We start from the raw sequence: 60948 nt of genomic DNA, 5'->3' as shown, positions 1-60948 counted from the left end.
TTCCCATCCCCTGGATGACCCAGGGGAAGAAAAGTCCTCTGAGAGCCACGACTTGTTCATCTTGGTTCTTTTAGAAACACAGCGAGGGGACTCCAACCACAGTCTCCCTCGTTGCCACTAATTGGGCCACACACACCCCACTTGACTGGCATCAGTTGACCCCCTTTTGAAAAAGAAAAAGATGCTTTGCATGAAGCACTCTCAAAAATAGGCGTGCCTTTCCCATCCCCTGGCTGACCCAGGGGAAGAAAAGTCCTCTGAGAGCCATGAGTTGTTCATCTTGGTTCTTTTAGAAACACAACGAGGGGACTCCAACCACAGTCTCCCTCGTTGCCACTAATTAGGCCACACACACCTCACTTGACTGGCATCAGTTGACCCCCTTTTGAAAAAGAAAAAGATGCTTTGCATGAAGCACTCTCAAAAATACGCGTGCCTTTCCCATCCCCTGGATGACCCAGGGGAAGAAAAGTCCTCTGAGAGCCATGACTTGTTCATCTTGGTTCTTTTAGAAACACAGCGAGGGGACTCCAACCACAGTCTCCCTCGTTGCCACTAATTGGGCCACACACCCCCCACTTGACTGGCATCAGTTGACCCCCCTTTTGAAAAAGAAAAAGATGCTTTGCATGAAGCACTCTCAAAAATACGCGTGCCTTTCCCATCCCCTGGCTAACCCAGGGGAACAAAAGTTCTCTGAGAGCCATGACTTGTTCATCTTGGTTCTTTTAGAAACACAGCGAGGGGACTCCAACCACAGTCTCCCTCGTTGCCACTAATTGGGCCACACACACCCCACTTGACTGGCATCAGTTGACCCCCCTTTTGAAAAAGAAAAAGATGCTTTGCATGAAGCACTCTCAAAAATACGCGTGCCTTTCCCGTCCCCTGGCTGACCCAGGGGAAGAAAAGTCCTCTGAGAGCCATGACTTGTTCATCTTGGTTCTTTTAGAAACACAGCGAGGGGACTCCAACCACAGTCTCCCTCGTTGCCACTAATTGGGCCACACACACCCCACTTGACTGGCATCAGTTGACCCCCCTTTTGAAAAAGAAAAAGATGCTTTGCATGAAGCACTCTCAAAAATACGCGTGCCTTTCCCGTCCCCTGGCTGACCCAGGGGAAGAAAAGTCCTCTGAGAGCCATGACTTGTTCATCTTGGTTCTTTTAGAAACACAGCGAGGGGACTCCAACCACAGTCTCCCTCGTTGCCACTAATTGGGCCACACACACCCCACTTGACTGGCATCAGTTGACCCCCCTTTTGAAAAAGAAAAAGATGCTTTGCATGAAGCACTCTCAAAAATACGCGTGCCTTTCCCGTCCCCTGGCTGACCCAGGGGAAGAAAAGTCCTCTGAGAGCCATGACTTGTTCATCTTGGTTCTTTTAGAAACACAGCGAGGGGACTCCAACCACAGTCTCCCTCGTTGCCACTAATTGAGCCACACACACCCCACTTGACTGGCATCAGTTGAACCCCCTTTTGAAAAAGAAAAAGATGCTTTGCATGAAGCACTCTCAAAAATACGCGTGCCTTTCCCATCCCCTGGCTGACCCTGGGGAAGAAAAGTCCTCTGAGAGCCATGACTTGTTCATCTTGGTTCTTTTAGAAACACAGCGAGTGGACTCCAACCACAGTCTCCCTCGTTGCCACTAATTGGGCCACACACACCCTACTTGACTGGCATCAGTTGACCCCCCTTTTGAAAAAGAAAAAGATGTTTTGCATGAAGCACTTTCAAAAATACGCGTGCCTTTCCCGTCCCTTGGGTGACCCAGGGGAAGAAAAGTCCTCTGAGAGCCATGTCCACATTGTCAGTGGACAGACACGTGTGCTTATCTGCCAGCAGACCTTCAGCAGCACTGAAGAAAGGTTCCGAGAGAACGCTGGCTGCAGGACACGACAAGATCCCCAAAGCGTACGTGGCAATCTCAGGCAATTTATCCAGATTGGAAGCCTAAAATGAGCAGGGCTCAAGTTACACAGTAATGGCATCGATGTTTCCTTGCATATACTCATATATCTATGTGTCCTCCTCTTTTTCCTTGTCCAGCTCTTTTGTTTTCGCATGAGTATATGTCCTTGTCACTTTCCCATGTGTTTGTGTTGTGTTGTGAGTTGTTTGTCACCTTTTGGACACCTTTGAGGGTGTTTTCTAGGTGTTTTTATATCTTTGTGAATGCCAGCCATTGTTTCCTATGCAGTTCGAGTCCGGTTCGTCGAACGTTCAACGAACCAAACTCGAACGGGAGCTCAGTTCGGTGAACCGACCTCGAGCAGAACCGCGACTGGTTCGCTCATCTCTAGTTTTGACCGCCAGGGGAAAAAAAAAATAATTCGTAGTACTGTTGGTGATGGAAGACAAAACATCCTGTTATTCGTGAACAAAGCCAAGAAATTTTTATATTGCAGGTTGATAGAGTATTACTTCAACACCAAGAACAGATAGGTTTCACTGGGGATTGAATCAGGACCTTCTGCATGTAAAGCACACATGATTACCACTACACTATGAAACCTGCCAAAAAAAATTATAGAGTATTGGCTATGGGAGCAAAATTGTGACTGACAGGGCCTTTTTATTGCTGAAGAAAAGTATTTTTGGTAATGAAAAATTTACAATTTTTATTACATATTTTACCAGTTTTAGTCCTACAAAGGGATATTGCTTAAATTGAAGTTTACATTGAATGTGTTACTTTTTTCTACACAGTTTAGTCGTTTGCCTTTGTATTTATGGGAACTATATATTTTGAAACAAAAAGGATTTTTATAATATGGGATTATGTTTTCTGCTAAAATGGTCAATAAAAAAGAAACCCAAAATCGTAGTTCTCTTTGTGATGGAAGCCAAAATGTATTGTCATTTGGCAACGAAACCAAGAATTTCATATACTTCAGGTGGAGAGCAAATTACTTCAACACCGAAAAAAGATTGGTTTTACTGGGGATTGAAACCAGAACGTTCTGCATGTGAAGCAGACTTGATGACCACCACACTAGAAAACCTGTGAAATCCTTCAAAGTAATGGCAATTAGAGACGAGTTTTGACCACCAGGGGAAAAAAAAAATAATTCGTAGTTCTGTTGGTGATGGAAGCCAAAACATCCTGTTATTCGACAACAAAGCCAAGAACTTCATATATTGTAGTTGGATAGGGTATTATTTCAACACCAAGAACAGATTGGTTTCACTGGGGATTGAACCCAGGACCTTCTGCGTGTTAAGCAGACGTGATGACCACTACACTATGAAACCTGTGAAATCCTGCAAAGCAATGGCAAATAAAGACGAGTTTTGACCGCCAGGGGAAAAAAAAATAATTCGTAGTTCTGTTGGTGATGGAAGCCAAAACATCCTGTTATTCGACAACAAAGCCAAGAACTTTATATATTGTTGGTTGATAGGGTATTATTTCAACACCAAGAACAGATTGGTTTAACTGGGGATTTAACTCAGGACCTTTTGCGTATTAAGCAGACGTGATGAACACTACACTATGAAACCTGATGGACAGTTACTGTGTATTGGCAAACAGAGCAGAATTGTGACTGACGTGGCCTTTTTATTGCTGAAGGAAAGTATTTTTGGTAATGAATAGTGATGAGCGAGTATGCTTGTTACTACTCGGTACTCGCACGAGTATCACTGTACTCGGGCAACTTGGCGGGGACCGAGTAATCTCGCGATACTCGTGCTGTACTCGTTGGCTTCATCCCTGCATGTTGGCGCTCTTTTGAGAGCCAGCCCTTATGCAGGGATTGGCTGGCAGACCACTGCAATGCCACAGCCCTGTTAGTTGTGGAATTGCAGTGATTGGCCTGCCTGCACAGCGTGACCGAGCCTTTATACCGGCGGGCGCGCTGTGCTCTGCACACAGCCATCCAGACAGTCAGTGCAGGGAGAGTGTTGCTGCTTCAGGGAAAGGTTTGCGGCCCTTTATAGCTATTTCCGTAGCAGGGCTGCAAACAGTGTGACCAGAAGTCCTTCTTAGGACTATTATAGTTGTATACAGGCAGGCAGGGTATAGCCAGGTCGGAATACAGTAGCAGAGTCTTTCTCAGGACTATTGTTGCTGTATACAGGCAGGGTATAGCCAGGTCGGAATACAGGCTAGTGACTAGAAGAGTCCTTGTCAGGACTATTGTAGCAGTATACAGGCAAGCAGGCAGGCAGGGTATATAGCCATTCCTAGTGGTGACCGTCTACCAGCCTTCATCATATCTGGGGCTGGTGTACAAAGTCTAAAACAATCCAGATAGTGTCAGACTTCTCAGTAATTGTCGCTCCTAAAAACCTGTTAGGTTCTTAGTGCGTCCGTGCTTGCATTTAAAAACCGCACGTGTGTGCCTGTCGGTGGCAGCGTACAGGTTCACGTTTTGCACAAACTATTATATAACGCACAAGTCTAGTGAATAATACACGTCAGTCAGCAGTGTCTGATAGTGTCAGACTTCTCAGTAATTGTCGCTCCTAAAAACCTGTTAGGTTCTTAGTGCGTCCGTGCTTGCATTTAAAAACCGCACGTGTGTGCCTGTCAGTGGCAGCGTACAGGTGCACGTTTTGCACAAACTATTATATAACGCACAAGTCTAGTGAATAATACACGTCAGTCAGCAGTGTCTGATAGTGTCAGACTTCTCAGTAATTGTCGCTCCTAAAAACCTGTTAGGTTCTTAGTGCGTCCGTGCTTGCATTTAAAAACCGCACGTGTGTGCCTGTCGGTGGCAGCGTACAGGTGCACGATTTGCACAAACTTGGATATAACGCACAAGTCTAGTGTATAATACACGTCAGGTAGCAGTGTCTAATAGTGTCAGACTTCTCAGTAATTGTCACTCCTAAAAACCTGTTAGGTTCTTAGTGCGTCCGTGCTTGCATTTAAAAACTGCACGTGTGTGCCTGTCGGTGGCAGCGTACAGGTGCACGTTTTGCACAAACTATTATATAACGCACAAGTCTAGTGAATAATACACGTCAGTCAGCAGTGTCTGATAGCGTCAGACTTCTCAGTAATTGTCGCTCCTAAAAACCTGTTAGGTTCTTAGTGCGTCCGTGCTTGCATTTAAAAACTGCACGTGTGTGCCTGTCGGTGGCAGTGTACAGGTGCACGATTTGCACAAACTTGGATATAATGCACAAGTCTAGTGTATAATACACGTCAGTCAGCAGTGTCTGATAGTGTCAGACTTCTCAGTAATTGTCGCTCCTAAAAACCTGTCAGGTTCTTAGTGCGTCCGTGCTTGCATTTAAAAACCGCACGTGTGTGCCTGTCGGTGGCAGCGTACAGGTGCACGATTTGCACAAACTTGGATATAACGCACAAGTCTAGTGAATACACGTCAGCACAGCATTGCAAAATGCGCAAGTTCGTTGGCAAGGAACAAGGAAGTGGACGTGATGGTGGTGCAGGCAGATGCCAAGGTCGTGGGCAAGCTCTAATTTCGCCACAACAAAGGGCCACATCTAGTCACTCGCACGTCCTGTCCCAAATTCTTGGGGACCGCAGCAGTACACCGCTCTTGAACCAAGACCAGTGTCAACAGGTTGTTAGTTGGATAGCGGATAATGCTTCCAGTCAGATTGGCTCCACCACAAACACTCTGTCTTCCACACGGTCAAGTGTCAGTAGCCGTGATACTGCACCGCACATTTCAGAACCTGATCCTCCTTCCTACTACAAGGCTGAGTACACGTCCTCGGACATTACTGATCCCACACTTGGACACTCGGAAGAGCTGTTCACGTTTCCATTCGCACATTCTGGCCTCTCGCCAGCTCATGTTGAAGTGGGTCATGAAGAGATCGTATGTACAGATGCCCAAATATTTGAGCAGCCACGTTCTCACGAAGTTGGCAACGTGTCTCAACAAGGGGTGGACGATGATGAGACACAATTGTCAGGAAGTCAGGAGGAGGAGCAGGGTGCGGAAGAGGAAGACGATGTGGTGGATGATCCAGTAACTGACCCAACCTGGCAGGAGGATATGCAGAGCGAGGACAGCAGTGCACAGGGGGAGGGAGGCGTAGCATCCCAACAGGCAGTAAGAAGCAGGGTTGTGGCTCCAGGCAGAAGTCAGGCAACCGTTCCCCGGAACAACAACACGACACAAGGTGCCTGTACAAATGTTAGGTCTTCCCTAGTCTGTCAGTTTTTTAAGTTGGCTCCAGATGATTCTAAAAAGGCCATTTGCAACACCTGCCGTGCCAGCATCAGCAGGGGTACCAAAACTAGCAGCCTGATCACCACCAGCATGATCAGGCACATGTCAGCCAAGCACCCGACTTTGTGGGAAGTACAACAGAGTCGAGGAGCAGTGCTTGCTGATGTCACTGCTACGTCTTCGCTTGTTGTGCATGCGAGCCAATCCCCTGTCCATGCTGCCTGCGAACAAGCCTCCTCTGGTCCTGCACCTGCAGTTGCCTACGCAGAAATAACACCATCATCAAGCACGTCCTTGTCCCATCGCAGCGTTCAGTTATCCATTCAGCAAACCTTTGAACGCAGGCGCAAATACACTGCCAACACCCCATATGCCACAGTTCTAAATGCTAACATTTCGCGACTGCTTGTGCTGGAAATGTTGCCTTTTAGGCTGGTCGAGACAGAAGCATTCCGCGACCTGATGGCGGCAGCTGTCCCACGTTACTCGGTCCCCAGCCGCCACTATTTCTCCCGGTGTGCCGTCCCCGCGTTGCATAACCACGTGTCACAAAACATCACACGTGCCCTGAACAACGCTGTTTCACCCAAAGTCCACCTAACCACAGACACGTGGACAAGTGCTTGTGGGCAAGGCCGCTACATCTCGTTGACGGCACACTGGGTTAATATTGTGGAAGCTGGGACCCAGTCTCAGCGAGGGACGGAACACGTCCTTCCCACACCAACGTTTGCAGGCCCTACCTCAGTCAGGGTTTCACCCACACTCTACAGCTCCGGAATATCATGCTCTTCAGCCTCCTCCTTCTCCTGCGCATCCTCATCCACTTTACCCTCCACACCAGTCCCAAGCTGGAAGCACTGCAGCACTGCCTCGGCGAAGCGGCAACAGGCTGTGCTGAAGCTAATCTGCATAGGTGACAAACCCCACAATGCAGAAGAGGTGTGGACAGCTCTGAAACAGCAGGCAGATCACTGGCTCACACCTCTGAACCTAAAGCCAGGAAAGGTCGTGTGTGACAATGGCCGGAACCTGGTGGCGGCTTTGAGGCGAGGCCAGCTGACACATGTTCCATGCGTGGCCCATGTGCTCAACCTCGTGGTTCAGCGGTTTCTAAAGTCATACCCAGAGCTGTCTGATCTGCTGGTAAAAGTTTGCCGCCTGTCTGCACATTTTCGAAAGTCACCTACTGCTTCAGCCGGCCTTGCCGGCTTTCAGCGCCGTTTGCATCTTCCGGCTCACAGACTGGTGTGTGATGTCCCCACGCATTGGAATTCAACTCTGCACATGTTGGTCAGGATATGTGAGCAGAAGAGGGCAGTTGTTGAGTACCTGCATCACCTAAGCCGTCGGGAAATGGGTCAAACTCCACACATAACACCTGAGGAGTGGAGATGGATGTCCGACCTATGTACCATCCTCCAAAACTTTGAGGACTCCACCAAGATGGTGAGTGGTGATGACGCCATTATTAGCGTCACCATACCGCTTCTCTGCCTTCTAAAACGGTCTCTGCTCAAAAACAAACATGATGCATTGCAGGCGGAGCGCGATGAGTTGCAGCAAGAAACAGTAGTGGGTGTGGGTGATAACACAGAGCCCAGCCTCGTTTCATCACAACGTGCAGTGGAGGACTATGACGAGGAGGAGGATGAAGACATGGAGCAACTCTCCGGCCAAATTGAGGATATGATATGCACACCAGTCATATCCTCGGTTCAGCGTGGCTGGCCAGAGGACAGGGTAGATGAGGAGGAGGAGGAGGAGGACAGCATGTTCAGTCATCGTGTTGGTCAGGATACTGAAGTACTGGCTGTTAAGAGTCTGGCGCACATGGATGACTTTATGGTAAGCTGCCTGTCTCGTGACCCTCGCGTTAAGAACATCTTGGCCAACAATCATTACTGGTTGGTAACACTGTTAGACCCACGCTACAAGGAGAACTTTATGTCTCTTATTCCCGAGGCGGAGAGGTCAACCAAAATGCAGCAGTTCCGGAAGGCCATAGTCACAGAAGTAGGCAAAGCATTCCCCTCACAAAACGCTAGCGGCATAGGTCAGGAATCAGTGGACACCCAAGGCGTACAGCCGAGAGAGGCACAAGTCCAATCCGCCAGAGGTAGGGGAACAGTCTTTAAGATGTGGGACAGTTTTCTCAGCCCCTCATGTACCACAGCCCCTGAGGTGCGGGGTAGTGCCACAAGTAATTCTAAGTTTGCCGAGATGCTCATGGAGTACCTTGCAGATCGAACAACTGTACTCCGACATTCCTCTGTGCCTTACAATTATTGGGTATCCAAGGTGGACACGTGGCATGAATTGGCTCTCTACGCCTTGGAAGTCCTGGCCTGCCCTGCCGCTAGCGTTTTGTCAGAGCGTGTTTTTAGTGCCGCAGGTGGAATCCATACAGATAAACGCACCCGCCTGTCAACTGAAAATGCTGACAGGCTGACTCTGATCAAGATGAACAAGTGTTAGATTGGGCCAGACTTCATTACACCACCAGCAAATGAGAGCGGAATTTAAAGTTTGAAACGGGAATTTGCCATGTACCTACACTCACCCATGGTAACACACTTCTGGACTTTGGATAATCGCTGGACTGCTCCTCCTTCTCCTCATGCACCACCATGATGACCGTTACAGTAGTTAGGCCTTTGTTTCAGGAATACCCCCAGTGGTAAATTTTTTCGCCCATTCTTTTGGAATGGACATTACAACGACAGGAGACCCGCTCCTTTGCAATGGGAACAATGTTTTGAGGCCCTCATGCACATCTCTATCCAGGGACAACGTGGAGCCTCCCAATTTTTGGCTGCCCTGCCAAAGGGCTATACTACAATAGACCCACTTCCTTACAATGGGCACTTCAGGGTTACAGGCCCTCATGCACGTCTCTATCAAGGGACAACGTGGAGCCTCCCAATTTTTGGCTGCCCTGCCAAAGGGCTATACTACAATAGACCCACTTCCTTACAATGGGCACTTCAGGGTTACAGGCCCTCATGCACGTCTCTATCCAGGGACAACGTGGAGCCTCCCAATTTTTGGCTGCCCTGTCAAAGAGCTATACTACAATAGACCCACTTACTTACAATGGGCACTTCAGGTTTACAGGCCCTCATGCACGTCTGTATGCAGGGGCATGGGTGAACCTCACAATTTTGGACTGCCCTGGCAAAGGAAAATACTACAAAGACTCACTTCCTCAAAATGGGCACATTAGACTCAAGAGGCCTTCATGTACGTCTCTTCTTAGGGACATCGGAGTGCCACACAATGTTTTAGGTAAAATCTTTCATGTATTAATCTCAAAAAGTAACATACACCAGCTCTATCTCACTATTGGGTATGTGCCCTTAACATTTCTGCCATGAAAATTCATTTTGGTGTCATTTTGGAAGGTTTTCTGGTGAGTCCGTAAAAATGGTGTAAAACGCGGACAAAATTGTTCACAGCTGTGACTTTTGAGTGATAAATGCTTCAAGGGGTCTTCCCCATGCTGTTGCCATGTCATTTGAGCACTCTTCTGAGACTTTTGTGACATTTTTAGGGTTTCTACATGCTGCCGGGGGTCATTTCATAAAAATACTCGGGTCTCCCATAGGATAACATTGGGCTCGGTGCTCGGGCCGAGTACACGAGTATCTTGGGATGCTCGGCCCGAGCCTCGAGCACTCGAGCTTTTTAGTACTCGCTTATCACTAGTAATGAAACATTTACAATTTTTATTACATATTTTACCAGTTTTATTCCTACAAAGGGAAATTGCTTAAATTGAAGTTTACATTGAATGTGTTACTTTTTTCTACACAGTTTAGTCGTTTGCTTTTGTATTTATGGGAACTATATATTTTGAAACAAACAGGATTTTTATAATATGGGATTATGTTTTCTGCTAAAATGGACAATAAAAAAGAAACCCAAAAATTAAACCCAGGACCTTCTGCGTGTTAAGCAGACGTGATGACCACTACACTATGAAACCTTACAGAAAGTTACTGTGTATTGGTAAGCAGAGCAGAATTGTGACTGACGGGGCCTTTTTATTGCTGAAGGAAAGTATTGGTTACATAGTTACATAGTTACTTAGGTTGAAAAAAGACCTAGGTCCATCTAGTTCAACCTTCCTCCACCAGTTCTACATTTAGTCACTAAGTCATTTATAACCAACCATGTTTTGTGTACTGAGGAAATCATCCAGCCCTTTTTTAAAAGCTGTTATAGTATCTGCCATTACTACCTCTTGTGGTAGGGCATTCCACAGTCTGACTGCTCTAACTGTAAAGAACCCTTTCCTATTTAGCTGTTGGAATCGCTTTTCTTCCACTCGCAGTGAGTGCCCCCTGGTCCTTAGTACTGTCTTTGGAAGAAATAAGTCATGTGCCAGTCCTTTATATTGACCACACATGTATTTATACATATAAATGAGATCTCCTCTGAGACGTCTTTTTTCTAAGCTAAACATATCTAACTTTTTCAACCTGTCATCATATGGGAGGCCTTCCATTCCTTGTAATAGTCTAGTTGCCCGCCTTTGAACTGACTCTAACTTCTGAATGTCCTTTTTAAAATGTGGAGCCCAAAACTGGATCCCGTATTCCAGATGTGGCCTTACAAGTGATTTATAGAGGGGTAACAATACGTTGGGATCACGGGATCTAATCTCTCTTTTTATACACCCTAAAATCTTGTTTGCTTTAGCAGCTGCTGCTTGACATTGAGTGCTGCTGCTCAGCTTATTTGTAATGAGAATACCCAAGTCCTTCTCCTGTTCTGTAGTCCCGAGTTTACTTCCATTTAATGTATACGCAGCTATAGGATCACTCCATCCTAGGTGCATTACTTTACATTTATCAACATTAAATCTCATTTGCCAAGTATCTGCCCATTCTGACATCTTATCCAGATCTTTTTGTAATATTGTACTATCCAGGTCAGTTTTTAATATCCTACATAGTTTGGTGTCATCGGCAAAGACTGACACTGTACTATCAATCCCATCCACAAGGTCATTAATAAAGAGATTAAAAAGAATCGGTCCAAGCACAGATCCCTGCGGCACCCCACTGCTGACTATAGCCCATTTAGAGAATGTACCATTTATGACTACTCTTTGTTTCCTATCTTTTAGCCAATTCCTTACCCAGTTGCATATTGTGTCCCCTAGTCCTTGCTTCTGGAGCTTTAGTATAAGGCTATTTTGTGGTACAGTATCAAATGCCTTTGCAAAGTCCAAATAAATCACATCAGCTGCATTACCAATATCCAGGTTTGAACTTACCCCCTCATAGAACCCCAACAGGTTGGTTAGACACGACTTATCTTTCATGAATCCATGCTGTTTGTCAGTTTTCATATTATTTTCTGCAATATATTTTTGCATGTCATCCCTTAAAATGCCCTCAAAAACTTTGCATACTACTGATGTCAGGCTTACTGGACGGTAGTTGCCTGGATCTACCCTCTTACCTTTCCTAAATATCGGTACCACATCAGCAATCCTCCAATCCTGAGGCACCAACCCTGTTACAAGTGAGTCTAAAAAGATGAGATACAGCGGTCTGTCGATTACGGAGCTCAATTCCCTCAATATTCGTGGATGAATGCCATCTGGCCCTGGGGATTTGTCAATGTTTAATTTACTCAGACGTAGGCGTACTTCATCTTGTGTTAAATTAATTATATCGGGTGGTGAACTTTGATTTTTCACTTGTTGAATGATCCCTGGTACAGTCAGTTCCTTGGTGAATACAGATGAGAAATGCCTATTTAATATCTCAGTCTTTTGTTTGTCCTCTATAACTAACTTGTTATTATATTTTAAGGGGCCGATACTATCCTTTGTTTTCCTTTTGGCATTAATGTATTTATAAAAGATTTTGGGATTTATTTTAATGTCATTGGCGATTTTTGTTTCAGTAGCTAATTTTGCTTGTTTGATTTCTTTTTTACATTTCCTATTGATATCTTTATACTTCTGAAATGCTATTTCTGTATTCTCAGCCTTTAAGATTTTAAATGCCCTTTGTTTTTGTTTTATTATACTTTGTACAGTCTTAATTATCCATAGTGGTTTCTTTTTATTCCTGGACATTTTATTACCAGAGGGTATACGTTTTTTACAGGACTCTAGTAGTATATCCTTAAACTTACCCCATTTATGTTCGGTATCCCCAGTTATTATGACTTTGTCCCAATCTACACAATTAAGCTCTTCCCTTAATTTGTTGAAATCAGCTTTCCTAAAATTCCAGGTTTTAGCATTCCCCCTTTGAAATGTTCTATTGAATATTATGTTGAAGCTTACCATATTATGATCGCTGGTGCCAAAGTGCTCCCGGACCTGTAGATCTGAAATTGTATCCGGTCTATTTGACAGGACCAGATCTAGCAAATTATCTCCCCTGGTCGGTTCACCTACCATCTGAGAGAGGAAATTGTCTTGAATAGTAAATAAGAACTTACAGATTTTAGCAGAACCAGAAGATTCTATGTCCCACTGTATGTCTGGATAGTTGAAATCCCCCATAATAAGAACCCGATTATTATTATTAGCTGCCTTTTCAATTTGTTCCAGCATTTCACCCTATATTTGTTGAGGTATGTTAGGAGGTTTATAGCAAACTCCAATTAGTATTTTTCCATTATTCCCCTCCCCATGTACATTTACCCATACTGACTCTACATTGTTGCTGTTCCCCTCAATGTCCTCATACAACACAGGTTTTAGGTACATTTTTTTTTTTTTTTTTTTTTAAATTCTTTATTTTAAAGCCAAACTCGTAACAAACAATACATCCCCTGCTCCCAACTGGGACGCAGGTATTATTACAGAAATGACGGTAGTATATATACAGTCTGCACACATATGCAATTCCCATCCCCGCTACTACTCAGGTCTGGCCCAGTTTACATATTTTATAAGCCGACCCAACTTAATGTAAGTAGGGAGAAGAGCGAAGAAAAAGAAATCAGAGCCTGAACCAAGATTGAAGGCCTGTAGAGAAAGAAAGAAATAAAGAAAGGGGAAGGAGAAGAGGGCAGAAGAGAAGATCAGGGAATAAAGTAGAGAGAAAGGAAAAGAGGGGGAGAAAGAAGGCGACAAGAGAAGAGAAGAAGAAAAAAAAAAAAAAAAAAAAAAAAGGAGGGTAAATCAGGAATCCTGAGGTTCCGTGACCAAGTCCGCGTACTCCGCCGAGGAGGTGAACTCTATCCATGGGAACCATGTCCTATAAAAGTCCTCCTGGCGATCGTTAATAGTGGATGTCAAATCCTCCATATGCATCAGATCGTTAATCCGCGAAACCCACTGCGTCACCGTGGGGGGGGTAGTAGACTTCCAACCAAGTGGAACGCAAGACCTGGCAGACATGACCAGGAATCTAAGCAAAGATCTCCTATATTTAGAAACCGGGAGTTCGGATAGCTGTAGAATGAATAGCTCCGGACCCATTGTTTCAGAAGTACCGGTCACTCGTCTGATTACCTCCCCCACTTCTGACCAAAACCTCTGCAGAGAAGGGCAAGACCAAAAAATGTGCACAAAATCACCCTCCCCCTGACCACATCTCCAACAAACCGGGTCAACTGAGGGAAACATTCTATGGAGTCTGGTCGGGACCCTGTACCACCTGGCCAACAGTTTGTAATTAGCTTCCAGCAGTCTGGAACTGATCGAAGTTCTATGTGCTAGCTGGAGGATTTTGTTTCTTTGTGAGTCGGATAAACTAATCCCCAGGTCCCTCTCCCACTGCAACAGGTAGGCCGGGGGTGGCAAATCCCCCGGATCTGATAGCATGTTGTATACCAAGGATAGTGAGTGCCTTACGACTCCCTCTCCCAGACACAACTTTTCAAATCCCGTGGGCGGTCCGACATATCGGCTGAAGCGAGGGAGGGAAAGCATGTAGTGCCTCAACTGCATAGCCCTCCAATCCCCCATGGAACCCGGAGGCAAGAAGCCCCGGATATCTGTCAGTGAAAGCCAATCCCCCTCTCTACCCAGATGACAGGCTCTGAATTTGCCCCCTTGAACCCACTTTCTGAAGACCGGGTCCAAGAGACCAGGACGGAATTCCGGGTCACCTAGTATGGGTGTCATAGGGGAAGGCACTGGCAAAAGAAGACGTCTGACCTCCCCTCTCGAACAGCATTCAACAGTGGCGCCAATGGTAGGGTGAGATCTCAGAGCAGGCAGGGGGAGGTTCAAAAGCCAAGGGATGGCCGGAAGATGTATTTCCGAGAAGCTCTGTTCTAGGGCTACCCACGGCTTTGTGCTGGTATGGTGGCACCAGTCCAACACCCTAACCATGTGCGTGGCCAGATAGTACTTTTTAAGGTCTGTGATACCCAGGCCTCCCCTACTCTTAGGCCTGCACAAAAGAGATCGGGAAAGTCTCGCAGGTTTGTTGGCCCAGATAAATTTGATCTGTAGAGAGGCCAGTTCCTTGAAGAAAGAGCTAGGGATCCTAATCGGCAAGGATTGAAAAAGATATAAGAGACGTGGCAGGATATTCATCTTCAATATTGCACATCTCCCGAACCATGTGAAGTAGCCCTTCCCCCAGTTGGCGCAGTCTTTTCTAATTGATTGCAGGAGCGGGAGATAATTCAATTTGTAGATTTGACTAGGGTCTGCAGGCACCTGGACGCCCAGATACTTCAAGGCCTGGCTAGCCCACCTAAACTCGAACGCGGATTGTAGCGAAGTGACCAACTCAAGGGGAATAGATATATTTAGGGCCTCCGATTTTGACATATTAATTTTAAAGTTAGATAATGAGGAGTAGATTTCCAGCTCTCTCATAAGATTAGGGAGGGAAACCCGAGGGTTGGTAATAAAAAAAAGTAAATCGTCCGCATAAGCCGCGATTTTATAAGTAGAACCTGAGACGTTGGGGCCCGATATGTTAATGTTGCTTCTGATCCGGCTGAGCAGGGGTTCCAGAGTCAGTATAAAAATCAAAGGCGAGAGAGGACAACCCTGCCTTGTTCCATTGCGGATGGGGAATCTCTCTGAGAGGAGACCGTTCACTCTAACTGCTGCCGAAGGGATGCTGTACAGGGAACAAATCCAAGCAAGCATCATGCTCCCCAACCCCACAGCCCGCAGAACCTCCTCCATAAAAATCCAGTTGACTCTGTCGAACGCTTTTTCTGCGTCGGTCGACAGAAGCATCAAAGGCAGCCCAACGGATTTAGCCTTGTGTATTATGTTCAAAGCCTTAGTCGTGTTGTCCCTTGCTTCCCTGCCCGTCATGAACCCAGCCTGATCCGGGTGAACAATCTCCCCCAGCAAAGGGGAAAGTCTGTCCGAAAGAATCCTAGTGAAGAGCTTCAGATCTGTGTTGAGGAGGGAAATGGGTCGGTAACTAGAGCACGAAGTAGGATCTTTGCCCTCTTTAGGGATAACTACTATATTAGCAGCCAGGGTATCCCTTGGCAAGGGAGCAGCTTCCGAATGTGGGCCATGGTTGAATGCTGATAGAAATGGGGAAATCAAAATGGAATCCAACCTTTTGTAATAGAGCAGAGGGAAACCATCCGGGCCAGGAGCCTTGCCTGTGGGGGATTTTTTAAGTGCGGACCAGTATTCCTCCTCCGAGATGGGCCTTTCCAGATCGGCCGCATCCTCCGGCTTAAGATGTCTCAAGCCGGAGTCCGCGATGTACATCCGTATACGTTTACGCAATTCCATCCTGGCCCTCTCAGACCACCCCCCATCAATTGCATAAAGGATGGAAAAGAAATCTTTAAAAGCGGAGGCAATGTCTTTCGGCAAAGTAGCCCATCTGTCTCCCGCGATGTGCACCTTAGAGACGTATCCTCTCGCTCTCTGAGTCCTCAGAGCTCTAGCCAGGGTCCTGCCACTCTTATTGCCAAATTCATAGAAATGCCGTCTACACCTAGCCAATGTTCCCCTAGCTTTGCAGCCTAGTAGGGTCCTCAGTTCCTCCCTCTTCTTGACCAAAATGGCCCCCACATCCCCTCCCAGAGACCCCTTGTGAATTGCCTCCAGCCCTCTAATGTCTGCCAAAAGGGATGTAACCCTAGTTTCTCTTTCTCTCTTCAGGCGTGCCCCATGTTTGATGAACAGTCCCCTCACCACACATTTGTGTGCCTCCCAGACTATACCCGGGGACACCTCCCCCCCCCACTGTCTCTGAAATATTCCCGCAAGGCCTCCCTTATTTCCTGCATTGTCACCGGTTCGTCGAGTAGCGAAGTGTTCAGGGTCCATTGACTCTGCCTCCCAATGGGGTAGCCGAGGGATAGAGTTATTGTGATCAGGGCGTGATCCGAGAATGATATGCACTCGATTGAGGAAGCCACCAGAGAATGTAGATCCCCATGTTTAAGGAAAAAGAGGTCTAACCTGGAGTAGCAATCATGCGCTGCCGAGTAAAATGAGAAATCTTTGTCTGATGGGTGCATCAATCGCCAAGTGTCTATTAGTTGATGGTCATGTAGACCCCGTCGCAAGCGACGTAGTACCGAATGTGGCAAACTGGACACCCCTTTGGAGCTATCCCTCGGCGGCTCCAACACAACATTAAAGTCACCCCCGAAGACCAGAGTGCCCTCAGAGAATTCCTCTATCTGCTCAAGATAACGCAGCAATGTAGGGCATTGACCCGAATTTGGCAAGTAGACCGCCACAAAAGTGAAAGTCTGTGTAGCAATGCGTCCCTTGAGCATCAGAAGCCTTCCCTGATCATCCGATCGAGAGTCCAGCAGTTCCCAAGGGAGCGTACTGGACAATAAGATGCTCGTGCCCCTGGATCTAGGGTCCGGGGAGGGTGAATGGTGCACTACAGGATACCTTCTGTCGGCAAGTTTGTATGGTTTTGCCTCACAGTAGTGTGTTTCTTGGAGGAAAGCGACCTGAATTCTGTTTTTCCATAGTAGGTTCAGGAGAATAGACCGTTTCTCCGGGCTGTGAAGACCCTTAACATTCAGTGATCCCACCCGAAGCTCGGCTTGTCTCTGCTTTGTCATACTCCGTCATGGACCTCTGGAGGAACGAACAACAAATTACACACCCACACAAAAAAAAAAAAAAAGAGAGGGAATAAGAGGGGGGAAGGAAAGGAGGAGGGAAACGGATGAGTGGAAGAGGGAGGGTTGAGAGAATGTAGCCAAGCGAAAGCAAAGACCCTTTAGCAGGGGATAGAGAAAGATGTAGAGGAGCACAAAGTGTAAAGGAAGAGAGTGGAAAAGCAGCAGATCTGCCGCACGCAGTACCAGGGACCAGCCCAGAAACTGCTTAGGGAAAGTTAGGGACAAGAACTGACATGTGGCCAGAGCTCCATCCCGCGCCTCACATATGTATGCTTGGTGACCCAGACCCCAAACAAACGGGGAGAGTCCGTCAAATTAACCTCCCGCGATCCCTCCCGCCCAAGACAGAAATGCAAGACCCCCCCCCCTCAAACAACCCAACGTCAATAGAACAAAGTTGCATTGAACGTAAGTCAGTACGCTGTGGTCTGTTGGGCCAGTCGCACAGCCAGAACCCTTGCCAGCGGAGTAAGGAGGCAACCCCCAGCCATACTCCTCTCCCGACCCCTCAGCCACCACTTTGGTCACTTCCCCGACCCATCAGCAACCAAGAGATTTCATGACCCTCCAAGATCATCACAATGGGAGGATTGGACGCCATCCCTCCTCCTTCGCCTCCCAGTTGGGGCCTGAGGTTCCCACTCCATCCAGTCCGGGATAGAGCAGTCTGGTATTCCAAGAAAGTCATACAATTTTGAAAGCTCAGAGTGCCTCCTCAATTGGAACACAGAGTCCCCCTTGCGGACAATCAGATGAAAAGGGTGGCCCCATCTGTACGATGCACTTGCCTCTTTGATTTTGAGCAGAAGAGGGTGTAGCAACCGTCTCATGTATAGTGTACGGCCGGAGACATCCGGGAAGAGCTTCACCACAGCCCCGTCTACATCCACAGAGCCCCGCGACCAGGCTCCCTGAAGAATCCTCTCTCTATCCCCATAATAATGCAAGCGACATAAAACGTCTCTGGGAAGGAAGCAGATCTGGGGCCAGGCCTTGCGACCCTATGAATTCTGTCAAAGAGATAGGCGGCCTCAGGTGGGCGATCAGTGACTTGATTGAATATGGATAAGACTTTGGTGCGCAGCACATCTTGGGGCCAGTCCTCCGGTATACCCTTCAGCCTTATATTATTTCTTCTGCCCCTGTTTTCTTGATCGTCCAATAGCAGAGCAAGCTCCCTAATGCGGGCATTAGAAGTCTCACAGTCCCGTTCAATCCTCTCCATTCTACCCTCCAGAGACTCCTGTGCTTGCTCTGTAGCCTCTATTCTATCTTCCAGCACCACCATTTCCTCTCTCAGGGTAGTCAGCGCCATCTGCTGGGAGGATTCTATTCTAGCCACCACATCCTCCAGATCTTTTTTGCTAGGGAGGGCCAATATAAGCTCCCTCAGAGCCTGCAAATCATCCCGAGGGGGGCTGGGGGGCTGGTCGTCTGCCATCAAGGGGTCTTCTGCTTGCCCCAGAGAAGGAGGGGTACCTGGAGTGCAGAGGGACGCCGAGAATCCCATTACAGGTGATCCCCCGGATGTCATGGCCTCCTCTGTCTCCTCAGTGACATGCTGTGTGGCCGGGCCTGTGGGTCCCCCCTCCTCCATGCTTCTATACCTTGATCTGCCGCCGCCGGTCTCCCTGCTGTGACGTTCGCTCGTTTCTCCCCTCCACCCGACATCCGAGCTGCTGCAGAGGCTGTGGGCGGGCGCCGGGTCGCACCAGGGGAATCCCCAGCCGGGGAACGCTGCTGAGACGCCGGCGCCATCTTGTCCTGGGCCGCCGGCGGGAGCTCCCGGCCCGACCCTGCCAGGTATCTGGAGAGGCTCCCCTGGGACTTCCGGCCCACTCCGGGGGATGCGGAGGCGGGGGCACCGCCCGGTCTTCTCTTGGGGGCCATCCTGGACGAGGAGGGACCACCGGAGTCTGTAATATTAAGCTGTGGGCGCGGGAGCTCTGGAGGTAAGCTTCCTCACGCCACCATGTCTAGGACACGCCCCCTAGGTACATATTTTACCAGTTTTATTCCTACAAAGGGATTTTTCTTGAAATTAAGTTTACATTGAATGTGTTACTTTTTTCTACATAGTTTAGTCATTTGCTTTTGTATTTATGGGAACTATATATTTTGAAACAAACAGGATTTTTATAATATGGGATTATGTTTTCTGCTAAAATGGACAATAAAAAAGAAACCCAAAATCGTAGTTCTCTTTGTGATGGAAGCCAAAATGTATTGTCATTTGGCAACGAAACCAAGAATTTTCTATATTACAGGTTGATAGCAAATTACTTCAACAGCGAAAACGGCTTGTTTTTACTAGGAATTGAACCTAGGACCTTCTGCGTATGAAGCAGACATGATGACATCTACACTTTGAAACCTGTGAAATCCTGCAAAGTAATGGCAATTAGAGACGAGTTTTGATAACCAGGGGAAAAAAAAACAAATTCGTAGCTCTGTTGGGGATGGAAGCCAAAACATCCCATCATTCGGCATCAAAGCCAAGAACTTCATATATTATAGTTTAATTGAGTATTATTTCAACACCAAAAACAGATTGGTTTCACTGGGGATTGAACCCAGGACCTTCTGCGTGTAAAGCAGACGTGATTTCCACTACACTATGAAACCTTTGAAAGCCTGCAAAGTAATGGCAATTAGAGACGAGTTTTGACCGCCAGGGAAAAAAAAAACAAATTCGTAGCTCTGTTGGGGATGGAAGCCAAAACATCCCATCATTCGGCAACAAAACCAAGAACTTCATATATTGTAGTTTAATTGAGTATTATTTCAACACCAAGAACAGATTGGTTTTACTGGGGATTGAACGCAGGACCTTCTGCATGTTAAGCAGACGTGATGACCACTACTCTGTGAAACCTGATGGAAAGTTACTGTGTATTGGCTAGCAGAGCAGAATTGTGACTGACGGGGCCTTTCTATTGCTGAAGGAAAGTATTTTTGGTTAATGAAACATTTACAATTTTTATTACATATTTTACCAGTTTTATTCCTACAAAGGGATTTTGCTTAAAAGGAAGTTTACATTGAATGTGTTACTTTTTTCCACATAGTTTAGTTGTTTGCTTTTGTATTTAAAGGAACTATATATTTTGAAACAAACAGGATTTTTATAATATGGGATTATGTTTTCTGCTAAAATGGTCAATAAAAAAGAAACCCAAAATCGTAGTTCTCTTGGTGAGGAAAGCCAAAATATATTATCAGTTGGCAACAAAACCAAGAATTTCATATATTACAGGTTGATAGCAAATTACTTCAACAGCGAAAACGGCTTGTTTTTACTGAGGATTGAACCCAGAACCTTCTGCATGTGAAGTAGACGTGATGACCACTCCACTATGAAATCTGTGAAATCCTGCAAAGTAATGGCATTTAGAGACGAGTTTTGACAGCCAGGGGAAAAAAAAAAAAAATTTGTAGTTCTGTTTGTGATGGAAGCCAAAACATACCGTCATTCGGCAACAATGCCGAGAACTTCATATATTGTAGTTGGATAGCGTATTATTTCAACACTAAGAACAGATTGGTTTCACTGGGGATTGAACCCAGGACCTTCTACGTGTTAAGCAGACGTGATGACCACTACACTATGCAACCTGACGAAAAGTTACTGTATATTGGCTAGCAGAGCAGAATTGTGACTGACGGGGCATTTTTATTGCTGAAGGAAAGTATTTTTGGTTAATGAAACATTTACAATTATTATTACATATTTTACCAGTTTTATTCCTACAAAGGGATTTTGCTTAAATTGAAGTTTATATTGAATGTGTTACTTTTTTCTCCATAGTTTGGTCTTTTGCTTTTGTATTTTTGGGAACTATATATTTTGAAACAAATAGGATTTTTATAATATGGGATTATGTTTTCTGCTAAAATGGTCAATAAAAAAGAATCCCAAAATCGTAGTTCTCTTTGTGATGGAAGCCAAAATGTATTGTCATTTGGCAACGAAACCAAGAATTTCACATATTACAAGTCGATAGGAAATTACTTCAACACCAAAAACAGATTGGTTTCACTGGGGATTGAACCCAGGACCTTCTGCGTGTGAAGCAGACGTGATTTCCACTACACTATGAAACCTTTGAAAGCCTGCAAAGTAATGGCAATTAGAGACGAGTTTTGACCGCCAGGGAAAAAAAAAACAAATTCGTAGCTCTGTTGGGGATGGAAGCCAAAACATCCCATCATTCAGCAATAAAACCAAGAACTTCATATATTGTAGTTTAATTGAGTATTATTTCAACACCAAGAACAGATTGGTTTTACTGGGGATTGAACGCAGGACCTTCCGCGTGTTAAACAGACGTGATGACCACTACTCTATGAAGCCTGATGGAAAGTTACTGTGTATTGGCTAGCAGAGCAGAATTGTGACTGACGGGGCCTTTTTATTGCTGAAGGAAAGTATTTTTGGTTAATGAAACATTTACAATTTTTATTACATATTTTACCAGTTTTATTCCTACAAAGGGATTTTGCTTAAAAGGAAGTTTATATTGAATGTGTTACTTTTTTCCACATAGTTTAGTTGTTTGCTTTTGTATTTAAAGGAACTATATATTTTGAAACAAACAGGATTTCTATAATATGGGATTATGTTTTCTGCTAAAATGGTCAATGAAAAAGAAACCCAAAATCGTAGTTCTCTTGGTGATGGAAGCCAAAATATATTATCAGTTGGCAACAAAACAAAGAATTTCATATGTTACAGGTTGATAGCAAATTACTTCAACAGTGAAAACGGCTTGATTTTACTGGGGATTGAACCCAGGACCTTCTGCGTGTGAAGTAGACGAGATGACGACTCCACTATGAAATCTGTGAAATCCTGCAAAGTAATGGCATTTAGAGACGAGTTTTGACCGCCAGGGGAAAAAAAAAAATAATTTGTAGTTCTGTTTGTGATGGAAGCCAAAACATCCCGTCATTCGGCAACAAAGCCGAGAACTTCATATATTGTAGTTGGATAGCGTATTATATCAACACTAAGAACAGATTGGTTTCACTGGGGATTAAACCCAGGACCTTCTGCGTGTTAAGCAGACGTGATGACCACTACACTATGAAACCTGACGAAAAGTTACTGTGTATTGGCTAGCAGAGCAGAATTGTGACTGACGGGGCCTTTTTATTGCTGAAGGAAAGTATTTTTGGTTAATGAAACATTTACAATTATTATTACATATTTTACCAGTTTTATTCCTAGAAAGGGATTTTGCTTAAATTGAAGTTTATATTGAATGTGTTACTTTTTTCTCCATAGTTTGGTCTTTTGCTTTTGCATTTATGGGAACTATATATTTTGAAACAAATAGGATTTTTATAATATGGGATTATGTTTTCTGCTAAAATGGTCAATAAAAAAGAAACCCAAAATCATAGTTCTCTTTGTGATGGAAGCCAAAATGTATTGTCATTTGGCAACGAAACCAAGAATTTCACATATTACAAGTCGATAGGAAATTACTTCAACACCAAAAACAGATTGGTTTCACTGGGGATTGAACCCAGGACCTTCTGCGTGTGAAGCAGACGTGATGACCACTACACTATGAAACCTTTGAAATCCTGCAAAGTAATGGCAATTAGAGTCGAGTTTTGACCACCAGCGGAAAAAAACCAAATTCGTAGCTCTTTTGGTGATGGAAGCTAAAACATCCCGTTATTCAGCAACAAAGCCAAGAACTTTATATACTGCAGGTTGATAGTGGATTATTTCAACACCAAGAACACATGGGTTTCACTGGGGATTGAACCCAGGACCTTCGGCGTGTAAAGCAGATGTGATTTCCACTACACTATGAAACCTTTGAAAGACTGCAAAGTAATGGCAATTAGAGACGAGTTTTGACGGCCAGGGAAAAAAAAAACAAATTCGTAGCTCTGTTGGGGATGGAAGCCAAAACATCCCATCATTCGGCATCAAAGCCAAGAACTTCATATATTATAGTTTAATTGAGTATTATTTCAACACCAAAAACAGATTGGTTTCACTGGGGATTGAACCCAGGACCTTCTGCGTGTAAAGCAGACGTGATTTCCACTACACTATGAAACCTTTGAAAGCCTGCAAAGTAATGGCAATTAGAGACGAGTTTTGACCGCCAGGGAAAAAAAAACCAAATTCGTAGCTCTGTTCGGGATGGAAGCCAAAACATCCCATCATTCGGCAACAAAGCCAAGAACTTCATATATTGTAGTTTAAGTGAGTATTATTTCAACACCAAGAACAGATTGGTTTTACTGGGGATTGAACGCAGGACCTTCTGCGTGTTAAGCAGACGTGATGATCACTACTCTATGAAACCTGATGGAAAGTTACTGTGTATTGGCTAGCAGAGCAGAATTGTGACTGACGGGGCCTTTTTATTTCTGAAGGAAAGTATTTTTGGTTAATGAAACATTTACAATTATTATTACATATTTTACCAGTTTTATTCCTACAAAGTGATTTTGATTAAATTGAAGTTTACATTGAATGTGTTACTTTTTTCTCCATAGTTTGGTCTTTTGCTTTTGTATTTATGGGAACTATATATTTTGAAACAAATAGGATTTTTATAATATGGGATTATGTTTTCTGCTAAAATGGTCAATAAAAAAGAAACCCAAAATCGTAGTTCTCTTTGTGATGGAAGCCAAAATGTATTGTCATTTGGCAACGAAACCAAGAATTTCACATATTACAAGTCGATAGGAAATTATTTCAACACCAAAAACAGATTGGTTTCACTGGGGATTCAACCCAGGACCTTCTGCGTGTGAAGCAGACGTGATGACCACTACACTATGAAACCTTTGAAATTCTGCAAAGTAATGGCAATTAGAGACGAGTTTTGACTGCCAGGGGAAAAAAAACAAATTCGTAGCTCTGTTGGTGATGGAAGCTAAAACATCCCGTTATTCGGCAACAAAGCCAAGAACCTTATATACTGCAGGTTGATAGGGGATTATTTCAACACCAAGAACACATGGGTTTCACTGGGGATTGAACCCAGGACCTTCTGCGTGTAAAGCAGACGTGATTTCCACTACACTATGAAACCTTTGAAAGCCTGCAAAGTAATGGCAATTAGAGACGAGTTTTGACCGCCAGGGAAAAAAAAAACAAATTCGTAGCTCTGTTCGGGATGGAAGCCAAAACATCCCATCATTCGGCAACAAAGCCAAGAACTTCATATATTGTAGTTTAAGTGAGTATTATTTCAACACCAAGAACAGATTGGTTTTACTGGGGATTGAACGCAGGACCTTCTGCGTGTTAAGCAGACGTGATGATCACTACTCTATGAAACCTGATGGAAAGTTACTGTGTATTGGCTAGCAGAGCAGAATTGTGACTGACGGGGCCTTTTTATTGCTGAAGGAAAGTATTTTTTGTTAATGAAACATTTACAATTTTTATTACATATTTTACCAGTTTTATTCCTACAAAGGGAATTTGCTTAAAAGGAAGTTTACATTGAATGTGTTACTTTTTTCCACATAGCTTAGTTGTTTGCTTTTGTATTTAAAGGAACTATATATTTTGAAACAAACAGGATTTTTATAATATGGGATTATGTTTTCTGCTAAAATGGTCAATAAAAAAGAAACCCAAAATCGTAGCTCTCTTGGTGAGGGAAGCCAAAATATATTATCAGTTGGCAACAAAACCAAGAAGTTCATATATTACAGGTTGATAGCAAATTACTTCAACAGCGAAAACAGCTTGTTTTTACTGGGGATTGAACCCAGAACCTTCTGCATGTGAAGTAGACGTGATGACCACTCCACTATGAAACCTGTGAAATCTTTCAAAGTAATGGCATTTAGAGACGAGTTTTGACAGCCAGGGGGAAAAAAAAAATAATTTGTAGTTCTGTTTGTGATGGAAGCCAAAACATACCGTCATTCGGCAACAATGCCGAAAACTTCATATATTGTAGTTGGATAGCGTATTATTTCAACACTAAGAACACATTGGTTTCACTGGGGATTGAACCCAGGACCTTCTGCGTGTTAAGCAGACGTGATGACCAGTACACTATGAAACCTGACGAAAAGTTACTGTGTATTGGCTAGCAGAGCAGAATTGTGACTGACGGGGCCTTTTTATTGCTGAAGGAAAGCATTTTTGGTTAATGAAACATTTACAATTATTACATATTTTACCAGTTTTTTTCCTAGAAAGGGATTTTGCTTAAATTGAAGTTTATATTGAAAGTGTTACTTTTTTCTCCATAGTTTGGTCTTTTGCTTTTGTATTTATGGGAACTATATATTTTGAAACAAACAGGATTTTTATAATATGGGATTATGTTTTATGCTAAAATGGTCAATAAAAAAGAAACCCAAAATCGTAGTTCTCTTTGTGATGGAAGCCAAAATATATTATCAGTTGGCAACGAAACCAAGAATTTCAGATATTACAAGTCGATAGGAAATTACTTCAACACCAAAAACAGATAGGTTTCACTGGGGATTGAACCCAGGACCTTCTGCGTGTGAAGCAGACGTGATGACCACTACAATATGAAACCTTTGAAATCCTGCAAAGTAATGGCAATTAGAGACGAGTTTTGACCGCCAGGGGAAAAAAAACAAATTCGTAGCTCTGTTGGTGATGGAAGCTAAAACATCCCGTTATTCGGCAACAAAGACAAGAACTTTATATACTGCAGGTTGATAGGGGATTATTTCAACACCAAGAACACATGGGTTTCACTGGGGATTGAACCCAGGACTAGAGATGAGCGAACCGGTCCCGGTTCGGCTCGAGGTCGGTTCGCCGAACGGAAGTCCCGTTCGAGTTCGGTTCGTCGAACGTTTGACGAACCGAACTCGAACTGCATAGGAAACAATGGCAGGCAATCACAAACACAGAAAAACACCTAGAAAACACCCTCAAAGGTGTCCAAAAGGTCACAAACAACTCACAACACATGGGAAAGTGACAAGGACATATACTCATGTGAAAACAAAAGAGCAGGACAAGGAAAAAGAGGAGGACACACAGATATATGAGTATATGCATGGAAACATCGATTCCATTATTGTGCAACTTGAGCCCTGCTCATTTTAGGCTTCCAATCTTGATAAATTGCCTGAGCTCGCCACGTACGCCTTGGGGATCTTGTCGTGTCCTGCAGCCAGCGTTCTCTCGGAACCTGTCTTCAGTGCTGCTGGGGGTCTGCTGGCAGATAAGCACACATGTCTGTCCACTGACAATGTGGACATGGCTCTCAGAGGACTTTTTTTCCCCTGGGTCAGCCAGGGGACGGGAAAGGCACGCGTATTTTTGAGAGTGCTTCATGCAAAGCATCTTTTTCATTTTGAAAAGGGGGATTATTATTATTATTATTATTTATTTATAGAGCACCATTAATTACATATACAAGTTACAGTAGACAGACTAGTACAGAGGGAAGAGGGCCCTACCCTTGCGGGCTTACATTCTATAGGGGATCAACTGATGCCAGTCAAGTGGGGTGTGTGTGGCCCAATTAGTGGAAACGAAGGAGACTGTGGTTGGAGTCCCCTCGCTGTGTCTCTAAAAGAACCAAGATGAACAAGTCATGGCTCTCAGAGGACTTTTCTTCCCTTGGGTCAGCAAGGGGACGGGAAAGGCACGCGTATTTTTGAGAGTGCTTCATGCAAAGCATCTTTTTCTTTTTCAAAAGGGGGTGTCAACCGATGCCAGTCAAGTGGGGTGTGTGTGGCCCAGTTAGTGGAAACGAGGGAGACTGTGGTTTGAGTCCCCTTGCTGTGTCTCTAAAAGAACCAAGATGAACAAGTCATGGCTCTCAGAGGACTTTTCTTCCCCTGGGTCAGCCAGGGGACGGGAAAGGCACGCGTATTTTTGAGAGTGCTTCATGCAAAGCATCTTTTTCTTTTTCAAAAGGGGGGGTCAACCGATGCCAGTCAAGTGGGGTGTGTGTGGCCCAGTTAGTGGAAACGGGGGAGACTGTGGTTGGAGTCCCCTCGCTGTGTCTCTAAAAGAACCAAGATGAACAAGTCATGGCTCTCAGAGGACTTTTCTTCCCCTGGGTCAGCCAGGGGACGGGAAAGGCACGCGTATTTTTGAGAGTGCTTCATGCAAAGCATCTTTTTCTTTTTCAAAAGGGGGCTCAACCGATGCCAGTCAAGTGGGGTGTGTGTGGCCCAGTTAGTGGAAACAAGGGAGACTGTGGTTGGAGTCCCCTCGCTGTGTCTCTAAAAGAACCAAGATGAACAAGTCATGGCTCTCAGAGGACTTTTCTTCCCCTGGGTCAGCCAGGGGACGGGAAAGGCACGCGTATTTTTGAGAGTGCTTCATGCAAAGCATCTTTTTCTTTTTCAAAAGGGGGCTCAACCGATGCCAGTCAAGTGGGGTGTGTGTGGCCCAGTTAGTGGAAACGAGGGAGACTGTGGTTGGAGTCCCCTCGCTGTGTCTCTAAAAGAACCAAGATGAACAAGTCATGGCTCTCAGAGGACTTTTTTTCCCCTGGGTCAGCCAGGGGACGGGAAAGGCACGCGTATTTTTGAGAGTGCTTCATGCAAAGCATCTTTTTCTTTTTCAAAAGGGGGGGTCAACCGATGCCAGTCAAGTGGGGTGTGTGTGGCCCAGTTAGTGGAAACGAGGGAGACTGTGGTTGGAGTCCCCTTGCTGTGTCTCTAAAAGAACCAAGATGAACAAGTCATGGCTCTCAGAGGACTTTTCTTCCCCTGGGTCAGCCAGGGGACGGGAAAGGCATGCGTATTTTTGAGAGTGCTTCATGCAAAGCATCTTTTTCTTTTTCAAAAGGGGGGGTCAACCGATGCCAGTCAAGTGGGGTGTGTGTGGCCCAGTTAGTGGAAACGAGGGAGACTGTGGTTGGAGTCCCCTCGCTGTGTCTCTAAAAGAACCAAGATGAACAAGTCATGGCTCTCAGAGGACTTTTCTTCCCCTGGGTCAGCCAGGGGACGGGAAAGGCACGCGTATTTTTGAGAGTGCTTCATGCAAAGCATCTTTTTCTTTTTCAAAAGGGGGCTCAACCGATGCCAGTCAAGTGGGGTGTGTGTGGCCCAGTTAGTGGAAACGAGGGAGACTGTGGTTGGAGTCCCCTCGCTGTGTTTTACATGCTTTTAGAAGGTCATGACATGGCTTGGAGGTTGACTTTCATCATCTGCAAACTGTTGGCTACCAAAATGCTGCCTTTCCAACAACTGTGGTTATAGACAATGAGGAACAGACTGATGAAGATGAGACGCAGATACCCGATTGGGATGATAACTTAAATATTCGGTCAGGGCAAGAAGATGCTCGGTCTGAGGGGGAGGGGAGTGCAAACACAACAATTGATGATGAAGTTCTAGATCCCACCTACTGTCAACCCACAGTCAGACACTCGAGGAGGTCAACAGAGGCGGTGGAGGAGGATGCAACCGACGTCGAAGTAACCTTGCGCCTTCCTGGACACAGTCGGAGCACTGGTAGCACGTCTACAACTGCATCCTCAGCCACCACTCTGCCTCTGAGCATTATTCGGGGTGGATCAACAGGTCGCATGGCCTCTAAGCCTTGCCTAGCCTGGTCCTTTTTTGACATAGAAAAAGATCGCCCAAATTATGTGATCTGTAACATTTGGCATGGTTATCTTACTAGAGGTCAAAACCTCAGCAGTTTGACAACTTCTTCCATGAATCGTCACATGAATAAATATCATATGGCCTGGTGGGAAGCTCACCGTGCTGCAATGCGGCCTAGCGGAGCCAACCATCCACCGCCTGCCCCTTCCAGTGCATCCGCGCGCTCGTCATCTTCTAGGACTGTGGGGACAGCTGTCACACCTGTTTTTCCACCCACAACTTCCACCACTGTAACCGCAACAGGCAGTTTGCTTGGTAGATCGTCAGTTGGTTTGGAAGGGGAAACAAGTGATTGTGTACAGCTCTCTCAAACATCGATAGCACCAACGTTGGAGGAAGGCAACATCATGTCTCCGCCTGCACTTTCCTCACAAACCTGCATTTTTCCAGGGACATCCTACTCAACACCGTCTACAGACAGCAGCCAGATCTCTGTCCCTCAGATGTGGTCAAATAAAAGGCCACTTACTGCGACCCATGACAAAGCTAAGTGGTTGACTCTATCCCTCTGTAAGCTGTTGGCTACCGAAATGCTGCCTTTACGCTTAGTGGACACACAGGATTTTACAGACCTTATGTCTGTCGCTGTGCCCCAGTACCAGATGCCCAATCACCACTGCTTCTCCAAGAAAAGCATGCCCGCGCTACACCAGCATGTCGCACACAACATCACCACTTCCTTGAGAAACTCTGTGTGCGACAGGGTGCATTTCAACACAGATACTTGGACCAGTAAGCATAGACAGGGTCATTACATGTCACTGACTGGGCACTGGCAAACTATGGTGAGAGATGGAGAAGGGTCTGCTGTACAAGTCTTGCCGTCCCCACGAGTTGTTTCAATCCTTCTTCTGTATGTAGAAGTTAATACACTGCTTCAGCCTCTTCAACCTCGTGTGGGTCCTCCACCTTGGCGCAAACCCTGTGTGGTCAGGCCACCCTTCCTTGCAACTGCGCACAAGGACTACCACACACCTCCTTACTATGCTGGCAGCAGAGCTCAATGCCATCAGGCGGTCAAAGTTTTACTTTGAAATGTATGGGAAATGTGAGTCACACCGCTATTCCAGAGAATAGTAGTCAGGCAGGGTCAAAACATTAATTGAGGAACAGGAACACAATGGGACGGCCAGGACTTAATCAGAAAACAAGCAGAGGTGAAATGCGGATCGGCCAACAAGGTACATAAACAGCAAGCAGGAAAAGTAGTCAGGTAACAAGCACACAAAATCCTAAAACTGAACTGGGGGTAAAATTAACCAGAGGTTCATAGCTATGTCTGGCAGTGGTCTGCAGACAGGATGGGCATAAAAAAGGGTGTGGTGTCTTCCCATTGGTTGTAGCTGAATGATGGTATTTCATCTGTGAGATACCCACCAGCTACATTCAGCCAGAGATTCTGCATCTGTCAAGGTAATGCAGCCCAGTGGGTGAGCATAACCTGCGTCCACCTGCGCCGCTGGCATCGACTCCTCTCCCATCATCAGCACTATTCATGAAAGGAACACGTTGTCACCTGGCGACCGGAGTACAAATTGACGGAGCGGACTCCGTTTGTGACTTAACAGCCGTGTGCGGCAATGATGCAAACCTGGCTGCGGGCCATCCTCAGGGCAATGTGACACACGTGCCTTGTATGGCTCACGTGTTGAACCGAATTCTCCAGCAATTTTTAAAACACCATCACGGCCTACATGGCCTTGTGCAGCGGGCACGCTCGCTATGTGCTCACTTCCATCGTGCGCACACAGCAGCTCAACAACTTTCATCACTCCGGAAGTCTTAGGGTCTGGCAGTTAAACGCCGGAAATGCGATGTTCCGACACGCAGGAATTGGAATCTGCACATGTTGCAGCGTGTGTGGCAGCACCGCAGAGCCCTGCTGAAATACGGTATGACATATATCCTGGGATAACTTGATCAAGAGGTGGTGCAGATCACGCTGCTGGAGTGGTGTCAGATCAAGGACCTATGCACCCTGCTACACAGTTCACAAATGTCGACGAAGATGTTTTGCACTGGCAATGTCATTCTCAGCGTGACAATTCTAGTCATCTACATGATGGAGCACACTGTAATTATTATTCGGAGTCAGGTGTTGGGACAAGAGGAAGGGGAGGAAGTACAGGAGGAGTCATATGCGGAAGGGATAACAAGATCTACGAGGTCCAGATGGTCAGCGGCACCTATGCGGCAGTCATGGTGAGGGAGAGGGATTAACAAGGGCGCATAGTATCAGCAAAAAGTGTTGATGAAAGTGCAGGAGCCCATGAAGAAATGGAGGACGAACTGGCGATGGGCATGGAAGACTCAGCAGATGAGTGAGAGCTTGCTCACATTTCGGTTGTTCGAGGTTGTGGGGAGAGGGCAGAGGAAGGATGCACGATTCTCACCTCTCTGCCACCAACACACTAAGGACTTGGTCCTCCTGGATGCACAAGACACATGAGCGCCTTCTTGCTGCACTACCTACATGACCCTCGGATTGTATGAATTTGAAGTAATCCTGAATACTGGGTTGCCACACTGTTAGATCCCCGGTACAAGACAAAATTTGGCGAACTAATTCCTGCCATAGAAATGGACGCACGTATACAGGAGTATCTGCAGAATGTGGTACGCAATCTTAGATCTACTTTTCCACTAAACACCAGTGCTGCACAGAGTGAATCTCAACGCTTTGTCATGGATAGGAGGAAATGGTCTTTTACTTGTCCACATCGGAGGGACCGAGGGATGGCTGCTGTGCTGAGATGGCATTGAGTACGGTGTCCCTGCACAGTTGCACTTTTGGTCATATCCCAAAATGAGTTTAAAAAGGACAGATGCTGTTGGAAAGGGGAACAGGTGTGTTGGAAAGGGGAAAAAAGTTTTGGTCCGTGGATTTGGTGGTTAAGCAACTGTAACATTTGCTGAAGAAACACCATCTGTTACAGTGGGACTGGCAGATTTGGATAAAGTGGTATATAATCTGTGACCGCTATATAACGAAAATTAATAAGAAAAGAAAGAGAAAGGTATATATCCCCATCAGCAGTCAGTGTCCACCGTGCTCCCAGTTGGAAAAGGAGAGGTTGGCAACTGGAAGGTTTGGTGGAGGATACAGAGCTGTGTGGCTATGAAACTAATAGTAGCCTGAAACGAGTTAGACGCCATTCGGATCTGGAGACTGTGAGCCCTGTTAGCGTCACAGGGTCCACATGCCCACCCAGCCCAGGAACTACCTGTTAACAACACAGGGGCCATTGAGTACGCTGACCGTGTGCGTAGGGGCCACACCTGTGGACAGCAGGCGCATCAGCAGCAGCAGGCCTGTTAATGCCACTGGGCTGCACAAGCAGGACTGGTAGGACAGGAGCTGGTCTTAACCGTTCTGCGTTACCAACTGTGGTGGTGGCCTGCATCCACCACCCTATCCCTGCCTACCTCTGGCCTAAAGCCGCAATGGGTCCAACACATGGAGGTGTGCTCTTTCGGAGCATAATAGAAGACTGCGCACCTCCTTGTTGGCTCCAGCCCCTTTTATAACCTGGGTCCGCCCCAAACCAGGGTGAACCACAATGCACCTCCTGGAGACAAAAGTAGAGTGACACGTCATGAGTGGCATAACTAGCGTCCTATTTGGAAACGCAACTTCAATGATGACCTCATGGCTGCCATGACCCAAACACCTCACCAGTCATCGTCTGACCATCAATAATGCGGTGACAAGCCATAGGTGTGGGCCTCTGCAAGCCATTTGGGAGGACACCTGATGCCCTGTGGTCTATATGGGACCCCCACATCAGGGCCAGGGCCAAAGAGTTCATTACCGGACCTAGTCTCTGATGCAGGAAGTGCCTGAGCATGCTCAGTAGCATGAAATACAGTCTCTGAAAAAAGACTATCAGCTTTAGCGTGGTGTCTAGGCACAAAACAGGACTTAGACCCGGCACGGAATGCAAGCACCTGTGCAAAGAGGCTTTTCACACTTAGTGTGGGAGCATGCGCTGTATCCCGAAAAGAAGACTTAGCGTCAGGAATAACACAGTCAGGCTGAGCATACTCACTACGCAAAACACTGTAATTATGCTGCAGCTGGGGTACATCGGCACACGCATGCACACTAGCTGCCTCTCCACACTTAGACGTGGAGGGAAAATTGCTCTTGGAGATGCTGTCTATGAAATGAAGGAAAAGCTAAAGGAAGCCTGACTTTCTATCCCTCCGAATTATGAAATGCAGCAATGAATTCCATGAGTTTGCTATAACATTAGCGTAGCAAAATGTGCATCAGGGTGTGATGTAGAGGTGCTAGAAATAGCTTGTCACCAGTGGGGCACTAATGGAATACAACAGCCAGTTCTATGATGCCACTAAATGGCAGTATTTTGTGCTATCATTATAGCTTATTAAAAACAGAGCAGGAGGTTCTCATGCAGAGGTGCTGCACATAGATTTGCAGTAGTGTGAATAGACAAAAGTCCAATAGCCACGTTTAGGATGCCAGTAGGTACACTGAGTGTTTGCTAGTATAATGGCTGAATTTAAAAAAGTTTGAGTGTGCAATGAAGGCAGACGTGCTGCAAATATCGTTCCAATAGTGTGAATAGACAAAAGTCCAATAGCCACATTTAGGATGCCACTAGGTACACTGAGTGTTTGCTAGTATAATGGCTGAGTTTAAAAAAGTTTGAGTGTGCAATGCAGGCAGACGTGCTGCAAATATCGTTCCAATAGTGTGAATAGACAAAAGTACAATAGCCACGTTTAGGATGCCAGTAGGTACACTGAGTGTTTGCTAGTATAATGGCTGAATTTAAAAAAGTTTGAGTGTGCAATGCAGCAGACGTGCTGCAAATATCGTTCCAATAGTGTGAATAGACAAAAGTACAATAGCCACGTTTAGGATGCCAGTAGGTACACTGAGTGTTTGCTAGTATAATGGCTGAGTTTAAAAAAGTTTGAGTGTGCAATGCAGGCAGACGTGCTGCAAATATCGTTCCAATAGTGTGAATAGACAAAAGTACAATAGCCACGTTTAGGATGCCAGTAGGTACACTGAGTGTTTGCTAGTATAATGGCTGAATTTAAAAAAGTTTGAGTGTGCAATGCAGGCAGACGTGCTGCAAATATCGTTCCAATAGTGTGAATAGACAAAAGTACAATAGCCACGTTTAGGATGCCAGTAGGTACACTGAGTGTTTGCTAGTATAATGGCTGAGTTTAAAAAAGTTTGAGTGTGCAATGCAGGCAGACGTGCTGCAAATATCGTTCCAATAGTGTGAATAGAAAAAAGTACAATAGCCACGTTTAGGATGCCAGTAGGTACACTGAGTGTTTGCTAGTATAATGGCTGAATTTAAAAAAGTTTGAGTGTGCAATGCAGGCAGATGTGCTGCAAATATCGTTCCAATAGTGTGAATAGACAAAAGTCCAATAGCCACATTTAGGATGCCACTAGGTACACTGAGTGTTTGCTAGTATAATGGCTGAGTTTAAAAAAGTTTGAGTGTGCAATGCAGGCAGACGTGCTGCAAATATCGTTCCAATAGTGTGAATAGACAAAAGTACAATAGCCACGTTTAAGATGCCACTAGGTACACTGAGTGTTTGCTAGTATAATGGCTTAGTTTAAAAAAGTTTGAGTGTGCAATGCAGGCAGACGTGCTCTGCAAATGTCTTTGCACTAGTGGGACTATAGCAAAGTCCAATAGCCACGTTTAGGATGCCACTAGGTACACTGACTGTTTGCTAGTATAATGGCTTAGTTAAAAAGAGTTGGAGTCTGCAATGCAGTCAGACGTGCTCTGCAAATGTCTTTGCACTAGTGGGACTATAGCAAAGTCCAATAGCCACGTTTAGGATGCCACTAGGTACACTGAGTGTTTGCTAGTATAATGGCTTAGTTTAAAAAAGTTGGAGTGTGCAATGCAGGCAGACGTGCTCTGCAAATGTCTTTGCACTAGTGGGACTATAGCAAAGTCCAATAGCCACGTTTAGGATGCCACTAGGTACACTGAGTGTTTGCTAGTAAAATTGCTTAGTTTAAAAAAGTTGGAGTGTGCAATGCAGGCAGACGTGCTCTGCAAATGTCTTTGCACTAGTGGGACTATAGCAAAGTCCAATAGCCACGTTTAGGATACCACTAGGTACACTGAGTGTTTGCTAGTATAATGGCTTAGTTATAATGAGTTGGAGTGTGCAGAGGACAGGAGGGTACAGTGGCAGGATTGTGGTGCTCTGAGTAGAGGAATGGAAGCCTGCCTTTCTATTCCCTCCTAATGGTGAAATGCAGGGAGGAAATCCCTGACCTTGGCTACACAGACGCTGGCGCTGTTTTCGGGACCTGTCACCTATGGCTCTCTGACCCTGCCGGTTTGAGCCCTTAAAAGGACTGCTATAAAGTGCTCTCCCTAAGCTGTCTAACGCTGTGTATGCAGCGCATACAGCTGTATCGGCGATAGGACTCAGGAGGACGTAGCTGCAACAGTGATGTCTGACACCAAAGACGCAGAAGGCAGACAATGGCGTCCTGGAAGAAAATGTCCGGTTTTATAATGCAGGGACATGTGACATGGACATCCTATCACACATGCCGTTGCTTCTCTGGCTCAAAGTCCACTTAGCTGTGTGTGTGTCTGGGATTGGCTGACATGCTGGCCCGCCCCACAAGACGCGCGCGCTTAGGGAATGAAGACAAGAAAAAAAAAAAAAAAATGGCGATCGCCATTATAGAAACAGCAGTGATCTGAAGGCGCTGTTCACGCACACTATACACTGAAATGTCATAATAGTGTGATTCACAGAGTGACTTACACTATTACAGCAGAAACCAAGCTAGGATTTAGCTGTTTTTTTGCTGCTACAACCGTTCTCGAACGTTTCTAGAACTATCGAGCTTTTGCAAAAAGCTCGAGTTCTAGTTCGATCTAGAACAGGCCCCAAAATCACTCGAGCCTAGAACTGGAGAACCACGAACCACGAACCGCGCTCAACTCTACCCAGGACCTTCTGCGTGTAAAGCAGACGTGATTTCCACTACACTATGAAACCTTTGAAAGCCTGCAAAGTAATGGCATTTAGAGACGAGTTTTGACCGTCAGGGGAAAAAAAAAAATAAATTTGTAGTTCTGTTGGGGATGGAAGCCAAAACATTCCATCATTCGGCAACAAAGCCAAGCACTTCATATATTGTAGTTTATTTGAGTATTATTTCAACACCAAGAACAGATTGGTTTTACTGGGGATTAAACGCAGGACCTTCTGCGTGTTAAGCAGACGTGATGACCACTACTCTATGAAACCTGATGGAAAGTTACTGTGTATTGGCTAGCAGAGCAGAATTGTGACTGAAGGGGCCTTTTTATTGCTGAAGGAAAGTATTTTTGGTTAATGAAACATTTACAATTTTTATTACATATTTTACCAGTTTTATTCCTACAAAGGGATTTTGCTTAAAAGGAAGTTTACATTGAATGTGTTACTTTTTTCCATATAGTTTAGTTGTTTGCTTTTGTATTTAAAGGAACTATATATTTTGAAACAAACAGGATTTTTATAATATGGGATTATGTTTTCTGCTAAAATGGTCAATAAAAAAGAAACCCGAAATCGTAGTTCTCTTGGTGATGGAAGCCAAAATATATTATCAGTTGGCAACAAAACAAAGAATTTCATATGTTACAGGTTGATAGCAAATTACTTCAACAGCGAAAACGGCTTGTTTTTACTGGGGATTGAACCCAGGACCTTCTGCGTGTGAAGTAGACATGATGACGACTCTACTATGAAACCTGTGAAATCCTGCAAAGTAATGGCATTTAGAGACGAGTTTTGACCGTCAGGGGAAAAAAAAAAATAAATTTGTAGTTCTGTTTGTGATGGAAGCCAAAACATCCCGTCATTCAACAACAAAGCCGAGAACTTCATATATTGTAGTTGGATAGCGTATTATTTCAACACTAAGAACAGATTGGTTTCACTGGGGATTGAACCCAGGACCTTCTGCGTGTTAAACAGACGTGATGACCACTACACTGTGAAACCTGACGAAAAGTTACTGTGTATTGGCTAGCAGAGCAGAATTGTGACTGACGGGGCCTTTTTATTGCTGAAGGAAAGTATTTTTGGTTAATGAAACATTTACAATTATTATTACATATTTTACCAGTTTTATTCCTACAAAGGGATTTTGCTTAAATTGAAGTTTATATTGAATGTGTTACTTTTTTCTCCATAGTTTGGTCTTATGCTTTTGTATTTATGGGAACTATATATTTTGAAACAAATAGGATTTTTATAATATGGGATTATGTTTTCTGCTAAAATGGTCAATAAAAAAGAAACCCAAAATCGTAGTTCTCTTTGTGATGGAAGCCAAAATGTATTGTCATTTGGCAACGAAACCAAGAATTTCACATATTACAAGTCGATAGGAAATTACTTCAACACCAAAAACAGATTGGTTTCACTGGGGATTGAACCCAGGACCTTCTGCGTGTGAAGCAGACGTGATGACCACTACAATATGAAACCTTTGAAATTCTGCAAAGTAATGGCAATTAGAGACGAGTTTTGACCGCCAGGGGAAAAAAAACTAATTCGTAGCTCTGTTGGTGATGGAAGCTAAAACATCCCATTATTCGTCAACAAAGCCAAGAACTTTATATACTGCAGGTTGATAGGGGATTATGTCAACACCAAGAACACATGGGTTTCACTGGTGAATGAACCCAGGACCTTCTGAGTGTAAAGCAGACGTGATTTCCACTACACTATGAAACCTTTGAAAGCCTGCAAAGTAATGGCAATTAGAGACGAGTTTTGACCGCCAGGGAAAAAAAAAAAACAAATTCGTAGCTCTGTTGGGGATGGAAGCCAAAACATTCCATCATTCGGCAACAAAGCCAAGCACTTCATATATTGTAGTTTATTTGAGTATTATTTCAACACCAAGAACAGATTGGTTTTACTGGGGATTAAACGCAGGACCTTCTGCGTGTTAAGCAAACGTGATGACCACTACTCTATGAAACCTGATGGAAAGTTACTGTGTATTGGCTAGCAGAGCAGAATTGTGACTGAAGGGGCCTTTTTATTGCTGAAGGAAAGTATTTTTGGTTAATGAAACATTTACAATTTTTATTACATATTTTACCAGTTTTATTCCTACAAAGGGATTTTGCTTAAAAGGAAGTTTACATTGAATGTGTTACTTTTTTCCATATAGTTTAGTTGTTTGCTTTTGTATTTAAAGGAACTATATATTTTGAAACAAACAGGATTTTTATAATATGGGATTATGTTTTCTGCTAAAATGGTCAATAAAAAAGAAACCCGAAATCGTAGTTCTCTTGGTGATGGAAGCCAAAATATATTATCAGTTGGCAACAAAACAAAGAATTTCATATGTTACAGGTTGATAGCAAATTACTTCAACAGCGAAAACGGCTTGTTTTTACTGGGGATTGAACCCAGGACCTTCTGCGTGTGAAGTAGACGTGATGACGACTCTACTATGAAACCTGTGAAATCCTGCAAAGTAATGGCATTTAGAGACGAGTTTTGACCGTCAGGGGAAAAAAAAAAATAAATTTGTAGTTCTGTTTGTGATGGAAGCCAAAACATCCCATCATTCAACAACAAAGCCGAGAACTTCATATATTGTAGTTGGATAGCGTATTATTTCAACACTTAGAACAAATTGGTTTCACTGGGGATTGAACCCAGGACCTTCTGCCTGTTAAGCAGACGTGATGACCACTACACTATGAAACCTGACGAAAAGTTGCTGTGTATTTGGCTAGCAGAGCAGAATTGTGATTGACGGGGCCTTTTTATTGCTGAAGGAAAGTATTTTTGGTTAATGAAACATTTACAATTTTTATTACATATTTTACCAGTTTTATTCCTACAAAGGGATTTTGCTTAAAAGGAAGTTTACATTGAATGTGTTACTTTTTTCTCCATAGTTTGGTCTTATGCTTTTGTATTTATGGGAACTATATATTTTGAAACAAATAGGATTTTTATAATATGGGATTATGTTTTCTGCTAAAATGGTCAATAAAAAAGAAACCCAAAATCGTAGTTCTCTTTGTGATGGAAGCCAAAATGTATTGTCATTTGGCAACGAAACCAAGAATTTCACATATTACAAGTCGATAGGAAATTACTTCAACACCAAAAACAGATTGGTTTCACTGGGGATTGAACCCAGGACCTTCTGCGTGTGAAGCAGACGTGATGACCACTACAATATGAAACCTTTGAAATTCTGCAAAGTAATGGCAATTAGAGACAAGTTTTGACCGCCAGGGAAAAAAAAACAAATTCGTAGCTCTGTTGGTGATGGAAGCTAAAACATCCCGTTATTCGTCAACAAAGCCAAGAACTTTATATACTGCAGGTTGATAGGGGATTATGTCAACACCAAGAACACATGGGTTTCACTGGGGAATGAACCCAGGACCTTCTGAGTGTAAAGCAGACGTGATTTCCACTACACTATGAAACCTTTGAAAGCCTGCAAAGTAATGGCAATTAGAGACGATTTTTGTCCGCCAGGGAAAAAAAAAAAACAAATTCGTAGCTCTGTTGGGGATGGAAGCCAAAACATTCCATCATTCGGCAACAAAGCCAAGCACTTCATATATTGTAGTTTATTTGAGTATTATTTCAACACCAAGAACAGATTGGTTTTACAGGGGATTAAACGCAGGACCTTCTGCGTGTTAAGCAGACGTGATGACCACTACTCTATGAAACCTGATGGAAAGTTACTGTGTATTGGCTAGCAGAGCAGAATTGTGACTGAAGGGGCCTTTTTATTGCTGAAGGAAAGTATTTTTGGTTAATGAAACATTTTCAATTTTTATTACATATTTTACCAGTTTTATTCCTACAAAGGGATTTTGCTTAAAAGGAAGTTTACATTGAATGTGTTACTTTTTTCCATATAGTTTAGTTGTTTGCTTTTGTATTTAAAGGAACTATATATTTTGAAACAAACAGGATTTTTATAATATGGGATTATGTTTTCTGCTAAAATGGTCAATAAAAAGAAACCCGAAATCGTAGTTCTCTTGGTGATGGAAGCCAAAATATATTATCAGTTGGCAACAAAACAAAGAATTTCATATGTTACAGGTTGATAGCAAATTACTTCAACAGCGAAAACGGCTTGTTTTTACTGGGGATTGAACCCAGGACCTTCTGCGTGTGAAGTAGACGTGATGACGACTCTACTATGAAACCTGTGAAATCCTGCAAAGTAATGGCATTTAGAGACGAGTTTTGACCGCCAGGGGAAAAAAAAAAATAATTTGTAGTTCTGTTTGTGATGGAAGCCAAAACATCCCGTCATTCAACAACAAAGCCGAGAACTTCATATATTGTAGTTGGATAGCGTATTATTTCAACACTAAGAACAGATTGGTTTCACTGGGGATTGAACCCAGGACCTTCTGCGTGTTAAGCAAACGTGATGACCACTACACTATGAAACCTGACGAAAAGTTACTGTGTATTTGGCTAGCAGAGCAGAATTGTGACTGACGGGGCCTTTTTATTGCTGAAGGAAAGTATTTTTGGTTAATGAAACATTTACAATTTTTATTACATATTTTACCAGTTTTATTCCTACAAAGGGATTTTGCTTAAAAGGAAGTTTACATTGAATGTGTTACTTTTTTCCACATAGTTTAGTTGTTTGCTTTTGTATTTAAAGGAACTATATATTTGGAAACAAACAGGATTTTTATAATATGGGATTATGCTTTCTGCTAAAATGGTCAATAAAAAAGAAACCCAAAGTCGTAGTTCTCTTGGTGAGGGAAGCAAAAATATATTATCAGTTGGCAACAAAACCAAGAATTTCATATATTATAGGTTGATAGCAAATTACTTCAACAGCGAAAACGGCTTGTTTTTACTGGGGATTGAACCCAGGACCTTCAGCGTGTGAAGTAGATGTGATGACCACTCGACTATGAAACCTGTGAAATCCTGCAAAGTAATGGCATTTAGAGACGAGTTTTGACCGCCAGGGGAAAAAAAAAAAATAATTTGTAGTTCTGTTTGTGATGGAAGCCAAAACATACCGTCATTCGGCAACAATGCCGAGAACTTCATATATTGTAGTTGGATAGCGTATTATTTCAACACTAAGAACAGATTGGTTTCACTGGGGATTGAACGCAAGACCTTCTGCGTGGTAAGCAGACGTGATGACCACTACTCTATGAAACCTGATGGAAAGTTACTGTGTATTGGCTAGCAGAGCAGAATTGTGACTGACGGGGCCTATTTATTGCTGAAGGAAAGTATTTTTTGTTAATGAAACATTTACAATTATTATTACATATTTTACCAGTTTTATTCCTACAAAGGGATTTTGCTTAAATTGAAGTTTATATTGAATGTGTTACTTTTTTCTCCATAGTTTGGTCTTTTGCTTTTGTATTTATGGGAACTATATATTTTGAAACAAATAGGATTTTTATAATCTGGGATTATGTTTTCTGCTAAAATGGTCAATAAAAAAGAAACCCAAAATCGTAGTTCTCTTTGTGATGGAAGCCAAAAGGTATTGTCATTTGGCAACGAAACCAAGAATTTCACATATTACAAGTCGATAGGAAATTACTTCAACACCAAAAACAGATTGGTTTACTGGGGATTGAACCCAGGACCTTCTGAGTGTGAAGCAGACGTGATGACCACTACACTATGAAACCTTTGAAATCCTGCAAAGTAATGGCAATTAGAGACGAGTTTTGACCGCCAGGGGAAAAAAAAACAAATTAGTAGCTCTGTTGGTGATGGAAGCTAAAACATTCCATTATTCGGCAACAATGCCAAGAACTTTATATACTGCAGGTTGATAGGGGATAATTTCAACACCAAGAACACATGGGTTTCACTGGGGATTGAACCCAGGACCTTCCGAGTGTAAAGCAGACGTGATTTCCACTACACTATGAAACCTTTGAAAGCCTGCAAAGTAATGGCAATTAGAGACGAGTTTTGACCGCCAGGGAAAAAAAAACAAATTCGTAGCTCTGTTGGGGATGGAAGCCAAAACATCCCATCATTCGGCAACAAAGCCAAGAACTTCATATATTGTAGTTTAATTGAGTATTATTTCAACACCAAGAACAGATTGGTTTTACAGGGGATTGAACTCAGGACCTTCTGCGTGTTAAGCAGACGTGATGACCACTACTCTATGAAACCTGATGGAAAGTTACTGTGTATTGGCTAGCAGAGCAGAATTGTGACTGACAGGGCCTTTTTATTGCTGAAGGAAAGTATTTTTGGTTAATGAAACATTTACAATTTTTATTACATATTTTACCAGTTTTATTCCTACAAAGGGATTTTGCTTAAAAGGAAGTTTACATTGAATGTGTTACTTTTTTTCCACATAGTTTAGTTGTTTGCTTTTGTATTTAAAGGAACTATATATTTTGAAACAAACAGGATTTTTATAATATGGGATTATGTTTTCTGCTAAAATGGTCAATAAAAAAGAAACCCAAAATCGTAGTTCTCTTGGTGATGGAAGCCAAAATATATTATCAGTTGGCAACAAAACAAAGAATTTCATATGTTACAGGTTGATATAAAATTACTTCAACAGCGAAAACAACTTGTTTTTACTGGGGATTGAACCCAGGACCTTCTGTGTGTGAAGTAGACGTTATGACCACTCCACTATGAAACCTGTGAAATCCTGCAAAGTAATGGCATTTAGAGATGAGTTTTGACCGCCAGGGGAAAAAAAAAATAATTTGTAGTTCTGTTTGTGATGGAAGCTAAAACATACCGTCATTCGGCAACAATGCCGTGATCTTCATATATTGTAGTTGGATAGCGTATAATTTCAACACTAAGAACAGATTGGTTTCACTGGGGATTGAACCCAGGACCTTCTGCGTGTTAAGCAGACGTGATGACCACTACATTATGAAACCTGACAAAAAGTTACTGTGTATTGGCTAGCAGAGCAGAATTGTGACTGACGGGGCCTTTTTATTGCTGAAGGAAAGTATTTTTGGTTAATGAAACATTTACAATTATTATTACATATTTTACCAGTTTTATTCCTACAAAGGGATTTTGCTTAAATTGAAGTTTATATTGAATGTGTTACTTTTTTCTCCATAGTTTGGTCTTTTGCTTTTGCATTTATGGGAACTATATATTTTGAAACAAATAGGATTTTTATAATATGGGATTATGTTTTATGCTAAAATGGTCAATAAAAAAGAAACCCAAAATCGTAGTTCTCTTTGTGATGGAAGCCAAAATGTATTGTCATTTGGCAACGAAACCAAGAATTTCACATATTACAAGTCGATAGGAAATTACTTGCCCACCAAAAACAGATTGGTTTCACTGGGGATTGAACCCAGGACTTTCTGCGTGTGAAGCAGACGTGATGACCACTACACTATGAAACCTTTGAAATCCGGAAAAATAATGGCAATTAGAGACGAGTTTTGACCGCTAGGGGAAAAAAAACAAATTCGTAGCTCTGTTGGTGATGGAAGCTAAAACATCCCGTTATTCGGCAACAAAGCCAAGAACTTCATATATTGTAGTTTAATTGAGTATTATTTCAACACCAAGAACAGATTGGTTTTACTGGGAATTGAACGCAGGACCTTCTGCGCGTTAAGCAGACGTGATGACCACTACTCTATGAAACCTGATGGAAAGTTACTGTGTATTGGCTAGCAGAGCAGAATTGTGACTGACGGGGCCATTTTATTGCTGAAGAAAGTATTTTTTGTTAATGAAACATTTACATTTTTTATTACATATTTTACCAGTTTTATTCCTACAAAGGGATTTTGCTTAAAGGAAGTTTACATTGAATGTGTTACTTTTTTCCACATAGTTTAGTTGTTTGCTTTTGTATTTAAAGGAACTATATATTTTGAAACAAACAGGATTTTTATAATATGGGATTATGTTTTCTGCTAAAATGGTCAATAAAAAAGAAACCCAAAATCGTAGTTCTCTTGGTGATGGAAGCCAAAATATATTATCAGTTGGCAACAAAAGAAAGAATTTCATATGTTACAGGTTGATAGCAAATTACTTCAACAGCAAAAACGGCTTGTTTTTACTGGGGATTGAACCCAGGACCTTCTGCGTGTGAAGTAGACGTGATGACGACTCCACTATGAAACTTGCGAAATCCTGCAAAGTAATGGCATTTAGAGACGAGTTTTGACCGCCAGGGGAAACAAAATAATAATTTGTAGTTCTGTTTGTGATGGAAGCCAAAAAATCCCGTCATACGGCAACAAAGCCGAGAACTTCATATATTGTAGTTGGATAGCGTATTATTTCAACACTAAGAACAGATTGGTTTCACTGGGGATTGAACCCAGGACCTTCTGCGTGTGAAGCAGATGTGATGACCACTACACTTTGAAACATTTGAGATCCTGCAAAGTAATGGCAATTAGAGACAAGTTTTGACCGCCAGGGAAAAAAAACCAAATTCGTAGCTCTGTTGGTGATGGAAGCTAAAACATCCCGTTATTCGGCAACAAAGCCAAGAACTTTATATACTGCAGGTTGATAGGGGATTATTTCAACACCAAGAACACATGGGTTTCACTGGGGATTGAACCCAGGACCTTCTGCGTGTAAAGCAGACGTGATTTCCACTACACTATGAAACCTTTGAAAGCCTGCAAAGTAATGGCAATTAGAGACGAGTTTTGACCGCCAGAGAAAAAAAAAACAAATTCGTAGCTCTGTTGGGGATGGAAGCCAAAACATCCCATCATTCGGCAACAAAGCCGAGAACTTCATATATTGTAGTTGGATAGCGTATTATTTCAACACTAAGAACAGATTGGTTTCACTGGGGATTGAACCCTAGACCTTCTGCGTGTTAAGCAGACGTGATGACCACTACACTATGAAACCTGACGACAAGTTACTGTGTATTGGCTAGCAGAGCAGAATTGTGACTGACGGCGCCTTTTTATTGCTGAAGGAAAGTATTTTTGGTTAATGAAACATTTACAATTATTATTACATATTTTACCAGTTTTATTCCTACAAAGGGATTTTGCTTAAATTGAAGTTTATATTGAATGTGTTACTTTTTTCTCCATAGTTTGGTCTTTTGCTTTTGTATTTATGGGAACTATATATTTTGAAACAAATAGGATTTTTATAATATGGGATTATGTTTTATGCTAAAATGGTCAATAAAAAAGAAACCCAAAATCGTAGTTCTCTTTGTGATGGAAGCCAAAATGTATTGTCATTTGGCAACGAAACCAAGAATTTCACAAATTACAAGTCGATAGGAAATTACTTCAACACCAAGAACAGATTGGTTTTACTGGGGATTGAACGCAGAACCTTCTGCATGTTAAGCAGACGTGATGACCACTACTCTATGAAACCTGATGGGAAGTTACTGTGTATTGGCTAGCAGAGCAGAATTGTGACTGACGCGGCCTTTTTATTGCTGAAGGAAAGTATTTTTGGTTAATGAAACATTTACAATTTTTATTACATATTTTACCAGTTTTATTCCTACAAAGGGATTTTGCTTAAAAGGAAATTTACATTGAATGTGTTACTTTTTTCCACATAGTTTAGTTGTTTGCTTTTGTATTTAAAGGAACTATATATTTTGAAACAAACAGGATTTTTATAATATGGGATTATGTTTTCTGCTAAAATGGTCAATAAAAAAGAAACCCAAAATCGTAGTTCTCTTGGTGATAAAAGCCAGAATATATTATCAGTTGGCAACAAAACAAAGAATTCCATATGTTACAGGTTGATAGCAAATTACTTCAACAGCGAAAACGGCTTGTTTTTACTGGGGATTGAACCCAGGACGTTCTGCGTGTGAAGTAGACGTGATGACGACTACACTATGAAACCTGTGAAATCCAGCAAAGTAATGGCATTTAGAGACGAGTTTTGACCGCCAGGGGAAAAAAAAAAAATAATTTGTAGTTCTGTTTGTGATGGAAGCCAAAACATCCCGTCATACGGCAACAAAGCCAAGAACATCATATATTGTAGTTGGATAGCGTATTATTTCAACACTAAGAAAAGATTGGTTTCACTGGGGATTGAACCCAGGACCTTCTGCGTGTTAAGCAGACGTGATGACCACTACACTATGAAACCTGACGAAAAGTTACAGTGTATTGGCTAGTAGAGCAGAATTGTGACTGACAGGGCCTTTTTATTGCTGAAGGAAAGTATTTTTGGTTAATGAAACATTTACAATTATTATTATATATTTTACCAGTTTTATTCCTACAAAGGGATTTTGCTTAAATTGAAGTTTATATTGAATGTGTTACTTTTTTCTCCATAATTTGGTCTTTTGCTTTTGTATTTATGGGAACTATATATTTTGAAACAAATAGGATTTTTCTAATATGGGATTATGTTTTCTGCTAAAATGGTCAATAAAAAAGAAACCTAAAATCGTTGTTCTCTTTGTGATGGAAACCAAAATGTATTGTCATTTGGCAACGAAACCAAGAATTTCACATATTACAAGTCGATAGGAAATTACTTAAACACCAAAAACAGATTGGTTTCACTGGGGATTGAATCCAGGACCGTCTGCGTGTGAAGCAGACGTGATGACCACTACACTATGAAACCTTTAAAATTCTGCAAAGTAATGGCAATTAGAGTCGAGTTTTGACCGCCAGGGGAAAAAAAACAAATTCGTAGCTCTGTTGGTGATGGAAGCTAAAACATCCCGTTATTCAGCAACAAAGCCAAGAACTTTATATACTGCAGGTTGATAAGGGATTATTTCAACACCAAGAACACATGGGTTTCACTGGGGATTGAATTCAGGACCTTCTGCGTGTAAAATAGACGTGATTTCCACTACACTATGAAACCTTTGAAAGCCTGCAAAGTAATGGCAATTAGAGACGAGTTTTGACCGCCAGGGAAAAAAAAATTCCTAGCTCTGTTGGGGATGGAAGCCAAAACATCCCTTCATTCGGCAACAAAGCCAAGAACTTCATATATTGTAGTTTAATTGAGTATTATTTCAACACCAAGAACAGATTGGTTTTACTGGGGATTGAACGCAGGACCTTCTGCGTGTTAAGCAGACGTGATGACCACTACTCTATGAAACCTGATGGGAAGTTACTGTGTATTGGCTAGCAGAGCAGAATTGTGACTGACGCGGCCTTTTTATTGCTGAAGGAAAGTATTTTTGGTTAATGAAACATTTACAATTTTTATTACATATTTTACCAGTTTTATTCCTACAAAGGGATTTTGCTTAAAAGGAAGTTTACATTGAATGTGTTACTTTTTTCCACATAGTTTAGTTGTTTGCTTTTGTATTTAAAGGAACTATATATTTTGAAACAAACAGGATTTTTATAATATGGGATTATGTTTTCTGCTAAAATGGTCAATAAAAAAGAAACCCAAAATCGTAGTTCTCTTGGTGATGGAAGCCAAAATATATTATCAGTTGGCAAAAAAAGAAAGAATTTCATATGTTACAGGTTGATAGCAAATTACCTCCCATCATTCGGCAACAAAGCCAAGAGCTTCAAATATTGTAGTTTAATTGAGTATTATTTCACCAACAAGAACAGATTGGTTTTACTGGGGATTGAACGCAGGACCTTTTGCGTGTTAAGCAGACGAGATGACCACTACTCTATGAAACCTGATGGAAAGTTACTGTGTATTGGCTAGCAGAGCAGAATTGTGACTGACGGGGCCTTTTTATTGCTGAAGGAAAGTATTTTTTGTTTTTATTTTATTTTGAAACAAACAGGATTTTTATAATATGGGATTATGTTTTCTGCTAAAATGGTCAATAAAAAAGAAACCCAAAATCGTAGTTCTCTTGGTGATGGAAGCCAAAATATATTATCAGTTGGCAACAAAACAAAGAATTTCTTATGTTACAGGTTGATAGCAAATTACTTCTACGGCGAAAACGGCTTGTTTTTACAGGGGAGTGAACCCAGGACCTTCTGCGTGTGAAGTAGACGTGATGACGACTCCACTATGAAACCTGTGAAAACCTGCAAAGTAATGGCATTTAGAGACTAGTTTTGACCGCCAGGGGGAAAAAAAAAATAATTTGTAGTTCTGTTTGTGATGGAAGCCAAAACATCCCGTCATTCGGCAACAAAGCCGAGAACATCATATATTGGAGTTGGATAGCGTATTATTTCAACACTAAGAACAGGATGGTTTCACTGGGGATTGAACCCAGGACTAGAGATGAGCGAACCGGTCGCGGTTCGGCTCGAGTCGGTTCGCCGAACGGGTGTCCCGTTCGAGTTCGGTTCGTTGAACGTTCGACGAACCGAACTCGAACCAATAGGCTATAATGGGAGGCAATCACAAACACATAAAAATGCATTATAAATGTACACAAACAGTTAATAAACATTGCCATAACACTTACCGGTCCCCGCGATCCCTCCTGTACTCTGTCTCCTGCCGCTATTCCATCCAATGATCGCTGAATCCTCCCTGTGACCAGCACTGCCAGCTGAGATGCAGGACCTATCATGACGTCAAAATAGCCATGTGACCAGTCACGTGGCTATTATCTCATTGGCTACAGACTGGTCACATGACTATGACGCGTCATGTAGGACCTGCGAGTGCATCTCTCCGGTACACGGTGCACATATGTGTATCGCCGTGTACCGGCGACATGCTCTAGCACACGGTCGACTCCCCGTTCCGTTAGGGACCGGCTGACACAGCCGGTCATTAACGGAGATCACCGTTGCCATAGCAACGCAGTTAGCGGTGACATCACCGCTAACCGCGGCTCCGAGAGCACCGTTGCTATGGTAACGCGTCTGTCAGCGTTACCGCTGTTACCGCTGACAGCCAGCACTGATCACTCACGGAGTGAAGGCTGCACGCTGCTTCCCGATTGTAGTGAGGATTGTAGTGAGGATGAGGTTCCTCAGCCCCAAGTGATGAGCTGGGTAATCTCATCCTCACTACAATCGTCACTACTACTACACTAGTGAGGATTGTAGTGAGGATGAGGTTCCTCAGCCCCAAGTGATGAGCTGGGTAAACTCATCCTCACTACAATCGTCACTGCTACTACACTAGTGATGATTGTAGTGAGGATGAGGTTCCTCAGCCCCAAGTGATGAGCTGGGTAAACTCATCCTCACTACAATCGTCACTACTACTACACTAGTGATGATTGTAGTGAGGATGAGGTTCCTCAGCCCCAAGTGATGAGCTGGGTAAACTCATCCTCACTACAATCGTCACTACTACTACACTAGTGATGATTGTAGTGAGGATGAGGTTCCTCAGCCCCAAGTGATGAGCTGGGTAAACTTATCCTCACTACAATCGTCACTACTACTACACTAGTGAGGATTGTAGTGAGGATGAGGTTCCTCAGCCCCAAGTGATGAGCTGGGTAAACTCATCCTAACTACAATCATCACTACTACTACACTAGTGAGGATTGTAGTGAGGATGAGGTTCCTCAGCCCCAAGTGATGAGCTGGTGAACCTCATCCTCACTACAATCGTCACTACTACTACACTAGAAAGAAAGAAGACAGAAGAGCAGGATCGTGGAGGGCTGACAGGGGGTAATAAAGATGGAGTCTCTAATGTGTCTGTGTATTTATTTCTATTAAAGTATTTTTTTCTCTGTGTGGTGTTTTTTTTTAACCCTTTATTGGAGATTCTTAATGGCCGGGTCAAACGTGCCTGACATTAAGAATCTCTGGCTTAATACTGGCTAGTAAATCAAAGCCAGTATTAACTCATGATTACCCAACAAGCCACCCGGCTTCAGGGCTGTTGGAAGAGTTGGATACAGCGCCAGATGATGGCGCTTCTATGAGAGCGCCATTTTCTGGGACGGCTGCGGACTGAAATTCGCAGCAGAGGCGCCCAGAAACCTCGGGCTAACCTGTGCTGCGGATTCCAATCCCCAGCTGCCTAGTTGTACCCGGCTGGACACAAAAAATGGGACGAAGCCCACGTCATTTGTTTTTTAATTATTTCATGAAATAAGGGAAATAATTAAAAAAAACGGGCTTCCCTATATTTTTGGTTCCCAGCCGGGTACAAATAGGCAACTGGGGGTTGGAGGCAGCCCGTGGCTGCCTGCTGTACCTGGCTAGCATACAAAAATATGGCGAAGCCCACGTCATTTTTTTGGTGGGCAAAAAAATTCTGCATACAGTCCTGGATGGAGTATGCTGAGCCTTGTAGTTCTGCAGCTGCTGTCTGCTCTTCTCCATACAGACACACAGCAGCTGCAGAACTACAAGGCTCAACATACTCCATCCAGGACTGTATGCAGAAGTTTTTTGCCCCCTGAAAAAATTATGTGGGCTTCGCCATATTTTTGTATGTTAGCCAGGTACAGCAGGCAGGTACGGCTGCCCCCAACCCCCAGTTGCCTATTTGTACCCGGCTGGTAACCAAAAATAAAGGGAAGCCCTTTTTTTATTATTTCATGAATTTCATTAAATAATTAGAAAACAAATGACGTAGGCTTCGCCCCATTTTTGTGTCCAGCCAGGTACAACTAGGCAGCTGGGGATTGGAATCCGCAGCACAGGTTGGCCTGAGCTTTCTGGGCCCCACTGCTGTGAATTGCAGTCTGCAGCCGCCTCAGAAAATGGCATTTTCAAAGAAGCGCCATCTTCTGGCGCTGTATCCAACTCTTCCAGCACCTGCCTGCTATACCTGGCTAGCATACAAAAATATGGCGAAGCTTACGTCCTTTTTTTGTAGTTTTTTGGCAAAAAAAATAAAAAATGCTTCCCTGGATTTTCCATTGCCAGTGAAGGTAACACCAAGCAGTGGGGGTTAGCAGCCAGTAGCTGCTTGGATTACCCTTACCTAGCAATACAAAAAATGCAGCGGGAGCCCATATATATTTTTTTTTAATTATTTATTTAAATAACTAAAAACAAAATGGGCTTCCCTGTATTTTGATTGCTGGACATCACAGTGCTGTAAAAATAAATCTTTAAAAAAATGACGTAGCGCTCCGCGGTATTTTTGATTCTCAGTGCAGATAAAGCAGACAGCTATGGGTTGCCACCCCAGTATGCCTGCCGTTACCTTGGTTGGCAATCAAAATACAGGGAAGCCCATTAATTTTTTCTATTTAAAAAATAGTTTAAAAAAAAAATGACGTTGGGTCCCCCCATTTTTGATAGCCAGCTATGGTAAAGCAGACGGTTGTAGCCTGAAAACCACAGCTGGCAGCTTTACCGTGGTTGGGGATCCAATGTGGAGGTCCCCTCAGGCTCTTTTTTATAATTATTTTATAAATATTAATAATTACACAATAAAAGTAGGGTCCCCCCCAAATTGGATCACCAGCCAAGGTAAAGCAGACAGCTGTGGTCTGGTATTCTCAGGGTGGGAAGGTACAGAGTTATTGGGCCTTCACAGCCTAAAAATAGCAGGCCGCAGGCACCCCAGACGTGGCGCATCCACTAGATGCGCCAATTCTGGCGCTTCACCCCAGCTCATCCCGTGCCCCGGTGCAGTGGCAAACGGGGTAATAAATCGGGTTGATACTAGCTGTAAAGTCACCTGAGATCAAGCCCAGCAGTTTGTGATGTTATGGCGTCTATTAGATACCCAACATCATAAACTGTCAGTACTAACAAAAAAAAAAAAAAAAAAAAATCGACAAAAAAAATTTATTTGAAAAAACAGTCCCCAAAACATTTCCTCTTTCACCAATTTATTGTAAGAAAAAAATAAAGGGGTCCCACGACGACTCTGGACCGTCTAGAATATGGGGGGGGAGACACTCAGGGAACGTATCCCCCATTTTCTAGGAGTGCGGACCCTTCATGTGAGGAGTGTGGGTGCAATGAATCTGCACTCACTCTCCCCGGGTCCACAGAAGCAGAGTCCATGTCGTAATGGTTTCTACCAAAGCTGCAATGCCCTGCTCATGAGGTAAGGGCATGCCTAATCAGGAGAACTACTGTAGAGGAAGCTCTGCTCACTGGTATATAGGTGCTCAGAGGTAATAATAGATAAAATTAGTGAGTAGCCTCGGCACTCTAAATCTCCCAGACTAAGTCAGTAAGTCACAATGGATAGTAATGCAAAATCACTCTTTATTGGTCCGTATTAAGAAAAAAAAAATTTTCATAAGCATATATGTTTTTGTCCAAAACAAGTTACAAATGACGTTTCGGCCTGAGCCTTCGTCAGATTGGACTTATCTGCATGTAATCATGAAAAATGACAATAATCAGTATCACATAAGAGTGAGAGAACAATAACATAAACTCGAACAATGTAGAGGTACAATTGGGATGCAGCAAAAAAATTGCAACACAGCAAGAAATGAAACACATGATACAAATGTCATAATACAGTACAAGGACAATATAGTAATGACAAATATGGGGTCAGAGTAGGCTTAGACAGCTCTGGTACGAAAAAGATGTCAATCATAAAGTAACATGTGCAGTAGGTGTAGAGCTACAGTATGCATGGCAGAGCTAATGGGTAGACCGACCATAGAAAAAGAACGGAGAAAAAGTGGAGAAAAAGTGGAGAAAAAATGGATAAAAAGTGGAGAAAAAGTGAAGAAAAAGTAGAGAAAAAGTGGAGAAAAAGTGGAGAAAAAAATGGATAAAAAGTGGATAAAAAGTGGAGAAAAAAATGGATAAAAAGTGGAGAAAAAGTGGAGCACCCTTTGGTGCCTTTCATGTGGCACTAAGGGGTGCTTAGCTTTGTATTTAGCCAAAAAAATGAAAACAAAATGACGTAGGGTTCCCCCTAGTTTTGTAGCCAGCTAGGGTAAAGCAGACGGCTGCAGCCTGCAGGCCACAGCTGGCAACCTCACCTTGGCTTGTAATCCAAAACTGAGGGCACCCCACGCTGTTATTTTAAATTAAATAAATAATTAAAAAAAAAAACGTAGGGGTCCCCCAAAATTGGATCACCAGCCAAGGTAAAGCAGACAGCTGAGGCCTGATATTCTCAGACTAGGGAGGTCCATGGTTATTGGACTCTCCCCAGCCTAAAAATAGCAGGCCGCAGCCGCCCTAGAAGTGGCACATCCATTAGATGCGCCAATCCTGGTGCTTCGCCCCAGCTCATCCCGCGCCCTGGTGCGGTGGCAAACGGGGTAATATATGGGGTTAATACCAGATGTGTAATGTCACCTGGCATTAAGCCCTGGGGTTGGTGAGTTCAGGCATCTATCAGATACCCGACATCACCAACCCAGTCAGTAATAAAAAAAAATAGACGACAAACACATTTTTATTTGAAAAAACACTCCCCAAAACATTAACTCTTTAACCAATTTATTAGAATGAAAAACAAATCCAGGTCTGGTGTAATCCAAGGGGTTGCCATGACGATCCACACTGTCCCAGTCAATGAAGAGCAGGATGTTCCCCATTGGCTGGGAGAGCAGTGCAGTGACCTGAGCTAACATCAATGGGTCAGCCCAGGTCACTGCAGGGGATGACAAGTGCTGCTGTCAGCGAGGTACATTACCTGCGCTGATCTCCAGCACACTGACAGCCCCTGTCACTGAGTTCAATGACCGCCGCCTTCACAGCCAAGAATCGCGAGAGGCCCGTGACGTCACCGCTAGTCAGTCTCGGGTCGGAAGCGAGAGAAGGTGATGTGACAAGCGGCGGCCATGAAGGACAGTGACAGCGCTGAGGTCGGGATGGCGGGACTTCATCACCGCAGGCAGGGCCGGCTCCAGGTTTTTGTGGGCCCCGGGCGGAAGAGTCCCAGTGGGCCCAATAAACACGCAGACACACACACATACACAGATACATACACGTACATATACATATTTAAAGACAAACTCACAAAAATACATATAAACAGTAGAGTTGAGCGCGGTTCGTGGTTCGTGGTTCTCCAGTTCTAGGCTCGAGTGATTTTGGGGCATGTTCTAGATCGAACTAGAACTCGAGCTTTTTGCAAAAGCTCGATAGTTCTAGAAACGTTCGAGAACGGTTGGTTCTAGCAGCCAAAAAACAGCTAAATCATAGCTTGGTTTCTGCTGTAATAGTGTAAGTCACTCTGTGAATCAAACTATTATCACATTTCAGTGTATAGTGTGCGTGAACAGCGCCTTCAGATCACTGCTGTTTCTATAATGGCGATCGCCATTTTTTTTTTTTTTTTTTCTTGTCTTCCTTCCCTAAGCGCGCGCGTCTTGTGGGGCGGGCCAGCATGTCAGCCAATCACAGACACACACACAGCTAAGTGGACTTTGAGCCAGAGAAGCAACGGCATGTGTGATAGGATCTGCATGTCACATGTCCCTGCATTATAAAACCGGACATTTTCTTCACGAACGCCATTATCTGCCTTCTGCGTCTTTGGTGTCAGACATCAGTGTCGCAGCTCCGTCCTCCTGAGTCCTATAGCCGATACAGCTGTATGCGCTGCATACACAGCGTTAGACAGCTTAGGGAGAGCACTTTCTAGCAGTCCTTTTAAGGGCTCAAAGCGGCAGGGTCAGAGAGCCATAGGTGACAGGTCCTGCAAACAGCAACAGCGTCTGTGTAGCCCAGGTCAGGGATTTCCTCCCTGCATTTCACCATTAGGAGGGAATAGAAAGGCAGGCTTCCATTCCTCTACCCAGAGCACCACAATCCTGCCACTGTACCCTCTTGTCCTCTGCACACTCCAACTCATTCTAACTAAGCCATTATACTAGCAAACACTCAGTGTACCTAGTGGCATCCTATCTGTGGCTATTGGACTTTGCTATAGTCCCACTAGTGCAAAGACATTTGCAGAGCACGTCTGCCTGCATTGCACACTACAACTTTTTTAAACTAAGCAATTTTACTAGCAAACACTCAGTGTACCTAGTGGCATCCTAAAGGTGGCTATTGGACTTTGCTATAGTCCCACTAGTGCAAAGACATTTGCAGAGCACATCTGCCTGCATTGCACACTACAACTCATTGTTACTAAGCCATTATACTAGCAAACACTCAGTGTACCTAGTGGCATCCTATACGTGGCTATTGTACTTTTGTCAATTCACAGTATTGGAACGTTATTTGCAGCACGTCTGCCTGCATTGCACACTCCAACTTTTTTAAACTAAGCAATTTTACTAGCAAACACTCAGTGTACCTAGTGGCATCCTAAAAGTGGCTATTGGACTTTGCTATAGTCCCACTAGTGCAAAGAAATTAGCAGAGCACATCTGCCTGCATTGCACACTCCAACTTTTTTAAACTAAGCAATTTTACTAGCAAAAACTCAGTGTACCTAGTGGCATCCTATATGTGGCTATTGGACTTTGCTATAGTCCCACTAGTGCAAAGACATTTGCAGAGCACGTCTGCCTGCATTGCACACTACAACTTTTTTAAACTAAGCAATTTTACTAGCAAACACTCAGTGTACCTAGTGGCATCCTAAAGGTGGCTATTGGACTTTGCTATAGTCCCACTAGTGCAAAGACATTTGCAGAGCACGTCTGCCTGCATTGCACACTACAACTCATTGTTACTAAGCCATTATACTAGCAAACACTCACTGTACCAAGTTGTATCCTAAACGTGGCTATTGTACTTTTGTCAATTCACAGTATTTTAACGTTATTTGCAGCACGTCTGCCTGCATTGCACACTCTAACTTTTTTAAACTCAGCCATTATACTAGCAAACACTCACTGTACCTAGTTGTATCCTAAACGTGGCTATTGTACTTTTGTCAATTCACAGTATTGGAACGTTATTTGCAGCACGTCTGCCTGCATTGCACACTCTAACTTTTTTAAACTCAGCCATTATACTAGCAAACACTCACTGTACCAAGTTGTATCCTAAACGTGGCTATTGTACTTTTGTCAATTCACAGTATTGGAACGTTATTTGCAGCACGTCTGCCTGCATTGCACACTCTAACTTTTTTAAACTCAGCCATTATACTAGCAAACACTCACTGTACCTAGTTGTATCCTAAACGTGGCTATTGTACTTTTGTCAATTCACAGTATTGGAACGTTATTTGCAGCACGTCTGCCTGCATTGCACACTCTAACTTTTTTAAACTCAGCCATTATACTAGCAAACACTCACTGTACCAAGTTGTATCCTAAACGTGGCTATTGTACTTTTGTCAATTCACAGTATTGGAACGTTATTTGCAGGACATCTGCCTGCATTGCACACTCTAACTTTTTTAAACTCAGCCATTATACTAGCAAACACACAGTGTACCTAGTTGTATCCTAAACATGGCTTTTGTACTTTTGTCTATTCACAGTATTGGAACGTTATTTGCAGCACGTCTGCCTGCATTGCACACTCTAACTTTTTTAAACTCAGCCATTATACTAGCAAACACTCACTGTACCTACTTGTATCCTAAACGTGGCTATTGTACTTTTGTCTATTCACACTACTGCAAATCTATGTGCAGCACCTCTGCATGACAACCTCGTGCTCTGTTTTTAATAAGCTATAATGATAGCACAAAATACTGCCATTTTGTGGCATCATAGAACTGGCTGTTGTATTCCATTAGTGCCCCACTGGTGACAAGCTATTTCTAGCACCTCTACATCACACCCCCATGCACATTTTGCTACGCTAATGTTATAGCAAACTCATGGAATTCATTGCTGCATTTCATAATTCGGAGGGATAGAAAGTCAGGCTTCCTTTAGCTTTTCCTTCTGTTCATAGACAGCATCTCCAAGACAAATTTCCCCTCCACATCTAAGTGTGGAGAGGCAGCAAGTGCGCATGCGTGTGCCGATGTACCCCAGCTGCAGCATAATTACAGTGTTTCGCCTAGTGAGTATGCTCAGCCTGACTGTGCCATTCCTGACGCTAAGTCTTCATTTCGGGATCCAGCGCATGCTCCCACACTAAGTGTGAAAAGCCTCTTTGCACAGGTGCTTGCATTCCGTGCCGGGTCTAAGTCCTGTTTTGTGCCTAGACACCATGCTAAAGCTGATAGTCTTTTTTCAGAGACTGTATTTCATGCTACTGAGCATGCTCAGGCACTTCCTGCATCAGAGACTAGGTCCGGTAATGAACTCTTTGGCCCTGGCCCTGATGTGGGGGTCCCATATAGACCACAGGGCATCAGGTGTCCTCCCAAATGGCTTGCAGAGGCCCACACCTATGACTTTTCATCGCATTATTGATGGTCAGACGATGACTGGTGAGGTGTTTGGGTCATGGCAGCCATGAGGTCATCATTGAAGTTGCGTTTCCAAATAGGACGCTAGTTATGCCACTCATGACGTGTCACTCTACTTTTGTCTATAGGAGGTGCATTGTGGTTCACCATGGTTTGGGGCGGACCCAGGTTATCAAAGGGGCTGGAGCCAACAAGGAGGTGCACAGTCTTCTATTATGCTCCGAAAGAGCACACCTCCATGTGTTGAACCCATTGCGGCTTTAGGCCAGAGGTAGGCAGGGATAGGGTGGTGGATGCAGGCCACCACCACAGTTGGTAACGCAGAACGGTTAAGACCAGCTCCTGTCCTAACAGTCCTGCTTGTGCAGCCCAGTGGCATTAACAGGCCTGCTGCTGCTGATGCGCCTGCTGTCCACAGGTGTGGCCCCTACGCACACGGTCAGCGTACTCAATGGCCCCTGTGTTGTTAACAGGGAGTTCCTGGGCTGGGTGGGCATGTGGACCCTGTGACGCTAACAGGGCTCACAGTCTCCAGATCCAAATGGCGTCTAACTCGGTTCAGGCTACTATTAGTTTCATAGCCACACAGCTCTGTATCCTCCACCAAACCTTCCAGTTGCCAACCTCTCCTTTTCCAACTGGGAGCACGGTGGACACTGACTGCTGATGGGGATATATACCTTTCTCTTTCTTTTCTTATTAATTTTCGTTATATAGCGGTCACAGATTATATACCACTTTATCCAAATCTGCCAGTCCCACTGTAACAGATGTTGTTTCTTCAGCAAATGTTACAGTTGCTTAACCACCAAATCCACGGACCAAAATTTTTTTCCCCTTTCCAACACACCTGTTCCCCTTTCCAACAGCATCTGTCCTTTTCCAACTCATTTTGGGATATGACCAAAAGTGCAACTGTGCAGGGACACCGTACTCAACGGCATCTCAGCACAGCAGCCATCCCTCGGTCCCTCCGATGTGGACAAGTAAAAGACCATTTCCTCCTATCCATGACAAAGCGTTGAGATTCACTCTGTGCAGCACTGGTGTTTAGTGGAAAAGTAGATCTAAGATTGCGTACCACATTCTGCAGATACTCCTGTATACGTGCGTCTATTTCTATGGCAGGAATTAGTTCGGCAAATTTTGTCTTGTACCGGGGATCTAACAGTGTGGCAACCCAGTATTCTGGATTACTTTGAATTCGTACAATCCGAGGGTCATGTTGTAGGTAGTGCAGCAAGAATCCGCTCATGTGTCTTGTGCATCCAGGAGGACCAAGTCCTTGGTGTGTTGGTGGCAGAGAGGTGAGAATCGTGCATACTTCCTCTGTCCTCTACCCACAACCTCGCACAACCGAAATGTGAGCAAGCTCTCACTCATCTGCTGAGTCTTCCATGCCAATCGCCAGTTCGTCCTCCATTTCTTCATGGGCTCCTGCACTTTCATCAACACTTTTTGCTGATACTATGCGCCCTTGTTAATCCCTCTCCCTCACCATGACTGCCGCATAGGTGCCGCTGACCATCTGGACCTCGTAGATCTTGTTATCCCTTCCGCATATGACTCCTCCTGTACTTCCTCCCCTTCCTCTTGTCCCAACACCTGACTCTGAATAATAATTACAGTGTGCTCCATCATGTAGATGACCAGAATTGTCACCCTGAGAATGACATTGCCAGTGCTAAACATCTTCGTCGACATTTCAAAACTGTGTAGCAGGGTGCATAGGTCCTTGATCTGACACCACTCCAGCAGCGTGATCTGCACCACCTCTGGATCAAGTTATCCCAGGCTATATGTCTTACCGTATTTCAGCAGGGCTCTGCGGTGCTGCCACACACGCTGCAACATGTGCAGATTCCAATTCCTGCGTGTCGGAACATCGCATTTCTGGCGTTTAACTGCCAGACCCTAAGACTTCCGGAGTGATGAAAGTTGTTGAGCTGCTGTGTGCGCACGATGGAAGTGAGCACATAGTGAGCGTGCCCGCTGCACAAGTCCATGTAGGCCGTGATGGTGTTTTAAAAATTGCTGGAGAATTCGGTTCAACACGTGAGCCATACAAGGCATGTGTGTCACATTGCCCTGACGATGGCCCACAGCCAGGTTTGCATCATTGCCGCACACGGCTGTTAAGTCACCAACGTACTCCGCTCCGTCAATTTGTACTCCGGTTGCCAGGTGACAACGTGTTCCTTTCATGAATAGTGCTGATGATGGGAGAGTAGTCGATGCCAGCGGCGCAGGTGGACGCAGGTTATGCTCACCCACTGGGCTGCATTACCTTGACAGATGCAGAATCTCTGGCTGAATGTAGCTGGTGGGTATCTCACAGATGAAATACCATCATTCAGCTACAACCAATGGGAAGACACCACACCCTTTTTTATGCCCATCCTGTCTGCAGACCACTGCCAGACATAGCTATGAACCTCTGGTTAATTTTACCCCCAGTTCAGTTTTATGATTTTGTGTGCTTGTTACCTGACTACTTTTCCTGCTTGCTGTTTATGTACCTTGTTGGCCGATACGCATTTCACCTCTGCTTGTTTTCTGATTAAGTCCTGGCCGTCCCATTCTGTTCCTGTTCCTCAATTAATGTTTTGACCCTGCCTGACTACTATTCTCTGGAATAGCGGTGTGACTCACATTTCCCATACATTTCAAAGTAAAACTTTGACTGCCTGATGGCATTGAGCTCTGCTGCCAGCATAGTAAGGAGGTGTGTGGTAGTCCTTGTGCGCAGTTGCAAGGAAGGGTGGCCTGACCACACAGGGTTTGCGCCAAGGTAGAGGACCCACACGAGGTTGAAGAGGCAGAAGCAGTGTATTAACTTCTACATACAGAACAAGGATTGAAACAACTCGTGGGGACGGCAAGACTTGTACAGCAGACCCTTCTCCATCTCTCACCATAGTTTGCCAGTGCCCAGTCAGTGACATGTAATGACCCTGTCTATGCTTACTGGTCCAAGTATCTGTGTTGAAATGCACCCTGTCGCACACAGATTTTCTCAAGGAAGTGGTGATGATGTTGTGTGCGACATGCTGGTGTAGCGCGGGCATGCTTTTCTTGGAGAAGCAGTGGTGATTGGGCATCTGGTACTGGGGCACAGCGACAGACATAAGGTCTGTAAAATCCTGTGTGTCCACTACGCGTAAAGGCAGCATTTCGGTAGCCAACAGCTTACAGAGGGATAGAGTCAACCACTTAGCTTTGTCATGGGTCGCAGTAAGTGGCCTTTTATTTGACCACATCTGAGGGACAGAGATCTGGCTGCTGTCTGTAGACGGTGTTGAGTAGGGTGTCCCTGGAAAAATGCAGGTTTGTGAGAAAAGTGGAGGCGGAGACATGATGTTGCCTTCATCTTGCCTTCAGATCTGTTCATCTTGTATCATTTTTAAAAAACACAGCAAGCAAGGGTTACTCCAAGCGGAGTCTACCTTTTTTCCCAAAATTGGGCACACAGACACCCCATCAGTGGCAGCACTTGTGCCCTAGTTGCAAACAGGATGTTTTGATTTGCATCAAGCACATTCCAAATCCACAAGCATTTACTCTCCCCAGGATGACACAGGGGTAGTAAATTCCTTCTGGATCCATGACTTGTTCATTTTGATGAACGTCAGTGTGTCCACATTGTCACTGGACAGACGCGTGCGCTTATCTGTCAGCACACACCCAGCAGCACTGAAGACACGTTCAGAGACAACGCTGGCATCTGGACACGACAAAATCTCCAAGGCGTAACTGGAGAGCTCTGTCAATTTTTCTAGATTTGAAGCCCAAAAGGAGCAAGGCTCCATTTGCAAAGTCATTGCATCGATGTTCATTTGGAGATACTCCTGTATCATCCTCTCCATCCGTTGACTATGTGTCAGACTTGTTGTCTCTGGTGGCCTTGCAAAGGAGGGTCTAAAAAAATTATGAAAA

The 60948-nt window shown here is 43.7% G+C and overlaps 8 non-coding genes across 8 annotated transcripts; all 8 read right to left on the bottom strand.

Moving 5' to 3' along the window:
* Window positions 1–3189: 3189 nt before the first annotated feature.
* Window positions 3190–3262, bottom strand: TRNAV-AAC (transfer RNA valine (anticodon AAC)). Its single transcript has one exon. It is a non-coding gene; the product is annotated as a tRNA-Val (tRNA).
* A 16522-nt stretch (window positions 3263–19784) lies between these two features.
* TRNAV-UAC (transfer RNA valine (anticodon UAC)) lies at window positions 19785–19857 on the bottom strand. The gene has a single exon. It is a non-coding gene; the product is annotated as a tRNA-Val (tRNA).
* A 2885-nt stretch (window positions 19858–22742) lies between these two features.
* On the bottom strand, window positions 22743–22815 carry TRNAV-CAC (transfer RNA valine (anticodon CAC)). Its single transcript has one exon. It is a non-coding gene; the product is annotated as a tRNA-Val (tRNA).
* Window positions 22816–23241: 426 nt separating this feature from the next.
* On the bottom strand, window positions 23242–23314 carry TRNAV-UAC (transfer RNA valine (anticodon UAC)). Its single transcript has one exon. It is a non-coding gene; the product is annotated as a tRNA-Val (tRNA).
* Window positions 23315–24229: 915 nt separating this feature from the next.
* On the bottom strand, window positions 24230–24302 carry TRNAV-UAC (transfer RNA valine (anticodon UAC)). Its single transcript has one exon. It is a non-coding gene; the product is annotated as a tRNA-Val (tRNA).
* Window positions 24303–40261: 15959 nt separating this feature from the next.
* Window positions 40262–40334, bottom strand: TRNAV-AAC (transfer RNA valine (anticodon AAC)). The gene has a single exon. It is a non-coding gene; the product is annotated as a tRNA-Val (tRNA).
* A 4121-nt stretch (window positions 40335–44455) lies between these two features.
* TRNAV-UAC (transfer RNA valine (anticodon UAC)) lies at window positions 44456–44528 on the bottom strand. Its single transcript has one exon. It is a non-coding gene; the product is annotated as a tRNA-Val (tRNA).
* A 1407-nt stretch (window positions 44529–45935) lies between these two features.
* TRNAV-AAC (transfer RNA valine (anticodon AAC)) lies at window positions 45936–46008 on the bottom strand. The gene has a single exon. It is a non-coding gene; the product is annotated as a tRNA-Val (tRNA).
* Between the last annotated feature and the right edge of the window lie 14940 nt (window positions 46009–60948).

Source organism: Anomaloglossus baeobatrachus, chromosome 2, assembly GCF_048569485.1.
Source record: "Anomaloglossus baeobatrachus isolate aAnoBae1 chromosome 2, aAnoBae1.hap1, whole genome shotgun sequence".
In the NCBI taxonomy this organism is placed as follows: Eukaryota; Metazoa; Chordata; class Amphibia; order Anura; family Aromobatidae; genus Anomaloglossus; species Anomaloglossus baeobatrachus.
Note: the sequence above shows the minus strand (reverse complement) of the source record. Positions and strands in the feature narration are given on the sequence as shown.